This window comes from Salmo salar, chromosome 12 (genome assembly GCF_965601325.2).
Source record: "Salmo salar chromosome 12, fSalSal1, whole genome shotgun sequence".
In the NCBI taxonomy this organism is placed as follows: domain Eukaryota; kingdom Metazoa; phylum Chordata; class Actinopteri; order Salmoniformes; family Salmonidae; genus Salmo; species Salmo salar.
The window spans coordinates 102,356,544-102,428,632 of record NC_138302.1 but is presented as its reverse complement, the minus strand read 5'-3'; the positions used below and the strand labels follow the sequence as shown (position 1 = coordinate 102,428,632).

The following is a 72,089-nucleotide window of genomic DNA, read 5'->3' as shown; positions in this document are numbered from 1 at the left end:
AGAAACTCCCCAAACACAGGTGTGCCAAGCTTGTAGAGTCCTAGCCAAGTAGACTTGAGGCTGTAATCGCTGCCAAAGATACTACAACAAAGTACTGACCAAAGGGTCTAAATACCTATGTAAATGTCATATTTCTGGTTTTTATTTTGAATACATTTGCAAAAATGTTGAAAATCCTGTTTTTGCTCTGTCATTATGGGATATTGTGTGTAGATGGGTGAGCATACTATATTTAATCCATTTTAGAACAAGGCTGTAATGTAACAAAATGTGGAAAAAGTCAAGGGGTCTGAATACTTTCTGAATGAGCTCTATAGACTGTGTCCTCATTAGGCCCTATACAGACTGTTGTCTCCTCATTATGGTCTATACAGACTGTTGTCTCCTCATTAGGGTCTATATAGACTGTTGTCTCCTCATTAGGGTCTATATAGACTGTTGTCTCCTCATTAGGGTCTATATAGACTGCTGTCTCCTTATTACGGCCTATATAGACTGTTGTCTCCTCATTAGGGTCTATATAGACTGTTGTCTCCTCATTAGGGTCTATATAGACTTGTTCTCTCCTCATTATGGTCTATACAGACTGTTGTCTCCTCATTATGGTCACCAATCACAGAAGGACTTCCTAAAAACACACCACTTCGATACAACCAGAAGTGACTTCGTAGCTGGTTAGGAGAGCTAACCCTAAGCCTTTTCCTAAAACTGTTTACATTTTAGTCACTTAGCAGACGCTCCTATCCAGAGCGACAGTAGTGAATGCATACATTTCATACATTTTTTTCCCCCGTATTGGTCCACCGTGGGAATCGAACCCACCACCCTGGTGTTACAAACACCATGCTCTACCAACTGAGCCACACGGGACTATCTAACTATCTATTTATCTATCTATTCTTTTAACCACATTCTCCTAACCTGCAAAGTTAATTCTCCTAACCTGCTGCGTAAATTCTCCTAACCTGCTACGAAAAGTACATTTTGGTTATAGCTTTATCAAAGCGACGTGCTTTTAGGGAATCTCATATGCAAGAATGCATACAAGGTTCTCTGAAACATGATTACAACAGAGAGTGAATTCAGTCATGTACAGCACACACCAAGACCAAGGACAGTGGAATGTTTTGGGTTGTTTTGTGTTTTAGGAAATAGTAGTGTAGAATGTGTAGTGAATTAACACCCCCAACTCTATTTGGGGTCCATAAATAGTTGGATATCGGACAGTTACTTTCCTAATGTAGTGATAATAATAAGCAATTTCACAACTCTAAGACAGGGTTATTTTAAAGTGGATGTATTTATTTACCAATAAATATAATCCCAATATAAAAAAACATGCTCTTTAAACAGAACAGATAAATAAAACATGTAAAATGAGGATAAACATAATCCACCTTCCCTTATATGGGGGATTGGAAATGATGCAGACAATTACATTGATAAAAGCAACAATCAATCTGCAATATTAAAGCAGTTATAAAATGATGTAATAATAAATACTAAACATCCACTTCCCTTCACGCAGTAATACACCTTTTATCAAATGATTAAACATCTATTATAAACATTGTTCACAGTATATTGTATTGTACACAGCACACAGTCTCTAACCTTCACCCCTTTATCTATCTATCTATCTATCTATCATCTATCTATCTATCTATCTATCTATCTATCTATCTATCTATCTATCTATCTATCTATCTATCTATCTATCTATCTATCTATCTATCTATCTATCTATCTATCTATCTATCTATCTATCTATCTATCTATCTATCTATCTATCTATCTATCTATCTATCTATCTATCTATCTATCTATCTATCTATCTATCTATCTATCTATCTATCTATCTATCTATCTATCTATCTATCCTATCCATCCTTCATTATTATTTAACCCTTATTTTACCAGGTAAGTTGACTGAGAACATTACACATACCCAAAGTCAATCAAACCCAAAGAATATTAATAATTTGTTCAATCTTGCGTCATTATTGAAAATCCCCGGTCGGTCCTGTTTAGTGAATTAGCTTCATTACTCAATGAGTATCTCCTACTCTGAAATGGTAACATCCAGTCTTCTTTATCTCTGCTCTTCGTCTTCTCGGTTTACAGTACATTGTGCTTCATCCTCCTCAGGAAATTCTGTAGTTTGAGCCTCAGGCCACAATGCCTTGATGGAGACCTGGAGGACAGGAGAGTAGGGGGAAAGAAACAGAGTAGGCAGAGAGAGAAAGAGAGAGAGAGAGAGAGAGAGAGAGAGAGAGAGAGAGAGAGAGAGAGAATTACAGTTTAGTAATTGAACAGACTTCTGAACCTAAAAAGGAAGCTGTACAAGCTGCATAATACAATCATAATACGATCAAAGTAAAGAAACTGTCACCTAAAGTAAAACCATCACAGTACAACAATACAACTGATGAAGAGAGAAATCAAGACCAATAGATGTAGTGATACAGAAAGGGAGAGAGCAAAGAGAGAGAAAGGGAGAGATACGAGAGAGAGACAGAGAGAACAAGAGAGATACAAGAGAGAGAGAGAGAGAGAGAGAACAAGAGATACGAGAGAGACAGCGAGAGAGAGAAAGAAAAAAAGCAGAGCGCTGCAAAGTGGAGAGTGATATCAGAGAGTGATATCAGAGAGTGATAGCAGAGAGTGATATCAGAGAGTGATAGCAGAGAGTGATAGCAGAGAGTGATAGCAGAGAGTGATAGCAGAGAGTGATATCAGAGAGTGATAGCAGAGAGTGATAGCAGAGAGTGATATCAGAGAGTGATATCAGAGAGTGATAGCAGAGAGTGATAGCAGAGAGTGATAGCAGAGAGTGATATCAGAGAGTGATAGCAGAGAGTGATAGCAGAGAGTGATAGCAGAGAGTGATATCAGAGAGTGATAGCAGAGAGTGATAGCAGAGAGTGATAGCAGAGAGTGATAGCAGAGAGTGATCGCAAAAGAGACAGAACAAAATGAGAGGAAGAGCAGAGAGCAGAGGAAGATTTCTCCAGGTTTCTAAATCAGTCTATCAATCCATCCACCTTTGCCTGGGGTACTCACCATGTGTACGGTGTAGTGGTCTGTGTCTGTCTGTTAGCTTCCTTCCACTGTCCTTCCTCTTCCTCCTCCTCCTCTTCCTGTTGTGTGTCTGGTATCTGGTCCCAGATCTCAGTGTTAACCCACAGCGACCCCGGCAGGGTGAGGCTGGGCTCGGTGCAGGTGATCCAACGGCACAGTGGGCAGCAGACTGTCAGTAGGCCGCTCTGGTGCCTGGACATCGCCTGCAAGCACAGCCCACAGACTGTGTGCTTACAGTGGAGCATCCGAGGGATCTTCTCCCTACGAGAGTAGGATTGGAGGCAGACGCAGCACTCCATGTCCTCACTCATCAGACCCATGGCTGGATGGCTGGGGTGTGGATGGATGGATGGATGGATATACGGCTGGAGCACAGAGGAACTCTAGACAGAGAGTCAGTGTCTGGGCAGGAAGACGTGGGGTTTAAACGCTGGTCTGAGGTCAGTGTTCCCCTTGTGGTTTATTAAGGTCCTGGTTTGGATTTGATGAGGATGAGCTGATCCTAAATCTGTGCTTTGGAGCGTAGGTCAGGAATCTGCAAAAGACATTAAGATGTTAAAATAAATTAAATTAGACTCAGTGACTTCATCACTGGCACTATGTTAACATATATAATGTAATAACATATCTTAAATCAACAGGCTGTCATGTTTTTCTGAAAAGACATGAAGAAAAAATATCTTTAAAAATATCACACACATTTATAACATCCATAGTTATCAGATATAGATAAACCTTTTCACTTTTATCATTATCAATGAGAGGCAATATTTTACTTACAGGTTCTGGAAGATTGTCAGCACAGCGACCAACTATCTAACGACAAAACTTTGTGTGTGAGAGAGAATAGTGTGTGCTCTTATTTTAAGCCTTGAGGGAGGAAACAAAATGCAGTTATTTTCCCAGAAAGGGCGGTCTCTCACCTCCTCTACTCTCAGGTGAGGCAGGAAAGTTCCATGGAAAGAGTTAAACACTTCCAAGTCACTTCTATACCATAGTAGGTCACGTCAGGAGAATTGCCAGGGCCGTGTATTGACATTTTGAGGGGGAGCATTTGTAGAACCCTCTCTGTGGACTTGAAGAACCCTCTCTGTGGACTTGTAGAACCCTCTCTGTGGACTTGTAGAACCCTCTCTGTGGACTTGTAGAACCCTCTCTGTGGACTTGTAGAACCCTCTCTGTGTACGTGCCTGGTTATTGTAGTGTTTATGTACAGAATCAGTTCAATGGAAGCAGTTCCTCTTCTAGATAAGAGAAAATTGTTTTAAAGTCACGTGTTTCTAATAAAATCAAGTCACAAGTTCAGTGGAAACCTTGTAAACAACCACTCTAAACGGTCAATTAGAAATCAGTCTCCCTGTTGAAACTTGTAAATTAACAGGATTGACTTTTAACTGATCATTTATGACGGCTTTACTTTTTGTTGAACTGGAAATTCCAGGTGATACACGCCTGTCTGTTCACAATGTGAGCTAAGTGCCAACCACGCACGCATAACAGACACACAAACAAATACATTTATTCCATGAACAAAACATACAATTTCACGTCGCATAATTAAGCATGGAATGTGTGTGTATCTCACTAATGAATTCCTATCATTAAAGGGCCAGAACAAGAGACTGAAAGAGCTTTGTCAAAGTCTTCTGCTAGCTTCTAATTGTTATTTTTCTGCTTTCTGAAGTAATGACTAAGCTGCACACTAAAACAACGTGAGCTAAATGACAGTAAATGATGAGTAATTCTGCTAGCCAGGGACGGTAACCAGCTCTACCATCAGCCCTGTTTGGTAACACAGGGACTTTGTCCCAAATGGAACCCTATTCCCTATATAGTGCACTACTTTAAAGGCAAAGGCTCAGGTCAAAAGTAGTGCACTACATATGGAACAGGGTAGCATTTGGGACATAGCCAGGGACAATAGAGCTGCCTACTTCTCTGACAGACACCTCAAGGCTACAATTATCAAGAAAGGTTAAGAACAATAAACCAAAAAGGAGCCATAAAATATACATATCAAACACAAAGTTTATATATATACATATAGACTGTTGTCTCCTCATTATGGTCTATATAGACTGTTGTCTCCTCATTAGGGTCTATATAGACTGTTGTCTCCTCATTAGGGTCTATATAGACTGTTGTCTCCTCATTAGGGTCTATATAGACTGTTGTCTCCTCATTAGGGTCTATATAGACTGTTGTCTCCTCATTAGGGTCTATATAGACTGTTGTCTCCTCATTAGGGTCTATATAGACTGTTGTCTCCTCATTAGGGTCTATATAGACTGTTGTCTCCTCACTAGGGTCTATATAGACTGTTGTCTCCTCATTAGGGTCTATATAGACTGTTGTCTCCTCATTATGGTCTATATAGACTGTTGTCTCCTCATTAGGGTCTATATAGACTGTTGTCTCCTCATTAGGGTCTATATAGACTGTTGTCCGCTCATTAGGGTCAAAATAGACCATTACTTCCTCATTAAGGTCTATACAGACTGTTGTCTCCTCATTAGGGTCTATATAGACTGTTGTCTCCTCATTAGGGTCTATATAGACTGTTGTCTCCTCATTAGGGTCTATATAGACTGTTGTCTCCTCATTAGAGTCAATATAGACTGTTGTCTCCTCATTATGGTCTATATAGACTGTTGTCTCCACATTAGGGTCTATATAGACTGTTGTCTCCTCATTAGGGTCTATATAGACTGTTGTCTCCTCATTAGGGTCTATATAGACTGTTTTCTCCTCATTAGGGTCTATATAGACTGTAGTCTCCTCATTAGGGCCTATATAGACTGTTGTTTTTTCATCTTTATTTAACTTAACAAGTCAGTTAAGAACAAATTGTTATTTACAATGACGGCCTAGGAATAGTGGGTGCACAAAACATTAAGAACACCTGCTCTTTTCAGGACATAGACTGACCAGGTGAATCCAGGTGAAGGCTATGATCCCTTATTGATGTCACTTGTTAAAACCACTTCAATCTGTGTTGATGAAGGGGAGGAGACAGGTTAAAGAAGGATTTTTAAGCCTTGAGACAATTGAGACATGGATTGTATTCGTGTTCCATTCAGAGGCTGAATGGGCAAGACAACAGATTTAAGTGCCTTTGAATGGGATATGGTAGTAGGTGCCAGGCACACGGGTTTGGGTCAAGAACTGCAATGCTGCAGGATTTTTCACGCTCAACAGTTTCCCGTGTGTATCAAGAATGGTCCACCACCAGCCAAAGGACATCCAGCAAACTTGACAAAACTTTGTGAAGCATTGGCGTGAACATTGGCAAGGATCCTTGTGGTACGCTTTCGACACCTTGTAGGCCCTGACGGATTGAGGCTGTTCTGAGTGCAGAAGTGGGGGCAACTTAATATCAAGAAGGTGTTCCTAATGTGTGGTTCACTCAGCGTACGTCTAGTTTATGATGGATCAATCTTGTTTGTAGGGGAATTTTCATTGGAGAGGGGGAAACATTCTTAGGACCCTTTCTGTGGACTTGTAGAATCCTATCTGTGGACTTGTAGAACCCTATCTGTGGACTTGTAGACTCCTATCTGTGGACTTGTAGAACCCTATCTTTGCACGTGCCTTGTTATTGTAGTGGTTATGGACAGAATCAGTTTAATGGAAGCGTTATCTCTTCTAGATAAGAGACAGTGGCACAGTTCAAGTACTTTACACCACTGTTGTTGACAAATTACAACATGACCTAGCAGTGCAGATTATTGTTAGATTTGATAAATGTGCTCTTCCCTTAACGCTTTAAACCATTTCACGTCACGGGCCATAGACCAGTGACCCGCGGTTTAGCATAATCCAATACACAAATTGGTGCACGAGCTCTTCCTATATTTAGTTTAGCAGCTGATTATGCCAGAGAGGAAGAGGCGAAGGGAGAGGATTTACTCAACCCAAAACCTTTTTTGTATGGAGGTCTATGAGAGAGTGTCGAATCATTTGAGGCTTATTTGATCGAATAGCTGTTTCATAATGTTTAGGCTGTTACAAATGTGCTGACCAAAGTGCATGCACATGGCATTCCGGCAACTTTGAGTAAAACGATTTAGTTGTGCCTGTTGTTCACACACTATCTGCCCTCTCATTGGCTAGAATGGTCTGACCACATCATTGGTCCGACTGGTTCCTTGTTAGAGTGGTTACACGAATAACTTGTCAATATAATTGATAATATTTGTCTATGCGGAGTCACCAGAAAACGCTAAAATACGGGTTTTCAGGTATTTTTGTATTTTTATTAATAGTAACATGCAAAACATAAACATAACAGCCAGAGGGTTTCCACAAAGAAATGAGAAAATAATTAAATAAATAAAACTAATCCACATTAAATCAATTCAAATACAGACATGTAGCGCATACATTTTGTTGACATTTTGTTTTGTAAACGTTTTAATGACTCTAAAAAGTTTTCCACATCAGATAAAAAAAATAAGAAAAGGGGCTTTTAGTTCATACATTTTGATTTCTGTATGAAAAATGTTCCTAATAAAATGAAGAGATTTATGACATACTCACGTTCAATTGTGGAATCAGTGTAGTAAAATAATATGTCAAACTTCAATGGTTGTATGCAATTTGAGGCCAAGATATAGTTTTACATCAGTCCAGAACACTTCACTATATAAACAATGACAGAATAAGTGTTCAATAGATTCAGTTTCTAGTTCACAAGAACTGCATTCACTGGTAACATCAGGTAAATATTTAGAAATCAAGCTATTACACGGATAGAATCTATGGACAATCTTAAAGGAGATCTCCTTTACTTTATTGGTCACCATAAATTTGTGTGGAGTGAGCCAAGCACGGCGCCAGTTTACATCAAACGATGAAGCCCAACAAAATATCGCAGAGTGAATAGACTTCCTGTAGAAAATATCCCTTAATAAACGATTGTTGAATTTCGTATCGAGTAGACCTATGCCATTCACCTGGATATCGCTTACAATCGGAGATATTCCAAAATATGCATTATTCTGAAGTAAAGTTTTTATCCCACTAGGTATAGCTTTAATAACAGTGTCATATTCTTTGCTTGAAACCTCAAAGTTGTATCTTTCCATAAATTCTCTCCGCGTAAATAGATTCCAACTAATATTAACTAATTGGCTGACAAGGACAATGTTTTTTGAGAACCATTTGTTCCATGACAGAGTTTGATACAGCTATTGCCACCATTATACAGAGTTCTAGTAGCATCAACAACAAAAAATACCAAGTTTCAAATGCATGAGACGATCAAAGAGGGTCGTTACACTAGAGAGAGACTGGCTCCTCTCCTCTCCAGACAATCAAAGATAAAATTGTGACTTACTGTATCAAATGCTTTCTGAAAATCCAAAAATAGGATAACAGGGAAGTCATCCAATAGATCACGATACTCAACCAAGTCTAACACCAGCCTCAGATTATTAGATATATGGCGCCCTTTCATAAACCCTGATTGACATTCATCAATCAGATCATTCAAGCAAGACTTTAATCTTTGCAAAAAGGTTAAGGCTATAATTTTGTAGTCGTTATTTAGGAGTGTGATTGGACGCCAATTATCAATATTTAAGAGATCCTTGTGTGGTTTAGGTATAAGAGTAATAACCCCTCGCTTCAGAAAGGCAGGTAGTTCTCCCTTCTTTATAGACTCCTTGAAGGTCAAAAACGAAAATACAATTTGACCACTTCATGTCAAAGTACATGAACCTATGGTGTCAGGAAAAAAAGAACCAGACATTTATCTATCGTAATTTAAGAGTATTCATACAATGTACAATTGGTGATGTTAAAAAAAAGGAGTTGCAGCGTGTTCAGATGAATCCGTTAAGGTGGGTTTCGGAGCTCTGCGAGATTTCTGTAATTTTCTGTGATTTTCTGAAATAACACACACTCATTCAACCCTCTGTAAATAAGTCAGTTCTTAACGTAAAGACTTAAAACTCAATATTCTATAAGAGCCTAACCCAAGGAGGATATGTGTTCACTTTAAGCTTCCTGTGTCAACCAGAAGTGCCTTACAACGGTGTCATAGGGGCTGTTTCGAAGGGTTAAAAAGGTCAGATCTTTTCACAACTTCATATGTGTGACTAGGTAACCCTCATCAACTGTAAATCAGTCATTTATCCCATCAGATTTCCAAGAAAAACTCACACACACACACACACACACACACACACACACACACACACACACACACACACACACACACACACACACACACACACACACACACACACACACACACACACACACACACACACACACACACACACACACACACACACACACACACACACACACACAGCTAGGACAGAGTGACACAGTGTGGGGCTTAGAGACATACAGAGCCTGCAATAGTTACCTTTGTTCAAACTATCAAAGAACCGTCAGACCTAGAGCTCTGAAACTTTAGAAACCTGTTCTAGAGCTCAAGTCAATAGTGCACGGTGAGTTATGTGGCTCTAGAAGGTTCTCAGACCGAGAAACAGCCTCGTACATTTGCAATAACTTCAATTCATTTTGACCATTACGAAAATGACGACATTTAGACATTTCCCGGAGTCGCAAGACTAGGTGCATTTAAACCGCCTTGGCCCATAGAGACATTTATTATATAACATTTTTAGAATGGTTTTAAATGCCTTTCGGGGGTGCAACGGGTCCACGGTTGGGTAGGGTGCACCCCCCATCCGTGCCCATCCAGTAGGGGGCGCCCCTAGTCATTTTGGACTTCTCTCATGTCACCATCGAGCGATGGAGAGGAACCACTAATACTGCCCGGCCATCCCGAGTTCATCGGGCCAGTCAATTTAGCATTTCTTCAGTATTTTTGAGCATGTCAAATTCGTGATGGTAAATGACCATTGAAACATATTGCAAATGTACTGTACATTTGCAATATGATTCAACAGTGAAAAAACATCACCAAATGGACATGATGAAATCAACACAACGAGCCATGGAGAGGAACCACAGTCACTGCCCGGCCATCCCAAGTTCATCGGGCCAGTCAATTATGCATTTTTGCAGTATTTTTGAGCATGTCAAATTCGTGATGGTAAATGCCCATTGAAGCATATTGCAAATGGACAGCCGTGCACCTGGTGATTGAAATGGGTTATCTGAAGCACATTTTTTAAATGGTTTTTAATGCCTTTAGGGGGGAGCAAGGGGTCTACGGTTGGGTAGGGAGCACCCCCCCATCCGTGCCCCTATTTTTTGGGACGTTTTTCAAAAAATCGTTAAAAAACAACAGAGTCCCACTTCTCCCTCATCATACATGACAAATAGACCATCTAGGTTGATTCATGGCTTAACATATGGCTTTATATCATTTGGCCAGTATAAATGCCATTTGGACATGGTTCACTGACTTTTGGGTTTGGAAACCGGCTTCCTATGATCGTACATGGCAAATGGACAAACATCCTGATTTGGCACATTCAATACTTTATTATTGCATTTGGACATTTCCTATGGCATTTGGCAAAAAAAAGTGACTTTTGACTTCGACTTTTGACTTCCTATGAAATCATATTGCAAATGGACAAAACATATGCCTTATGGACAAGTAAAAAAAAATTAAAAATTATGTCAATAAAATATGACAAAAGTATGTTCACACAGTTCTTATACATGTGTAATTGACAAAGAAATCGAAAGAATTTCTAAAAACGGTCCAGAAAGCACTTTTTTAACCTCTCTAGGCTAGGCGGGACAAATTCGTCCCACATACGTAACAGCCACTGCTATCCTGTGGCGCGATTTTCAAAACCTTAAAAATCCTATTACTTCAATTTCTCAAACATATGACTATTTTACAGCCATTTAAAGACAAGACTCTCGTTAATCTAACCACACTGTCCGATTTCAAAAAGGCTTTACCATGAAAGCAAAACATTAGATTATGTCAGCAGAGTACCAAGCCAGAAATAATCAGACACCCATTTTTCAAGCCAGCATATAATGTCACCAAAACCCAGAAGACAGCTAAATGCAGCACTCACCTTTGATGATCTTCATCAGATGACAACCCTAGGACATTATGTTATACAATACATGCATGTTTTGTTCAATCAAGTTCATATTTATATCAAAAACCAGCTTTTTACATTAGCATGTGACGTTCAGAACTAGCAAACTTCCGGGGAATTCGCTAACATTTTACTAAATTACTCACGATAAACGTTCACAAAAAGCATAACAATTATTTTAAGAATTATAGATACAGACCTCCTCTATGCACTCGATATGTCCGATTTTAAAATAGCTTTTTGGTGAAAGCACATTTTGCAATATTCTAAGTACATAGCCCAGGCATCACGGGCTCGCTATTTAGACACCCGGCAAGTTTAGCACTCACCATAATCATATTTACTATTATAAAAGTTGGATTACCTTTTGTTGTCTTCGTCAGAATACACACCCAGGACTGCTACTTCAATAACAAATGTTGGTTTGGTCCAAAATAATCCATCGTTATATCCGAATAGCGGCGTTTTGTTCGTGCGTTCCAGACACTATCCGAAATAGTAAAGAAGTGTCGCGCGCATGGCGCAATTCGTGACAATTAAATTCTAAGTATTCCATTACCGTACTTCGAAGCATGTCAACCGCTGTTTAAAATCAATTTTTACGACATTTTTCTCGTAGAAAAGCGATAATATTCCGACAGGGAATCTCCTTTTCGGCAAACAGAGGAAAAAATCCCAAAGGCGGGGGCAGTTGGGGTCACGCGCATAAGCCAGTGTCCCTTGATCGGCCACTTGAGAAAGGCGATAATGTGTTTCAGCCTGGGGCTGGAATGACGACATTCTGTTTTTTCCCGGGCTCTGAGAGCCTATGGAAGACGTGGGAAGTGTCACGTTAGAGCAGAGATCCTTAGTAAATGATAGAGATGGAAAAGAAGTTCAACAAATGGTCAGACAGGCCACTTCCTGTAAAGGAATCTCTCAGGTTTTGACCTGCCATTTGAGTTCTGTTATACTCACAGACACCATTCAAACAGTTTTAGAAAATTTAGGGTGTTTTCTATCCATATGTAATAAGTATATGCATATTCTAGTTACTGGGTAGGAGTGGTAACCAGATTAAATCGGGTATGTTTTTTATCCAGCCGTGTCAATACTGCCCCCTAGCCCTAACAGGTTAAGGGGGTGATAAGTTTTCACATTTTTTCATATTTTCAATATTTTACATCTTGGGTCTTCACTTGTGTTACATTTGCAATGGAGCGCGCTCGCCATCTATTGGATTTTTGCTGTGTGACACTTGACATTTGCCATATGACATTTGCAATATGTTTTGAAGGAAACGGCATCCAAATGAGTGGTATTGTACATCGTGTATATGTTTCGTACGGTGCCAATATGTTCCCATTCATTTTTGTCCATTTCATGGGGGTCTTCCCTTACCAAAGCTAATAAACATGTTGAAATGTGAGCAGCATTTTGTATTCCTAGTTGAATTAGTTAGGGAGCGTAAACAAAGCACACACCTTTTTACATTGAAATTTCAATAGCTCCTTAGTCATGTGACCAACTTGACTCAAACAAGGTTCAGAACATCCACTGACTACCCTTCTATATTACACACCTTTTAGTTTGTTCATTTTCATCTCACACGCTTTTACATGAATTTTTCAAACATTCTAATTCCAATAGCTCCTTGGTCATGTGACCTACTGACTTCAATCAAGGTTCAGAATATCTATTCATTGGGCCTACACATTGCACACCCTTGAGTTTATCCATTCTATCCACTCACTCGATTTAACATGAATTTTTCAAACTTTCAAATAATATCAAATATCAGCGCAGTATGACAAATTGGGGGGGGGCTCACTATTTGGGAGACAGAGATACTAACGAATATCCATCAACAAACTTTATTCTAGAGCTGAATATGTTTTGACATATAACTATTACAGGTTTGATGATGAATACTACCTCCAAACGAATGGAACATCGATGGGCTCCACATTTGCTCCGAGCTATGCTAACCTTTATGTGGGTCATTTATGAAGAACGTTTTAATAATTGAAACGAAAATCCATTTTTTGAATAAAGGCCTGAAGTGGTATCGATATATTGACGACATTTTTTTGCATATGGGAAAGAACGGAAAAAGATCTGTCAGACTGTATGGCACTACTCAACGACATTGACCCCAATCTCAAATTTACTATTGAATGTGACACTCAACGTGTTCATTACCTCGATATGTGGAATTGAGAAATCAAACGGAACCCTGTTTACAACTCTGTATAGAAAAGAAACGGACAGAAATACTCTATTACAGGGAGACAGCTTCCACCCTGAGCCATTAAAAAGAGGACTTCCTAGAAGCCAGTTCTTCAGACTGCGTCGTATATGCCACTCCACAGAGGATTATCTAGAAAAAGCAGCGGAGATGCGCATTAGGTTTCTAAGAAGAGGCTATTCGCGACAATGTGTGGATGAAGCTCTTAATTTGGCATTAGGGAAAAACACGAGATGAACTGCTACAAAAAAGACCCACTAAAGCTAAAGAACAGTCTGTAATGTCCACAATCACATATACTTTGAACCTGCGAAAAGTGGGAGATGCTGTCAAGAAACACTGACATATTTTATCATCGGACCCAGCTTTGCCGGCTGAATTGAAAAATCTACCACTTATTGTGTATAGGAGAGGTCGCAATTTACGCGATAAATTGGTTCATGCCAACTGCCAGGCAGAAAAGACAATCAGCCAGGCTCTTTTACGGCCTCTTCCAAATGGAAGCTATAAATGCAGAGGATGCGCACAGTGCAACAATATGATGAAGTGTGAATATTTCTGCCACCCACACATTGAGGAAAACGGTTCCAAATAAATTACATTATTACGTGTTCCACCACCCATGTTATTTACATGATTAAATGTCCATGTGGGCTGTGCTATGTAGGTAAAACCTCTCGTTCTCTCAAACAGAGAAACAGTGAACATAAAAATTCAATCAGGGGAAACGACAGGGATTATCCAGTCGCAGTACATTTTAATGACCTAAAACATGCCATTTCTACCTTTTTAGATGTTGTGGCATAGAGAAAGTTAAGATATCAGACAGTGGAGGTGACATTAATAATACTCTGAGTAAAAGAGAATGTTTTTGGAGGTTCACCATCCAGACATGATTTCCTAAAGGTCTTAATGATGAAATGCCTATGTATGTTATGTTGTGAATTTGAACATGAATTACGTCCCTATTTAAAATTACTTGCTCGGTAGGTCTATGTCCTCATTGTGGTTTTACAGACGTGTTTAATACGTCTTATTTACACACTTTATTCTAATATTTATAAAATACGTATTGTTATATTTGGTAGCACTCGTTTTTGTTTTCCTTCGCCTCCAACCCCTTTCGATGCGTGGGACCGGATGTGGGTGTGGCTAGGTCTACATAATGGTGCTAATTATAAACAGCTCTGACGAAGGCCGTGAGGCCCGATACGTGAAGCTTATTAAAGATCAGTGATACATACTATCAAGAGCAGTGTGCAGGTTTCCTTTTTCCTTCATCTTGTTCAATTGTTACCAGGCACCTGCACAAAAAGATTGCTCAGATGTGCGAGTGCCTTTTGAAACATTAATTTTTCAAACATTTTAATTTCAATAGCTCCTTGGTCATGAATGTCCATTCTGTGGGCCTACACATTGCACACCCTTGAGTTTGTCCATTTTCATCTCACTCGATTTTACATTAATTTTTCAAACTTTCAAATAATATCAAATATCAACGCAGTATGACAAATTAGCCATCCATTGTGTTATATCATACATTGTCTTACATGCCGTCACTGTTGTCAAAAGATTATAAACATGTTTAAATGAAGTTACTAACCCAGTCAGTCTTTGGGCCACATCCAGGTTGTTTATCAGTGGCACACATGAATCAGTTGTTGGCTTTGTTGAACTCTGAAATCATAGGCCTGAACTGAACATATGGCTGTCCCACACAACTACATCACAATAAAGAATTTACATTTACTTTGAATTTACATACCAGACATTTTTAGTATATCCTCAGCCATTTATTTTCACTGTTGCTCCATGTGTTTTTGTGAAGGTTCTATATCAATTTGGGGAGGGGATGTTGGGGAAGTTCTGTGCAGCCATCTACACCAAAAAATAAAATAGAGTTTTTCACCAAATTGTCACATAACAGCTAACCATTACTTATTGAAAATATAACTATAAAACCTGCATTACAAAGACCCCACAGCTGAAGGTGTCCTGCTGCATGGTGGGAGTTATTTCCCCTCTTTTACACTTTATGTCCACCCAGTCGTCTTTTCCATGGCAGGACCTTCTCATTTTGAAGTATTCTCTTTTTTTTTATGTAAACATAAAGGAATTCTGATTAGTTTATAGGCAAATGAATACACATGCCAAAACTGTATGCTGATTTCCTTATCACTATAATCTAGTAGAGGTAATTTATTTTATGCCCCATTCGACACACAGCCTAAATTATAGGCAATGAAACATTTACAGGACAATAATAAAAGTAGCATACAGGATCCAACCCTATCACAGAGTGAATACATGTAGAGCGTTTGTAGACTTTAAGAAAAAAAAATATTAAGTGACAGTTTCATCAGTACATGCTTAAAGAAAGAAAGTCATATCACAAAGATCACAGATGACAGTGCCCATCAAATCTATGACAATAGAGAATGAATTGTAAGCACCAAAGTGTGTTAAAGTGTTTTTGACAAAATAATATCTGAAAATGGCAGTTGTTGAACATAATACTTCTATTAGCAATTTATGATATATGCAGTTGAGGAATATTCCATGTATCAACACTACATGTAGGACGGACATAAGACATTCCCACATACAGTAGCCACATACATAGAGGCATTTTTGAGCTGTGATTTTACCACTCAGAATCCAGAATGGATATGACAATGGTGCCAGCACAGGATGTAATACACCCTTTACAACAATCTACTTTTTTGATCTTCTTGACCTCTTATCTGGTCAACTGCTACTATGTGTCAGTAAAAGAAGGGCTGGTTTAGATTAAAAACTATTTCCCTGTGTCCCCGTTCATAGGGGCATGAGAGACATTTACATTACATTTTAGTCATTTAGCAGACACTCTTCTCCAGAGTGACTTACAGTAGTGAATGCATACATTTCATGCATTTTTTTGTACTGGCCCCCCGTGGGAATCAAACCCACAAGCCTGGCGTTGCACACACCATGCTGGCATTGCAAACACCATGCTCTACCAACTGAGCCACACGGAAGACTAGTCAGTGGTAGAATTGACTTGGCACTTTATTGGCTCAAACACCCACAGACCCACAAGGTTGAGGTTACTCACAGACAGTAATTAGTAATAAAACATTGTTTCTTCTAACTGTCCAAGAATAGGATCCAAAGTGTTTGGAAATATTTGTTCTCCATCAATACAAAGGAGGGGATGTCTCTTCTCATACTTCTGGCACTTTAGTTAGACTTCCAAACTGTAAAAAGTTTATGATGGGGCCGGCAACGGAGTTCCCTGTGACTAAGCACCACGGAGACCAATCAGGAGAGAATACATACAGGTCAAGGGGTGTGTCTGTGCCTTCTAGATTACTCTCTCTTTACAGAGGAACCCCTGTGGTTCAAGTCAAGAGCTACCCTTCCTCTTTCAGTCTGCTCTGCGCATGTCTGAAAGTGACAGAGCCAGCAGCCAAGAGTGTTTTTCACAGTGTGTCATAAAACATTATTACACTTATGAATGTATGTAAAATGGTAATATGTATTAGATCCAGTACAATGGAATAACTATAGTCCACTGAAATTCTAATGTTTAAAAAAATTCATGTAAAAACGTGCGAGATGAAAATGGACAAACTAAATGTGTAGGCCCACTGAATGGACATTCTGAACCTTGTTTTATTAAGTCAGTAGATCATATGACCAAAGAGCTGAAATTCAAAAATGTAAATAAATAATTTAAAATATTGTGAGATGTAAATCGACAAAAAAAAATAAAAAAAAGTGTGTGCAATGTGTATCACTCGGGTTAGCTACAACCAGTTTAGAAAGTTTTAGGAGTAATGGTTAATAAAGAGCGATTGAAATTGAAATTAGAAAAATGAGATTTGTCACTATGTTGACGGTCCCTAACTGCTGTTGATGGACGTAAGGAAAACTACAGGAGAACATCCGTCGAATATCCAACCTGAAACCGTCTTTACCTTGGTATTATATTATCCTAACCTGCTAAGGAAGAAAATACATGCTCACAAAATATTGATCCCTTCTAGCCATGACAGTCTTTCTACTTCAGGTTAGCAGATGATAAATTACGTCGTTTGTTTTCCGTAGCTTTTAAAGGAAGTGTTTGTTATTGAAAGAAAATACGTTTATTTATTTTTAAATGATCTAACTACTTTTGATTGCATTTTAATTTACAACCGAGTTGACTGTTTCCGACCGGGGAACCGCTCCCTACTTGTGTTTTTGTTGGGACAACAATGAAGGCCTAGCTAGTTTTTAACGGTTACTTTATCGCTCTTTAGCTAGTTTATTTTAACGGTTTAAATCTGGATTAATCTGCTCTCCTAATGTGGGATTTCAACCCATTACTTTACTGATCTTCGACGTTACACTGTGAAATAAAAAATCAGGTATGTTGAGATTGTTTAAAACAAGATGTTTTCGTAAGGTTACGTCCGAGTGTAATTTGATGTGTTTAGCTAGCAAGCTAACTAGTTTACAGTTAGTTACGGTTTGTAAATGTTACAAGTAGTTCATGGAGCTAAACCTGCTAGCTAGATGTGTATTTGCGACATAAATGACCGGCTCGTCTTGGCTAGCTCTGATTTACCTTCCTACATTTGAACGATTATAGCTATAAGGCTGGAAGGGAAATATATAAGCTAGCTACTATTCAATAGATCATGTCATTTATATGAAATGTTGATTTAACTGTTTTTAAGTCGTTCAGGATAGGAAGCGAGCGTCGGCTAAATGACTCATGCTAACGCTAAATCATGTCGTCGTCCCCCCCCCCTAAAAAACAGTATCACACTATTTGATTTGCTAGACATTTCCCTCTGGAAAGCCCACTGTCTTGGCCGAAACATTGCAAAATGGTCAAGCTGGATGAGCAACTGTTTTGGATGGAGAACATCCTTCTGGTTTGTTGTGGCTATCATAGATGGCTAGCCTGACGGTATATGTAGCATGTTTACTATGTTGATAGGTGCAGGTATCTTGAGGACACTAGCTAGCTGTTTTAAACAACAATACAGATATGAGGTCAGGGGGGTGGCCTGTTCACCTGCAGAGCTCAAACACCGGATTCAGCCGTAACGCCGGATTCAGCCGTAACGCCGGATTCAGCCGTAACGCCGGATTCAGCCGTAACGCCGGATTCAGCCGTAACACCGGATTCAGCCGTAACGCCGGATTCAGCCGTAACACCGGATTCAGCCGTAACGCCGGATTCAGCTAGCTGTCTACAGTGCCTTCAGAAAGTATAAACACGCCTGGACTTTCCCCCCCACATTTTGTTGTTATAAAGTCGAATTAAAATGGATTTAATTGTTTTTTTGTTGTTGTTGTCAACGATCTACACAATACTCTGTCAAAGTGGAAGAACAATTTTAACAAAATCGTTTTAAAAAATTGATTAGATAGGTATTCAACCCCCCCTGAGTCAATACATGTTAGAATCACCTTAGGCAGCGATGACAGCTGAGAGTCTTTCTGATTCAGTCTCTGGATTGTGTAACATTTGCCCATCATTCTTTTCAAAATTCTTGTTAATCATTGCTAGGCATCCATTTTCAGGTCTTGTCATAGATTTTAAAGCAGTCAAAAAAAAAAAAACTGTAACTGCCAAATTCACTGTCATCTTGGTAAGCAGCTCCAGTGTATATTTGGCCTTGTGTTTTAGGTTGTTGTCCTGCTGAAAGGTGAATTCCTCTCCCAGTGTAGATTAGGTTGTTGTCCTGCTGAAAGGTGAATTCCTCTCCCAGTGTAGATTAGGTTATTGTTCTGCTGAAAGGTGAATTCCTCTCCCAGTGTAGATTAGGTTATTGTTCTGCTGAAAGGTGAATTCCTCTCCCAGTGTAGATTAGGTTATTGTTCTGCTGAAAGGTGAATTCCTCTCCCAGTGTAGATTAGGTTATTGTTCTGCTGAAAGGTGAATTCCTCTCCCAGTGTAGATTAGGTTATTGTTCTGCTGAAAGGTGAATTCCTCTCCCAGTGTAGATTAGGTTATTGTTCTGCTGAAAGGTGAATTCCTCTCCCAGTGTAGATTAGGTTATTGTTCTGCTGAAAGGTGAATTCCTCTCCCAGTGTAGATTAGGTTATTGTTCTGCTGAAAGGTGAATTCCTCTCCCAGTGTAGATTAGGTTATTGTTCTGCTGAAAGGTGAATTCCTCTCCCAGTGTGTTTTAGGTTATTGTTCTGCTGAAAGGTGAATTCCTCTCCCAGTGTAGATTAGGTTATTGTTCTGCTGAAAGGTGAATTCCTCTCCCAGTGTAGATTAGGTTATTGTTCTGCTGAAAGGTGAATTCCTCTCCCAGTGTAGATTAGGTTATTGTTCTGCTGAAAGGTGAATTCCTCTCCCAGTGTAGATTAGGTTATTGTTCTGCTGAAAGGTGAATTCCTCTCCCAGTGTAGATTAGGTTATTGTTCTGCTGAAAGGTGAATTCCTCTCCCAGTGTAGATTAGGTTATTGTTCTGCTGAAAGGTGAATTCCTCTCCCAGTGTAGATTAGGTTATTGTTCTGCTGAAAGGTGAATTCCTCTCCCAGTGTAGATTAGGTTATTGTTCTGCTGAAAGGTGAATTCCTCTCCCAGTGTGTTTTAGGTTATTGTTCTGCTGAAAGGTGAATTCCTCTCCCAGTGTAGATTAGGTTATTGTTCTGCTGAAAGGTGAATTCCTCTCCCAGTGTAGATTAGGTTATTGTTCTGCTGAAAGGTGAATTCCTCTCCCAGTGTAGATTAGGTTATTGTTCTGCTGAAAGGTGAATTCCTCTCCCAGTGTAGATTAGGTTATTGTTCTGCTGAAAAGCAGACTGAACCAGGTTGTCCTTCAGGATTTTGCCTGTTTAAAAAAAAAAAAAAATGGAACCTTTTATTGAACTAGGCAGGTCAGTTAAGAACAAATTCTTATTTACAATGACAGCCTACTGGGTAACAGTGGGGCAGAACGACAGATTTTTACCTTGTCAGCTCAGGGATTCAGTCCAGCAACCTTTCAGTTACTGGCCCAATTCTCTAACCACGAGGCTACCTGCCGCTCTAACCACTAGGCTACCTGCCTCCTCTACACTCTAACCACTAGGCTACCTGCCGCCTCTACACTCTAACCACTAGGCTACCTGCCTCCTCTACACTCTAACCACTAGGCTACCTGCCACCTCTACACTCTAACCACTAGGCTACCTGCCTCCCCTACACTCTAACCACTAGGCTACCTGCCTCCTCTACACTCTAACCACTAGGCTACCTGCCACCTCTACACTCTAACCACTAGGCTACCTGCCGCTTCTACACTCTAACCACTAGGCTACCTGCCTCCTCTACACTCTAACCACTAGGCTACCTGCCGCCTCTACACTCTAACCACTAGGCTACCTGCCTCCTCTACACTCTAACCACTAGGCTACCTGCCGCCTCTACACTCTAACCACTAGGCTACCTGCCTCCTCTACACTCTAACCACTAGGCTACCTGCCGCCTCTACACTCTAACCACTAGGCTACCTGCCGCCTCTACACTCTAACCACTAGGCTACCTGCCTCCTCTACACTCTAACCACTAGGCTACCTGCCTCCTCTACACTCTAACCACTAGGCTACCTGCCTCCTCTACACTCTAACCACTAGGCTACCTGCCTCCTCTACACTCTAACCACTAGGCTACCTGCCTCCTCTACACTCTAAGCACTAGGCTACCTGCCTCCTCTACACTCTAACCACTAGGCTACCTACCTCCTCTACACTCTAACCACTAGGCTACCTGCCTCCTCTACACTCTAACCACTAGGCTACCTGCCTCCTCTACACTCTAACCACTAGGCTACCTGCCTCCTCTACACTCTAACCACTAGGCTACCTGCCTCCTCTACACTCTAACCACTAGGCTACCTGCCTCCTCTACACTCTAACCACTAGGCTACCTGCCTCCTCTACACTCTAACCACTAGGCTACCTGCCTCCTCTACACTCTAACCACTAGCCTACCTGCCTCCTTTACACTCTAACCACTAGGCTACCTGCCTCCTCTACACTCTAGCCACTAGGCTACCTGCCTCCTCTACACTCTAACCACTAGACTACCTGCCTCCTCTACACTCTAACCACTAGGCTACCTGCCTCCTCTACACTCTAACCACTAGGCTACCTGCCGCTTCTACACTCTAACCACTAGGCTACCTGCCTCCTCTACACTCTAACCACTAGGCTACCTGCCTCCTCTACACTCTAACCACTAGGCTACCTGCCGCCTCTACACTCTAACCACTAGACTACCTTCCTCCTCTACACTCTAACCACTAGGCTACCTGCCTCCTCTACACTCTAACCACTAGGCTACCTGCCTCCTCTACACTCTAACCACTAGGCTACCTGCCTCCTCTACACTCTAACCACTAGGCTACCTGCCTCCTCTACACTCTAACCACTAGGCTACCTGCCTCCTCTACACTCTAACCACTAGGCTACCTGCCTCCTCTACACTCTAACCACTAGGCTACCTGCCTCCTCTACACTCTAACCACTAGGCTACCTGCCTCCTCTACACTCTAACCACTAGGCTACCTGCCTCCTCTACACTCTAACCACTAGGCTACCTGCCTCCTCTACACTCTAACCACTAGGCTACCTGCCTCCTCTACACTCTAACCACTAGGCTACCTGCCTCCTCTACACTCTAACCACTAGGCTACCTGCCGCCTCTACACTCTAACCACTAGGCTACCTGCCTCCTCTACACTCTAACCACTAGGCTACCTGCCTCCTCTACACTCTAACCACTAGGCTACCTGCCGCCCCTCCACTCTAACCACTAGGCTACCTGCCTCCTCTACACTCTAACCACTAGGCTACCTGCCTCCTCTACACTCTAACCACTAGGCTACCTGCCTCCTCTACACTCTAACCACTAGGCTACCTGCCTCCTCTACACTCTAACCACTAGGCTACCTGCCGCCTCTACACTCTAACCACTAGGCTACCTGCCTCCTCTACACTCTAACCACTAGGCTACCTGCCTCCTCTACACTCTAACCACTAGGCTACCTGCCGCCCCTCCACTCTAACCACTACGCTACCTGCCTCCTCTACACTCTAACCACTAGGCTACCTGCCTCCTCTACACTCTAACCACTAGGCTACCTGCCTCCTCTACACTCTAACCACTAGGCTACCTGCCTCCTCTACACTCTAACCACTAGGCTACCTGCCTCCTCTACACTCTAACCACTAGGCTACCTGCCACCTCTACACTCTAACCACTAGGCTACCTGCCACCTCTACACTCTAACCACTAGGCTACCTGCCACCTCTACACTCTAACCACTAGGCTACCTGCCTCCTCTACACTCTAACCACTAGGCTACCTGCCTCCTCTACACTCTAACCACTAGGCTACCTGCCTCCTCTACACTCTAACCACTAGGCTACCTGCCTCCTCTACACTCTAACCACTAGGCTACCTGCCTCCTCTACACTCTAACCACTAGACTACCTGCCTCCTCTACACTCTAACCACTAGGCTACCTGCCGCCTCTACACTCTAACCACTAGGCTACCTGGCGCCTCTACACTCTAACCACTAGGCTACCTGCCTCCTCTACACTCTAACCACTAGACTACCTGCCTCCTCTACACTCTAACCACTAGGCTACCTGCCTCCTCTACACTCTAACCACTAGGCTACCTGCCTCCTCTACACTCTAACCACTAGGCTACCTGCCTCCTCTACACTCTAACCACTAGGCTACCTGCCTCCTCTACACTCTAACCACTAGGCTACCTGCCTCCTCTACACTCTAACCACTAGGCTACCTGCCTCCTCTACACTCTAACCACTAGACTACCTGCCTCCTCTACACTCTAACCACTAGGCTACCTGCCGCCTCTACACTCTAACCACTAGGCTACCTGGCGCCTCTACACTCTAACCACTAGGCTACCTGCCTCCTCTACACTCTAACCACTAGACTACCTGCCTCCTCTACACTCTAACCACTAGGCTACCTGCCTCCTCTACACTCTAACCACTAGGCTACCTGCCGCCTCTACACTCTAACCACTAGGCTACCTGCCTCCTCTACACTCTAACCACTAGGCTACCTGCCTCCTCTACACTCTAACCACTAGGCTACCTGCCTCCTCTACACTCTAACCACTAGGCTACCTGCCTCCTCTACACTCTAACCACTAGGCTACCTGCCTCCTCTACACTCTAACCACTAGGCTACCTGCCTCCTCTACACTCTAACCACTAGGCTACCTGCCTCCTCTACACTCTAACCACTAGGCTACCTGCCTCCTCTACACTCTAACCACTAGGCTACCTGCCTCCTCTACACTCTAACCACTAGGCTACCTGCCTCCTCTACACTCTAACCACTAGGCTACCTGCCTCCTCTACACTCTAACCACTAGGCTACCTGCCTCCTCTACACTCTAACCACTAGACTACCTGCCTCCTCTACACTCTAACCACTAGACTACCTGCCTCCTCTACACTCTAACCACTAGGCTACCTGCCTCCTCTACACTCTAACCACTAGGCTACCTGCCTCCTCTACACTCTAACCACTAGGCTACCTGCCGCCTCTACACTCTAACCACTAGGCTACCTGCCGTCCCAGTGTTTAGCGCTATCCAGTTTCTTTTTCTATCCTTTTTTTTATTTTTGTTTATTACTTTTTACCCCCCCCCCCCCCCCCAATTTCGTCATATCCAATTGGAAGTTACAATCTTGTCACATCACTGCAACTCCCGTATGGACTTGGGAGAGGCAAATGTCGAGAGCCGTGCGTCCTCTGAAACATGACCCAACAAGACGCACTGCTTCTTGACGCAGTGCCCACTTAACCCGGAAGCCAGCCGCACCAATGTGTCGGAGGAAACACCAAACAGCTGGCGACCAGAAGTCAGCGTGCATGTGTCCAGACGCTACAAGGAGACGCTCGATGGGACAAGGACATCCCAGCCGGGCAAACCCTTCCCTAACCCGACCCAGATGGTTTTCTTTATTTTTTACTATTTTCTACATTGTACAATAATAGTGAAGACCTCAAAACGATGAAATAACACATATGGAATCATGTAGTAACCAAAAAAGTGTTAAACAAATTAAAATATATTTTATATTTGAGGTTCTTCAAAGTAGCAACCATTTGCCTTGGCATTCTCTCATCCAGCTTCATGTGGTAGTCACCTGGAATGCATTTCAAATAACAGGTGTGCCTTGTTAAAAGTTAATTTGTGGAATGTTTTTCATGAATGCTTTTGAGCCAATCAGTTGTGTTGTGACAAAGTAGGGGTGGTATACAGAAGATGGCCCTATTTGGTAAAATACCATGTCCATTTTATGGCAAGAACAGCTCAAATAAGCAAAGAGAAACGACAGTCCGTCATTCCGGACAATTTCAACAGCTTTGAAAGTTTCTTCAAGTGCTGTCGCAAAAGCCATTAAGCGCGATGATGAAACTGGCTGTCATGAGGACTGTCACAGGAATGGAAGACTCAGAGTTAACTCTGCTGCAGAGGATACGTTCATTAGAGTTACCAGCCTCAGAAATTGCAGCCCAAATAAATACTTCACAGAGTTCAAGTAACAGACACATCTCAACATCAACTTTTCAGAGGTAACCGCGTGAATCAGGCCTTGATGGTCGAATTGCTGCAAAGAAACCACTACTAAAGTACACCAATAATAAGAAGAGACTTGCTTGGGCCAAGAAACACGAACAATGGACATTAGACTGGTGGAAATCTGTCCTTTGGTCTGATGAGTCCAAATTTGAGATTTTTGGCTTTAACCGCCGTGTCTTTGAGACGCAGAGTAGGTGAACGGATGATCTCCGGAGCTGTGGTTCACATCATGAAGCATGGAGGAGGTGGTGTGGGGGTGCTTTGCTGGTGAAACTGTGATTTATTTAGAATTCAAGGCACACTTAACCAGCATTTTTACCACAGCATTCTGCAGCGATACGCCATCCCATCTGGTTTGCACTTAGTGGGACTATCATTTGTTTTCAACAGGACAATGACCCAAGACACCTTCAGGGCTATTTGACCAAGAAGGAGAGTGATGGAGTGCTGCATCAGATGACCTGGCCTCCATAATCACCTGACCTCAACCCAATTGAGATGGTTTGGGATGAGTTGGACAGGAACAGCAGCCAACAAATGCTCAGCATATGTGGGAACTCCTTCAAGACTGTTGGAAAAGCATTCCAGGTGAAGCTTGTTGAGAGAATGCCAAGAGTGTGCAAAGCTGTCAAGGCAGCACCGTAGCACCCTGCATCCCACTACTGGCTTGCTTCTGAAGCTAAGCAGGGTTGGTCCTGGTCAGTCCCTGGATGGGAGACCAGATGCTGTTGGATGTGGTGTTGGAGGGCCAGTAGGAGGCACCCTTGCCTCTAGTGTAAATCTTTTTAGAATAAGGCTGTAATGTAACAAAATATGGTCTAAATACTTTCCGAAGGCACTGTATAGTGCCAATTAAAATAAAATATTAAGATGGGTCAAAAGAACACAGACACTGGACAGAGGAACTCTGCCTAGAAGGCCAGCATCCCGGAGTCGCCTCTTCACTGTTGACGTTGAGACTGGTATTTTGCGGGTACTATTTAATGAAGCTGCCTGTTGAGGAGTTGTGAGGCGTTTCTCAAACTAGACACTCTAATGTACTTGTCCTCTTGCTCATTTGTGCACCGGGGCCTCCCACTCCTCTCTCTATTCTGGTCAGAGCCAGTTTGCGCTGTTCTGTGAAGGGAGTAGTACACAGCGCTGTACAAGATCTTCAGTTTCTTGGCAATTTCTCGCATGGAATAGCCTTCATTTCTCAGAACAGGAATAGACTGACGAGTTTCAGAAGAAAGTCTTTGTTTCTGGCCATTTTGAGCCTGTAATCGAACCCACAAATGCTGATGCTCCAGATACTCAACTAGTCTAAAGAAGGCCAGTTTTATTGCTTCTTTAATCAGATCAACAGCTTTCAGCTGTGCTAACATAATTGCAAAAGTGTTTTCTTCTGATCAATTAGCCTTTTAAAATGATAAACTTGGATTAGCTAACACAACATGCCATTGGAACACAGGAGTGATGGTTGCTGATAATGGGCCTCTGTACGTCTATGTAGATATTCCATAAAAAATCAGCCATTTCCAGCTACAATAGTCATTTACAACATGAACAATGTCTCCACTGTGTTTCTGATCAATTTGATGTTATTTTAATGTTTTTTTTTGTTGCTTTTCTTTCAAAATCAAGGACATTACTAAGTTACCACAAACATTTGAACGGTAGTGTGTGTGTATATATGTACGTGTGTGTGTGTGTGTATTATATATATATATATATATATATATATACATGTATATATATATATATATGTATATGTGTGTGTGTATGTATGTATGTATATATGTATGTATGTGTGTATATGTATATATACATATATGTATATGTATATATGTATGTATGTATGTATATATGTGTGTGTGTATGTATGTATGTATGTATGTATGTATGTATGTATGTATGTATGTATGTATGTATGTGTATAAACCTCCAATACTCACTGGATATTTCTAATGAACATTCTGAAACATGCAAGATATGTACCATTGATTAGATCTCTCTCTCTCTCTCCCCTTCCTCCCCACCACTCCTCCTCTCTCTCTCTCCTCCATTTCTCTATTTCCTTCCCGCCCCTCCATGCACACTCCCTCTTATCTCCAGGTATGTCGTCCCAGCTCCAAGTGTTTTGTCCTCCCTCCATCTCCTCCAGCGCCTTCTGCCGCGTCAAGAAGATGAAGTTAGAGAACTGTGTTTGGGAGGTGTCCTCTGACACCCCCTATGGTTCCGTGGGCGGCCATCAGGGGGTAGGGGGTTACTCCTTCGCCCCCTCTGCCACTCCAGGCTCCCGAGGCCAGGTGGTGGTCCGGGCGGCTGACAGCACAGGCAGCCTACCCAGAGGCTCCAGCCGCCGCCTCAACGACCACTACTCACATACATCACACACACACACCGAGACGACCGCAACAGGCATGGGGACGCGACGACAGGGCCAGAAGAGGAAGAATAAGGAAGTTGAAGGAAGTGGAAGTGTTCAGATTCTGGAGGAGCTCTCTGCCCCTCCACCCGTCTTCTCCGCGAGGACAGGGGGCGTCGGAGGAGGGGGTACGGGCCAGTCCGTCCCCCACTCGGCCCCAACCACCAAGAGCTCCAGCTCCAATGGAGAGGGGGACTACCAGCTGGTGCAGCATGAGACCCTGTGTTCAGTCTCCTGTAGTTATGAGGTGCTGGAGTTCCTGGGGAGGGGGACCTTCGGTCAGGTGGCCAAGTGTTGGAAGAGGGGAACCAATGAGATCGTGGCCATTAAGATCCTCAAGAACCACCCCTCGTACGCACGACAGGGCCAGATCGAGGTGGGCTATCCTATTTTTTTTGTTTGTTCAGTCTGTAATGAATGATTGATTGGTGATGTTTATTAGCCTGGAATCCAAACTGATATGCACTGTTTTATCTTAATGGTTTTATGAATTGAGTCTCACTAATGGGGGCGGGGGAGGGGCCAAGCATATCAGCTTGAACACCAGATTAGATATGGGAGATTTTCCAGTCATCTGATGATTCTCAGTCTACTGTTCTGTTTTGAAGTAGACAGAATAATCGATATAAGCTTGAATATTGGACATGGGTAAGCAGAGTGATGGCTAAACCCATGTGAGTGTACAGGGCGGCTAGATCAACATCGAATTGACCCTTGGACATGTAAGGGGACGGAACGTGAGCAGAGTCTTTGCGGAATGAGGCGAGGCAAGGTAAACTTAACAAGACGTGACTGGTCTGGGCCATATCTGATCTTGTGAAGGATACTGGGCACATGCATAAGATAAGCATACATAGACAACGTAGGTCTGAACTTGTGAAGACCTTTGGACAGGAACATTAGCTAAGGGGTGTATGTATGTCACGGCCACCAATAGAATCTATGCCCCAATGTCTGAGCCAATAAGAGGATGGAAACTAAGTAAGACAACAAGATTGGTAAAATGGGGTGATGGCGCGTTCTGTAAAGGTAAGACTGTATAAAAAGCAAGCACTAAGAATGAAGATTCAGTTGTTTCATGAACTAACTCGGCTTTCTTGCTCTCTGTGATAAAGTCTAATTGAATTCACAAGCTCTGGTATCTGAGAAGTATTTGAGTCAATATTTTTCCACAACAATGTTTGCCGCCTTTCAAGACGATTTTCTCCATAGACCTTTAAACCCCCCCCCCCCGTCAATGAAATATACAAGTGTTAGATTAGCCCAATTATTTTTTTTTATATATATATATATAGGACTAAAAAATGTAGAGTGTGTTGAGCTGTGTCAATGTTTTCTCACTAACCCACCCTCTTGATTAATGTTCATTATCCTTCAAGAGAAACGCCTGGTAACCCATAGATCACCTACGGGTGACTTGACAAATAACGTGTGACCCGAATTCATTACCATAGACCTTTGTCAGGCATGGAGTTCACACTTCCTGCTTGTACCCAGGAGCTAGACTAGTTCTGGAATAGACAACTGGGAAACAAGCGTAGCAGATTATGTTGAGCTGTGTCAATGTGCTCTCGCTAAGCCACTCCCACCCATCCTGTCTGTTCCCAGGTGGGCATCCTGAACCGTCTGAGCGAGGAGAACGCCGACGAGTTTAACTTTGTGCGTTCCTACGAGTGTTTCCAACACAAAGGTCACACCTGCCTGGTGTTTGAGATGCTGGAGCAGAACCTGTATGACTTCCTGAAACACAGCAAGTTCAGCCCCCTGCCACTACAACACATCAGACCCATACTGCAACAGGTGACGATGCAATACAACTTTATTGATCCATTATTACCGACTATAGAAATGTGTGGAAGGAATACGGTCATGATGTTGTGGTTGAACTTTATTTGACGTTCTGTTTACCTGGTAGACCTAGTCATTCTAAAAGTTGACTGTTATTACACCGTTATTACACCGTTATTACGCTGTTATTGCGCTGTTATTCCGCTGTTATTACGCTGTTATTCCGCTGTTATTCCGCTGTTATTACGCTGTTATTCCGCTGTTATTACGCTGTTATTCCGCTGTTATTCCGCTGTTATTACGCTGTTATTACACCGTTATTACGCTGTTATTACGCTGTTATTACGCCGTTATTACGCCGTTATTACGCCGTTATTCCGCTGTTATTACGCTGTTATTACGCTGTTATTACGCTGTTATTACGCTGTTATTACGCTGTTATTACGCTGTTATTACACCGTTATTACGCTGTTATTACGCTGTTATTACGCTATTATTACGCTGTTATTACGCTGTTATTACGCTGTTATTACGCTGTTATTACGCCGTTATTCCGCTGTTATTACGCTGTTATTCCGCTATTATTGCGCTGTTATTACGCTGTTATTCCGCTGTTATTACACCGTTATTACGCTGTTATTACGCTGTTATTACGCTGTTATTACACTGTATTACACTGTTATTACGCTGTTATTACGCTGTTATTCCGCTATTATTGCGCTGTTATTACGCTGTTATTCCGCTATTATTGCGCTGTTATTACGCTGTTATTCCGCTGTTATTACGCTGTTATTCCGCTATTATTGCGCTGTTATTACGCTGTTATTCCGCTATTATTGCGCTGTTATTACGCTGTTATTCCGCTGTTATTACGCTGTTATTCCGCTGTTATTCCGCCGTTATTCCGCCGTTATTCCGCCGTTATTACGCCGTTATTCCGCCGTTATTCCGCCGTTATTCCGCCGTTATTCCGCCGTTATTCCGCCGTTATTCCGCTGTTATTGCGCTATTATTACGCTGTTATTACGCTGTTATTACGCTGTTATTACGCTGTTATTACGCTGTTATTCCGCTATTATTGCGCTGTTATTACGCTGTTATTCCGCTATTATTGCGCTGTTATTCCGCTGTTATTCCGCTGTTATTCCGCTGTTATTCCGCTGTTATTCCGCTGTTATTCCGCCGTTATTCGCTGTTATTCCGCTGTTATTGCGCTGTTATTACGCTGTTATTACGCTGTTATTACGCTGTTATTGCGCTGTTATTGCGCTGTTATTACGCTGTTATTACGCTGTTATTACGCTGTTATTACGCTGTTATTGACGCCTGTTATTCGCGCTGTTATTCCGCCGTTATTCACGCTGTTATTACCGCTCGTTATTACCGCTCGTTATTACCGCTCGTTATTACCGCCGTTATTACGCCGTTATTCCGCTGTTATTGCACCATTATTGCACTGAGGAGGCAGGTAGCCTAGTGGTTAGAGCGTTGGGCCAGTAACTGAAAGGTTACTAGATCAAATCCCCGAGCTGACAAGGTAAAAATCTGTCGTTCTGCCCCCTGAACAAGGCAGTTAACCCACTGTTCCCCGGTAGGTCGTCATTGACAATAAGAATTTGTTCTTAACTGACTTGCCAAGTTAAATAAAGGTTAAATACATAAATAACATTATTACACTTGTTATTATTACATAATTCCTTTTCATATGTTTTCGCTCACAGAACTCTCCTAAACTTAACATGGTAACCTACTTCGGCTGTGTGCTGTTGATAGTAGTTGTCTGTGAGTTCTGTCTCCCTTCCAGTAAAAATATAATGGAAAATGATGTCCTGAAAAGAGTGGGAACCGTGCTCCATTTACATTGGGGTGATGTCAATGGGAGAGGAAGTGAAAATAGGACTTCTCTAGGTGCCACTTTTCAACCCTTTTCTGTTGATAAGCCTTCACCTTTTGAAACCCCGCGTTACTTACATTTGACCACTAGGTGGCGACGGCGCTGATGAAGCTGAAGTCTCTGGGTCTGATCCATGCTGACCTGAAGCCAGAGAACATCATGCTGGTGGATCCACTCAGACAGCACTACAGGGTCAAGGTCATCGACTTCGGCTCAGCTTCACACGTCTCCAAGGCTGTCTGCTCAACCTACCTGCAGTCGCGATACTACAGGTTTGTGTGGCCAGTCACATCTCAAAAGGCTGTCTGTTCCATGTACCCACAGTGTGTGTGTGTGTGTGTGTGTGTGTGTGTGTGTGTGTGTGTGTGTGTGTGTGTGTGTGTGTGTGTGTGTGTGTGTGTGTGTGTGTGTGTGTGTGTGTGTGTTTGGCCAGTCTCGTCTCCAAGGCTGTCTGCTTAACGTACCCCTAGTCACGATACTACAGTCAGATACACCTGAGACTAGGGGTTTTCCTGTCCAGGTACAGTGCGGTATTCAGACCCCTTGACGTTTTCCACATTTTGTGGAAATGTTACAGCCTTATTCTAAAATGGATTAACTTGTTTTTTTTCCCCCCTCATCAATCTACACAAAAATTATTAAATCAATTATGAAATATCACATTTACATAAGTATTCAGACCCTTTACTCAGTACTTTGTTGAAGCAGCTTTGGCAGTGATTACAGCCTCGAGTCTTCTTGGGTATGACGCTACAAGCTTGGCACACCTGTATTTTGGGAGTTTCTCCCATTCTTCTCTGCAGATCCTCTCCGTTGTCCTGTTGGAAGGTGAACCTTCACCCCAGTCTGAGGTCCTGAGCGCTCTGGAGCAGGTTTTCATCAAGGATCTCTCTTTACTTTGCTCCGTTCATCCAGCTCTAGGAAGAGTCTTGATGGTTCTAATCCCATTTCAGAATGATGGAGGCCACTATGTTCTTGAGGACCTTCAATGCTGCAGAAATGTTTTGGTCACCCTTCCCCAGATCTGTGTTTCAACACAATCCTGTACCTGAGTTCATTATAGAGTCTCATAGCAAAGGGTCTGAATACATATGTAAAAAAGGTATATATATTTTTTTAGATATGTATTTATTTATGAATATGCAAACATTTTTAAAAACCTGTTTTTGTTTTGTCCACATGGGGTATTGTGTGTAGATTGATGAGGTTATAGCCAATAAGACTCGAGAACATAATCGCTGCCAAAAGGCGCTTCAACAAAGTACTGAGTAAAGAGTCTGAATACTTATGTAAATGTAATATTCCAGCTGTTTATTTTTAATACATTTGCAAAAAAAAAAAAATCTAAACTTGTTTTTGCTCTGTCGTTATGGGGTATTGTGTGGTACAGGTATATTATGGTACAGGTATATCTAACATTATGGTACAGGTATATCTGACATTATGGTACAGGTATATCTAACATTATGGTACAGGTATATTATGGTACAGGTATATCTAACATTATGGTACAGGTATATCTAACATTATGGTACAGGTATATTATGGTACAGGTATATCTAACATTATGGTACAGGTATATCTAACATTATGGTACAGGTATATCTGACATTATGGTACAGGTATATGTGACATTATGGTACAGGTATATGTGACATTATGGTACAGGTATATCTAACATTATGGTACAGGTATATCTAACATTATGGTACAGGTATATTATGGTACAGGTATATCTAACATTATGGTACAGGTATATCTAACATTATGGTACAGGTATATCTAACATTATGGTACAGGTATATCTAACATTATGGTACAGGTATATCTAACATTATGGTACAGGTATATCTGACATTATGGTACAGGTATATCTAACATTATGGTACAGGTATATCTGACATTATGGTACAGGTATATCTGACATTATGGTACAGGTATATCTAACATTATGGTACAGGTATATCTAACATTATGGTACAGGTATATCTGACATTATGGTACAGGTATATCTAACATTATGGTGTGTATACAGGTGAATCACATATAAAAAGTCAATTATTCCACCCACTTTTGAGAATCTGAGACTGCAAAAAAATCCAGGTGGTTATTCCACTGCAGTCCTGGTATAGTGAGTCCAGGTGGTTATTCCACTACAGTCTTGGTATAATGAGTCCAGGTAGTTATTCCACTACAGTCCTGGTATAATGAGTCCAGGTGGTTATTCCACAAGTCTTGGTATATAATGAGTCCAGGTGGTTATTCCACTACAGTCCTGGTATAATGAGTCCAGGTGGTTATTCCACTACAGTCCTGGTATAATGAGTCCAGGTGGTTATTCCACTACAGTCTTGGTATAATGAGTCCAGGTGGTTATTCCACTACAGTCCTGGTATAATGAGTCCAGGTGGTTATTCCACAACAGTCTTGGTATAATGAGTCCAGGTGGTTATTCCACTACAGTCTTGGTATATAATGAGTCCAGGTGGTTATTCCACTAAAGTCCTGGTATAATGAGTCCAGGTGGTTATTCCACTACAGTCCTGGTATAATGAGTCCAGGTGGTTATTCCACTACAGTCCTGGTATAATGAGTCCAGGTGGTTTTTCCACTACAGTCTTGGTATAATGAGTCCAGGTGGTTATTCCACAACAGTCCTGGTATAATGAGTCCAGGTGGTTATTCCACTACAGTCCTGGTATAATGAGTCCAGGTGGTTATTCCACTACAGTCCTGGTATAATGAGTCCAGGTGGTTTTTCCACTACAGTCTTGGTATAATGAGTCCAGGTGGTTATTCCACTACAGTCTTGGTATATAATGAGTCCAGGTGGTTATTCCACTACAGTCCTGGTATAATGAGTCCAGGTGGTTATTCCACTACAGTCCTGGTATAATGAGTCCAGGTGGTTATTCCACTACAGTCTTGGTATATAATGAGTCCAGGTGGTTATTCCACAACAGTCCTGGTATAATGAGTCCAGGTGGTTATTCCACTACAGTCCTGGTATAGTGAGTCCAGGTGGTTATTCCACTACAGTCCTGGTATAGTGAGTCCAGGTGGTTATTCCACTACAGTCTTGGTATATAATGAGTCCAGGTGGTTATTCCACTACAGTCTTGGTATATAATGAGTCCAGGTGGTTATTCCACTACAGTCTTGGTATAGTGAGTCCAGGTGGTTATTCCACAACAGTCTTGGTATAATGAGTCCAGGTGGTTATTCCACTACAGTCTTGGTATAATGAGTCCAGGTGGTTATTCCACTACAGTTTTGGTATATAATGAGTCCAGGTGGTTATTCCACTACAGTCTTGGTATATAATGAGTCCAGGTGGTTATTCCACTACAGTCTTGGTATAGAATGAGTCCAGGTGGTTATTCCACTACAGTCTTGGTATAATGAGTCCAGGTGGTTATTCCACTACAGTCCTGGTATAATTTGTCCAGGTGGTTATTCCACTACAGTCCTGGTATAATTTGTCCAGGTGGTTATTCCACTACAGTCCTGGTATAATTTGTTCAGGTGGTTATTCCACTACAGTCTTGGTATTATGAGTCCAGGTGGTTATTCCACTACAGTCTTGGTATATAATGAGTCCAGGTGGTTATTCCACTACAGTCCTGGTATAATGAGTCCAGGTGGTTATTCCACTACAGTCCTGGTATAATGAGTCCAGGTGGTTTTTCCACTACAGTCTTGGTATAATGAGTCCAGGTGGTTATTCCACAACAGTCCTGGTATAATGAGTCCAGGTGGTTATTCCACTACAGTCCTGGTATAGTGAGTCCAGGTGGTTATTCCACTACAGTCCTGGTATAGTGAGTCCAGGTGGTTATTCCACTACAGTCTTGGTATAATGAGTCCAGGTGGTTATTCCACTACAGTCTTGGTATAATGAGTCCAGGTGGTTATTCCACTACAGTCTTGGTATAATGAGTCCAGGTGGTTATTCCACTACAGTCTTGGTATATAATGAGTCCAGGTGGTTATTCCACTACAGTCTTGGTATATAATGAGTCCAGGTGGTTATTCCACTACAGTCTTGGTATAGTGAGTCCAGGTGGTTATTCCACAACAGTCTTGGTATAATGAGTCCAGGTGGTTATTCCACTACAGTCTTGGTATAATGAGTCCAGGTGGTTATTCCACTACAGTCTTGGTATATAATGAGTCCAGGTGGTTATTCCACTACAGTCTTGGTATATAATGAGTCCAGGTGGTTATTCCACTACAGTCTTGGTATAGAATGAGTCCAGGTGGTTATTCCACTACAGTCTTGGTATAGAATGAGTCCAGGTGGTTATTCCACTACAGTCCTGGTATAATTTGTCCAGGTGGTTATTCCACTACAGTCCTGGTATAATTTGTTCAGGTGGTTATTCCACTACAGTCTTGGTATTATGAGTCCAGGTGGTTATTCCACTACAGTCTTGGTATATAATGAGTACAGGTGGTTATTCCACTACAGTCCTGGTATAATTTGTCCAGGTGGTTATTCCACTACAGTCCTGGTATAATGAGTCCAGGTGGTTATTCCACTACAGTCTTGGTATATAATGAGTCCAGGTGGTTATTCCACTACAGTCTTGGTATATAATGAGTCCAGGTGGTTATTCCACTACAGTCTTGGTATAATTTGTTCAGGTGGTTATTCCACTAGAGTCTTCGTATATAATGAGTCCAGGTGGTTATTCCACTACAGTCTTGGTATATAATAAGTCCAGGTGGTTATTCCACTACAGTCTTGGTATAATGAGTCCAGGTGGTTATTCCACTACAGTCTTGGTATATAATGAGTCCAGGTGGTTATTCCACTACAGTCTTGGTATATAATAAGTCCAGGTGGTTATTCCACTACAGTCTTGGTATAATGAGTCCAGGTGGTTATTCCACTACAGTCTTGGTATATAATGAGTCCAGGTGGTTATTCCACTACAGTCTTGGTATAATTTGTTCAGGTGGTTATTCCACTAGAGTCTTGGTATATAATGAGTCCAGGTGGTTATTCCACTACAGTCTTGGTATATAATGAGTCCAGGTGGTTATTCCACTACAGTCTTGGTATATAATGAGTCCAGGTGGTTATTCCACTACAGTCTTGGTATATAATGAGTACAGGTGGTTATTCCACTACAGTCCTGGTATAATTTGTCCAGGTGGTTATTCCACAACAGTCCTGGTATAATGAGTCCAGGTGGTTATTCCACTACAGTCTTGGTATAATTTGTTCAGGTGGTTATTCCACTAGAGTCTTGGTATATAATGAGTCCAGGTGGTTATTCCACTACAGTCCAGGTATAATGAGTTCTATGTTTTCTCCCTCAGGGCTCCAGAGATTATCCTGGGCTTGTCGTTCTGTGAGGCTATAGACATGTGGTCTCTGGGCTGCGTTATTGCTGAGTTGTTCCTGGGCTGGCCCCTCTATCCCGGGGCATCAGAGTACGACCAGGTTAGTACGGATACACACAAACACTTTATCCTCATCTGTTATGATGGAATCTTCCTTTCTCACGAAGAGCCGGTACATCTCCCAGACACAGGGCCTTCCTGGGTTGTGTTCTTACCAAGCTATATCAAACTGTTGATAGTAATGTATTGTGTAATACTTTCCTTCCTTCCTTCCTTCCTTCCTTCCTTCCTTCCTTCCTTCCTTCCTTCCTTCCTTCCCTCCTTCCTTCCTTCCTTCCTTCCTTCCTTTCCTCGTCCACTAGATCCGGTACATTTCCCAGACCCAGGGCCTGCCTGCAGAGTATCTGCTGAGTGCCGGCACCAAGACTAGCCACTTCTTCAAGAGAGGACCTGACTCCAGCTACCCCCTCTGGAGAATCAAGGTATTACACCACTGCTCTGCTACAACAATCTGGTAATTGTTTAGGCATAAACTAGCTTTTATTTTTTCTTAGGAAGATCTACCTTTCTTGAAATAAGTCATGTAGGCAACTCTGCAATGCTTTATGGAGATGCACACAAAAATGTCATTTTTCCTTTTCCTGTATATTCAAGCTTCAGCGTGGCAGGTAGCCTAGTGGTTAGAGCGTTTGGCCAGTAACCGAAAGGTTGCTGGATTGAATCCCCCCGAGCTGACAAGGTAAAAATCTGTCATTCTGCCCCTGAACAAGGCAGTTAACCCAGTGTTCCCTGGTAGGCCGTCATTGTAAATAAGAATTTGTTCGTAACTGACTTGCCAAGTTAAATAAAAGGTACATATTGAGCCGTATGAATATGAGGAGTGTAACATGAATCTTTTCTGTGTTTAATAGACTCCTTCAGAGCACGAGGCTGAGATGGGCATCAAGTCAAAGGAAGCCAGGAAATACATCTTCAACTGTCTGGATGACATGATGCAGGTAGGCAGGCTACATGATGCAGGTAGGAGATGGCTACATTATGCAGGTAGGCAGGCTACATGATGCAGGTAGCAGATGGCTACATGATGCAGGTAGCAGATGGCTACATGATGCAGGTAGGCAGGCTACATGCTGCAGGTATGAGATGGCTACATGATGCAGGTATGAGATGGCTACATGATGCAGGTAGGTGGAGGGGGGGGCTACATGATGCAGGTAGGTAGACTACATGATGCAGGTAGATTGGCTACATGATGCAGGTAGGTAGGCTACATGATGCATGTAGAAGATGGCTAGATGATGCAGGTAGGTAGACTACATGATGCATGTAGATTGGCTACATGATGCAGGTAGGTAGGCTACATGATGCAGGTAGAAGATGGCTACATGATGCAGGTAGGTAGGCTACATGATGCAGGTAGGAGATGGCTACATGATGCAGGTAGAAGATGGCTACATGATGCAGGTAGAAGATGGCTACATGATGCAGGTAGGAGAGGGCTACATGATGCAGGTAGGTAGACTACATGATGCAGGTAGATAGGCTACATGATGCAGGTGGGTAGGCTACGCGATGCAGGTGGATTGGCTACATGATGCAGGTAGAAGATGGCTACATGATTCAGGTAGAAGATGGCTACATGATGCAGGTAGGAGATGGCTACATTATGCAGGTGGGTAGGCTACATGATGCAGGTGGATTGGCTACATGATGCAGGTAGAAGATGGCTACATGATGCAGGTAGAAGATGGCTACATGATGCAGGTAGAAGATGGCTACATGATGCAGGTAGGAGAGGGCTACATGATGCAGGTAGGAGGTGGCTACATGATGCAGGTAGGTAGACTACATGATGCAGGTAGATAGGCTACATGATGCAGGTGGGTAGGCTACGCGATGCAGGTGGGTAGGCTACGCGATGCAGGTAGGTAGGCTACATTTTTGTATTTCATCTTTATGTAACCAGGTAGGCCAGTTGAGAACAAGTTCTCATTTACAACTGCGACCTGGCCACGATAAAGCAAAGCAGTGTGACATAAACAACAACACAACAGAAAAATCTATATACAGTGTGTGCAAATGAAGTAAGATTAGGGAGGTAAGGCAATAAATAGGCCATAGTGGTGAAATAATTACTATTTAGCAATTAAACACTGGAGTGATAGATGTGCAGAAGATGAATGTGCAAGTAGAGATACTGGGGTGCAAAAGAGCAAGATAAATAAATAACAGTATGGGGATGAGGTAGGTAGATGGGCTGTTTATAGATGGGCTATGTACAGGTGCAGTGATCTGTGAGCTGCTCTGACAGTTGGTGCATAAAGTTAATGAGGGAGATATGAGTCTCCAGCTTCAGTGATTTTTGCAGTTCGTTCCAGTCATTGGCAGCAGAGAACTGGAAGGAAAGGCGGCCAATAGAGGAGTTGGCTTTGGGGATGACCAGTGAAATATACCTGCTGGAGCGCGTGCTACGGGTGGGTGTTGCTATGGTGACCAGTGAGCTGAGATAAGGCGGGGCTTTACTTAGCAAAGACTTATAGATGACCTGGAGCCAGTGGGTTTGGCGACGAATATGAAGCGAGGGCCAGCCAACGAGATCATACAGGTCGCAGTGGTGGGTAGTATATGGGGCTTTGGTGACAAAACGGATGGCACTGGGATAGATTGCATCCAATTTGCTGAGTAGAGTGTTGGAGGCTATTTTGTAAATGACATCGCCAAAGTCGAGGATCGGTAGGCTGGCCAGGTGGCAGCACCGGCCAGGTAGCTCACAAGTCCTAACCCTTCATTCAACCTCACCGCTTCCATCCTGTTGCATCACTTCTTCTTCTTCCACTTCCTGATGCAGGTCAACCTCTCGTCTCACCTGGAGGGGACGGACATGCTGGCGGAGAAAGCTGATAGGAGGGAGTTCATCGACCTGCTGAAGCGGATGCTCCGATTGGACGCCGACAAGAGGATCACGCCCACTAAGACGTTGGGTCACCCTTTGGTCACCATGAGTCACCTGCTGGACTTCCCTCACAGCTCCCAGTACGTACACCTGCCACTGTGTGTGGAAGGATGTACTTGTGTGTGTCTTAATAAGGGTGGGACGTTATTACATTTCACTTTGCCCTAATGTGGGTGAAATTTGATTGGTTGATTGGTTAAAGGATTTGATCGTCTCACCCCTTTTTCAGTGTGAAGTCTTGCTTTCAGAACATGGAGCTCTGTAAGCGCAGGAGCTCTTCGTTCGACAACAACAAAACTCTCTTCTCCACCAACACTCTTCCCAGTGCTGCTGCCGGCAACCTCACTGTGACCTTCAGCAATCAGCTCAGCCAGGTACACACACACTGTCACCTTCAGCAATCAGCTCAGCCAGCTACACACACACTGTGACCTTCAGCAATCAGCTCAGCCAGCTACACACACACTGTGACCTTCAGCAATCAGCTCAGCCAGGTACACACACACTGTGACCTTCAGCAATCAGCTCAGCCAGGTACACACACACTGTGACCTTCAGCAATCAGCTCAGCCAGCTACACACACACTGTGACCTTCAGCAATCAACTCAGCCAGCTACACACACACTGTGACCTTCAGCAATCAGCTCAGCCAGCTACACACACACTGTCACCTTCAGCAACCAGCTCAGCCAGGTACACACACACTGTGACCTTCAGCAATCAGCTCAGCCAGGTACACACACACTGTGACCTTCAGCAATCAGCTCAGCCAGGTACACACACACTGTCACCTTCAGCAATCAGCTTAGCCAGGTACACACACACTGTGACCTTCAGCAATCAGCTCAGCCAGGTACACACACACTGTGACCTTCAGCAATCAGCTCAGCCAGGTACACACACACTGTGACCTTCAGCAATCAGCTCAGCCAGGTACACACACACTGTGACCTTCAGCAATCAGCTCAGCCAGGTACACACACACTGTCACCTTCAGCAATCAACTCAGCCAGCTACACACACACTGTGACCTTCAGCAATCAGCTCAGCCAGCTACACACACACTGTCACCTTCAGCAACCAGCTCAGCCAGGTACACACACACTGTGACCTTCAGCAATCAGCTCAGCCAGCTACACACACACTGTCACCTTCAGCAACCAGCTCAGCCAGGTACACAGATACAAGTGAAGACCACTGTATACTTCCAGCGACGTCATACAGTACCAGTTTAATTGAGTACGAAAATGTCTTTGGCAGTTCCAGTTCCAGACGCTGTTCCAACTAATAAGATCAGAGAACTACAAACTTGTTATATAGGTTGCTGAGTCATGTTCAGGATTCCTCCTCATGTACGTAATGGGAGTCGGAGTTTCCCGTTTTGCTCACCACTAAACTGTCAATAGACGACATGACATCATAAAATGATACAACAACAATAAACACGTTGGAATCTCTGAATACCCAACATTTAAATGTTGGTGGAATTTCCCTTTAAACAGAACAGAATTGTATTGAGCACAGTTCCCGCTCAGCCCAGTCAAAACTGTTCGCTGCTCTGGCACCCCAATGGTGGAACAAGCTCCCTCACGACGCCAGGACAGCGGAGTCAATCACCACCTTCCGGAGACACCTGAAACCCCACCTCTTCAAGGAATACCTGGGATAGGATAAAGTAATCCTTCTAACCCCCCCCTTAAAGATTTAGATGCACTATTGTAAAGTGGTTGTTCCACTGGATATCATAAGGTGAATGCACCAATTTGTAAGTCGCTCTGGATAAGAGCGTCTGCTAAATGATGTAAATGATCACGATGAACTGACTGTGACCAGTATTCTGTGACTGGACTGTACCACCAGGTGCCTTCAGCAGGGGGAGCTGTTCCTCTCCTGAACTACCAGCCAGCCCTCTACCAGCAGGCCACCATCAATATCCCTGGGCTGGCCCAACAGAGTGTCCCCCTGCAGGCTCGCCCCACCGGCCTGGCCTACCAGACTGAGCCCTTCCAGCAGACTCTCATCGTCTGCCCACCAAACACCATACAGGGTAAAACAGGAACACTTTAGGAACAGTTTCTAAGACACAGATTAAGCCTAGTAACTGTACAGAAAAGCATGTTCAATAGAGATTGTCCCTTTGTTAGACCAGCGCTGTTAGACCAGAGTCGGGTTTATTAGGTAATTGCGACGGAAATTTTTTTCAACCAGAAAAATTTGAGTTGCTAAGGAATTGCATGGTTCAATGTAATAACACAGTAATTACCAATGAATGACTTTGTATTTTGTTTTGTTTTTGAGGGGAGAGAGTAGCATTATTGTGGTGTAGAGGTTGACACGGGAGTGAAAACCATTCCTGCCATGTCTTTTTTCCCCCCGTACTGTCCAGATCCTGTAACAGTTCTACAACCACAGAACTTTCCTGTTCCGATCAACAACAACAAAAAAAATGGTGCCGTCCCGTGTTCATTATTACGTGTTTAAATCTGATAATAACTTCCTCCGTTAGCTGCTCGTCAGTCTTTCCCTCGCTGTGCGTGTGGGTAGCCAATCACAGACGGGCAATACTCTTCAAAAAAAAAAATACATAAGTGCCTACAGAAAGTATTCGTACCACTTGACTTATTCCACATTTTGTTGTGTTACAGCCTGAATTCAAAATGGATTAAATACATTTCTCACCTATCTACACACAATGCCCCATAATGACAAAGTGAGTCAGTCGAGTTTGAGTCAGTCGTTTGTAGAAGTACCTTAGGCAGCGATTAAAACTTTGAGTCATCTTGGGCATGTCTGTATCAGCTTTGCACATCTGGATTTGGGGATTTTTTTTTCTCCCACACTTCCATGGAGATTTTGTCAAGCGTTTTGGCAGGATCACTCAAGGACTTTCACATCCTTGTTCTGAAGCCAGTCCAGCGTCGCTTTGTCTGTATGCTTGGGGTCATTGTCCTGTCGAAACGTAAATCTTCACTCCCAGTCTAAGTTCGTTTGCACTCTGAAAGCAGGTTTTCATCAAGGAGTTGCCTGTATTTGATGAGCTGTACCTGGTTTTCGCCAGACATGGCGCTTTGCATTCAGGCCAAAGAGTTAAATTTGGATCTCATCAGACCACAGAATCTTTTGCCTTTTGCTCTGTCTTTCATGTGCCTTTTTCTCAGGAGTGTCTTCTGTCTGGCCAATCCCATAAAGCCCAGATTGGTGAAGTGCTGTAAAGACTGTTGTCCTTCTGCCAGGTTCTCTCATCTCAGCCAAGGAACTCTGTAGTTCTGTCAGTGTGTTCATTGGTTTCTTGGTCACCTCCCTGACCAAGGTCCTTCTTGCCCTGTTGCTCAGTTTGGTCAGATGGCTAGGCAGTCTGGGTAGTTCCATATTTTTTCCATTTCACAATAATGGAGACCACTGGGCTCTTAGAAACGTTCAGCACTCTGGATAATTGTTTTATCCCCAAATACCGGCTATGCCTCATCACAATTCTATCTCGAGAGATCTACAGACAGTTTCTTGGACTTCATGGTATAGTTTCTGCACTGTCAACTGTAGGAACTTTTATATAGACAGGTGTGGTTCTTTCTAAATCATATCCAAACAAGTGAATTGGCCACAGGTTGGACTCCAATCAAGTTGTAGTTTACATCTCAAGGATGATCAAAGGAAATTGGATGCACCTGAGTTAAATTTGGAGTGCCATAGCAAATGGGGTGTGAATACTTATGTAAAGGAGATTTCTGTATTTCATTTTCAATACATTTGAAAAAAATGTAAAAAAAAAAAAAAGTGTTTTAACTTTGTCATTATGGGTTATTGTGTGTATTTTATTTAATCCATTTTGAATTCAGGCTCTAACACAACATGTGGAATAAGTCAAGGCTGTCTAATTCACGTGGAATAAGTCAAGGCTGTCTAATTCACGTGGAATAAGTCAAGGCTGTCTAATTCACGTGGAATAAGTCAAGGCTGTCTAATTCACGTGGAATAAGTCAAGGCTGTCTAATTCACGTGGAATAAGTCAAGGCTGTCTAATTCACGTGGAATAAGTCAAGGCTGTCTAATTCACGTGGAATAAGTCAAGGCTGTCTAATTCACGTGGAATAAGTCATGGCTGTCTAATTCACGTGGAATAAGTCAAGGCTGTCTAATTCACGTGGAATAAGTCATGGCTGTCTAATTCACGTGGAATAAGTCAAGGCTGTCTAATTCACGTGGAATAAGTCATGGCTGTCTAATTCACGTGGAATAAGTCAAGGCTGTCTAATTCACGTGGAATAAGTCAAGGCTGTCTAATTCACGTGGAATAAGTCAAGGCTGTCTAATTCCCTTGCAATAAGTCAAGGCTGTCTAATTCATGTGGAATAAGTCAAGGCTGTCTAATTCATGTGGAATAAGTCAAGGCTGTCTAATTCACGTGGAATAAGTCAAGGCTGTCTAATTCACGTGGAATAAGTCAAGGCTGTCTAATTCACGTGGAATAAGTCAAGGCTGTCTAATTCATGTGGAATAAGTCAAGGCTGTCTAATTCATGTGGAATAAGTCAAGGCTGTCTAATTCACGTGGAATAAATCAAGGCTGTCTAATTCATGTGGAATAAGTCAAGGCTGTCTAATTCTAATGTTTTAACTTCTAATAGTAACTGTCATCTAAGAGTCAACATATTTATCAGTTCTGCCTGCCAGTACTAATCGTCTCTGATTGATTGAGAGATTCAAGGAGCTACCATCGTTAAGTAACAGTCGATGCAACGCATTTGAATATGAATGTTATAACTGTGTCAGAGAAACGTTTCACTGCAGGGCAGTTAAACATCCCACATCATATGAAGGAATGTGTTCCTACCTGATTTAGGGGACGCAGTGAACAGTTGGGTGTTGGGGCCAATTTCATCGTAAAACTTTTCCTTGGTGTTAAATACAAACTTTAAATGATGGTTCGCATTACGGGATGCCAAGGTCATATTTTTCCATATTCTGTTCTAGTTAAAGGGTTGTTCACATTCAGTTAGATCTGTGGACCATACTTTTTTGGTGGGTAGCTTTGAATATGAGCTTTCCAAAAGTTGTTTGTATAGTATAGAGATCAGTGATTCTAGAACTTCAGACCCATTCTGTCCAGTCCCTAGCTTGATTCTAGAACTTCAGACCCATTCTGTCCAGTCCCTAGCTTGATTCTAGAACTTCAGGCCCATTCTGTCCAGTCCCTAGCTTGATTCTAGAACTTCAGACCCATTCTGTCCAGTCCCTAGCTTGATTCTAGAACTTAAGACCCATTCTGTCCAGTCCCTAGCTTGATTCTAGAACTTCAGGCCCATTCTGTCCAGTCCCTAGCTTGATTCTAGAACTTCAGACCCATTCTGTCCAGTCCCTAGCTTGATTCTAGAACTTCAGACCCATTCTGTCCAGTCCCTAGCTTGATTCTAGAACTTCAGACCCATTCTGTCCAGTCCCTAGCTTGATTCTAGAACTTCAGACCCATTCTGTCCAGTCCCTAGCTTGATTCTAGAACTTCAGGCCCATTCTGTCCAGTCCCTAGCTTGATTCTAGAACTTCAGACCCATTCTGTCCAGTCCCTAGCTTGATTCTAGAACTTCAGACCCATTCTGTCCAGTCCCTAGCTTGATTCTAGAACTTCAGTCCCATTCTGTCCAGTCCCTAGCTTGATTCTAGAACTTCAGACCCATTCTGTCCAGTCCCTAGCTTGATTCTAGAACTTCAGACCCACAGGAGTCCTGTTCCCGTGTTAACCTCTATTGTGTTGGTGGTTACTGATTGGCTGTTCCTCTGTCTGCAGGGCTCCAGTCGTCCAATAAGAGCTCTAGTTTCCCACTGAGGATGGACAGTTCAGTCCCCATAGTGAACCAGAACCAATCAACACAGCCACTGCAGCTGCAGCCTGCCATGCTCACACAGGTACGTGTGTGTGTGTGTGTGTGTGTGTGTGTGTGTGTGTGTGTGTGTGTGTGTGTGTGTGTGTGTGTGTGTGTGTGTGTGTGTGTGTGTGTGTGTGTGTGTGTGTTCTCTTTCCTGCCTGGTCTGGCTTCCAGCTGGGTCTCAAACTCCAGCCTCAGTGGCTCAGAACAGAATACCTTTTGAGAGTTGAAGGCTTTCCAGACAGGAAGCAGCCCACCCCTGAGGAGCGGAACAGAGTAAGCCCAAATAGAACAGATTCATTTTTTGTCTGAGCGACTTTCACGTACATGATCCCCGCCGATCGCTCTGCTAGGATAGAATTCCGCCCCCTGCCGCCGCTTCAAGCCTGGAAAGCCCTTTAGGCTCATCATGCTGCAGTTTCTCCTCTCCCAGACCTCTATCAGACCTCCTCAGCCAGTTTCTCCTCTCCCAGACCTCCTCAGCCAGTTTCTCCTCTCCCAGACCTCCTCAGCCAGTTTCTCCTCTCCCAGACCTCTCAGCCAGTTTCTCCTCTCCCAGACCTCTCAGCCAGTTTCTCCTCTATCAGACCTCTCAGCCGGTTTCTCCTCTGTCAGACCTCTCAGCCAGTTTCTCCTCTGTCAGACCTCTGTCAAACCTCCTCAGATAGTTTCTCCTCTCCCAGACGTCCTCAGCCAGTTTCTCCCTGACCTCTCAGTCAGTTTCTCCTCTATCAGACCTCTCAGTCAGTTTCTCCTCTGTCAGACCTCTCAGCCAGTTTCTCCTCTCCCAGACCTCCTCAGCCAGTTTCTCCTCTCCCAGACCTCCTCAGCCAGTTTCTCCTCTCCCAGACCTCTCAGCCAGTTTCTCCTCTGTCAGACCTCTCAGCCAGTTTCTCCTCTCCCAGACCTCCTCAGCCAGTTTCTCCTCTCCCAGACCTCCTCAGCCAGTTTCTCCTCTCCCAGACCTCCTCAGCCAGTTTCTCCTCTCCTAGACCTCTCAGCCAGTTTCTCCTCTGTCAGACCTCCTCAGCTAGTTTCTCCTCTGTCAGACCTCTTCAGCCAGTTTCTCCTCTCCCAGACCTCTCCCAGACCTCCTCAGCCAGTTTCTCCTCTCCCAGACCTCTCCTAGACCTCTCAGCCAGTTTCTCCTCTGTCAGACCTCCTCAGCTAGTTTCTCCTCTGTCAGACCTCTTCAGCCAGTTTCTCCTCTCCCAGACATCTCCCAGACCTCCTCAGCCAGTTTCTCCTCTCCAGACCTCTCCTAGACCTCTCAGTCAGTTTCTCCACTGTCAGACCTCCTCAGCCAGTTTCTCCTCTGCCAGACCTCTCAGCCGGTTTCTCCTCTCCCAGACCTCTCAGCCGGTTTCCCCTCTGTCAGACCTCTCAGCCAGTTTCTCCTCTCCCAGACCTCTCAGCCAGTTTCTCCTCTCCCAGACCTCTCAGCCAGTTTCTCCTCTGTCAGACCTCTCAGCCAGTTTCCCCTCTCCCAGACCTCTCAGCCAGTTTCTCCTCTCCCAGACCTCTCAGCCAGTTTCCCCTCTGTCAGACCTCTCAGCCAGTTTCTCCTCTCCCAGACCTCTCAGCCAGTTTCTCCTCTGTCAGACCTCCTCAGCCAGTTTCTCCTCTCCCAGACCTCTCAGCCGGTTTCTCCTCTCCCAGACCTCTCAGCCAGTTTCTCCTCTGTCAGACCTCTCAGCCAGTTTCTCCTCTCCCAGACCTCTCAGCCATGGATCAGCCTGTTTCTTCTCATCTTCACATTGACAACCCAGATCTATCAATCGGTCCACAGTCAACCCACAACCCTGATCAATCTATAGACTAACTTTGGTGTCCTTAATCAGTCCACAACTTACAGTGAAATGCTGACTTTACAAGCCCTTAACCAACAATGCAGTTTTAAGAAAATACCTACCAATTTTTTTTTTTTTTAAGTAAGAGATAAAAATAACAAATAATTAAAGAGCAGCAGTAAAATAACAATAGCGAGACTATATACAGGGGGTTTGCCGGTACAGAGTCAATGTGCGGGGACACCGCTGTCAAGGTAATTGAGGTAATATGTACATGTAGGTAGAGTTGTTAAAGTGACAATGCATAGATTATAACAGAGTAGCAGCAGCGTAAAAGGGGGGGGGGGGGAACAATGCAAATAGTCTGGGAAGCCATTTGATTAGATGTTCAGGAGTCTTATGGCTTGGTGGTAGAAGCTGTTTAGAAGCCTCTTGGACCTAGACTTGGCGCTCCGGTAGCGCTTGCCGTGCGGTAGCTGAGAGAACACTCTATGACTAGGGTGGCTGGAGTCTAAAGACAATTTTTAGGGCCTTCCTCTGACACCGCCTGGTATAGAGGTCCTAGATGGCAGGAAGCAAGGCCTCGGTGATGTACTGGGCCGTACCCTCTGTAGTGCCTTGCGGTCGGAGGCCGAGCAGTTGCCATACCAGGCAGTGATGCAACCAGTCAGGATGCTCTCGATGGTGCAGCTGTAAAACCTTTTGAGGATCTGAGGACCCATGCAAAATCTTTTCCGTCTCCTGAGGGGAATAGGTTTTGTTGTGCCCTCTTCACGACTGTCTTGGTGTGCTTGGACCATGTTAGTTTGTTGGTGATGTGGACACCAAGGAACTTTACCCTCTCCTACCCTCCTCCTTTCCCCTCTCCCATCCTCCTCCTCCTTTCCCTAACTACCTCCTTTCCCCTCTCCCATCTTCCCCCTTTCCCTAACTATCTCCTTTCCCCTCTCCTACCCTCCTCCTTTCCCTAGCTACCCCCCTTTCCCCTCTCCTACCCTCCTCCTTTCCCTAGCTACCCCCCCCATGTACGTCGCATTCAGTCTTTTACCGTTATCATGATGTTACCAAATTAATCCATAAGCTGTTTAAAGGCACAGTCAACTTAGTGTATGTAAACTTCTGACCCACTGGATTTGTGATACAGTGAATTATAAGTGATATAATCTGTCTGTAAACAACTGTTGGAAAAATGACTTGTGTCATGCACAAAGTAGATGTCCTAACCGACTTGCCAAAACTATAGTTCGTTAACAATACATTTGTGGCGTGGTTGAAACACGAGTTTTAACGACTCCAACCTAAGTGTATGTAAAATTCCGACTTCAACTGAATAAGAAAGATCAGGAAACTTATATTATTTAATTTTTTGACATTTATTTAACCCCTCATTTTTGGCACTAAACAGTCTCCAGATATACATACTAACATTTATTTTCAACTGGTATCGGAGGACCTTTTAGACGAGGCCTGTGGGCATCCTAAAGCAAAACAACATGTACGTGTTCCTGAGAGTCTCACCTTTCCACAGAAAGATCTGCTGAACAGACTTCAGAGGAGTCCCAAGATGCCTGTGGGGGTCGTAGAGCGAAACGGAGAACACCATCGTGTTCGTGAGACTCTTTCCCGAGAGTGGTCATAATATTTTTGTTTTTGCCAAACCGCTCGGACGCTACAGACGATTTTTGTCTCATGGTCTGACAAACACCTCAGATGCGGAAGTTCGACAAAAGCGGACGTAGTGGATTGAGATGCATCCATTGCAAAAAAAAAAAAAACGGATTTCTCTACCTTAAACTTTATCGAGATTGTTTATTACGCAAATAAATCGACCTTAGGGGGGTTAAAATCTTGATATCAACCTGGCCAGATTGTACGATTAGTTTCAGTTCTGTCGTCACATTCTACGATTGGCTTGAGAGGCTACTTCAGCCAGCGTAGGCTATGTCAACTGCAGCGGTGCATTTGATCTGCGCAGGTTACAGCCTGTCTTTGCTTTATGCAACCTGACTGAAGTGAGTTCAGGAAAAAAACTGAAAGTAGGCATCTTAAAATAAACTTTCACGTACTAACTTTGTGTCTGAACTCAGAATCAAATAGACTTCCCCATAATATCATAGTCGCAGTGGTAGAATGTTTATTTTGATTTGGGTGATTTTTGTGCATTTATCAAAATCCCATCAGGTAGCCTGATTTTTATGACGTGTGTAGCCTAAACAAGATTATTAAGGAAATTGTTCTTGGTGCACAGCATGTAAACGTTTAAACCAAAACAATTCTGACACTGTCAGAAACTTTGTCAGAGCCTACGAATGTACTTAGCGGTACTTAAATCGGCAGACCTCTAGACCCTGTCACACTGAACGCGCCAAGACGTCCGGCAATCGTTTACGACCAAAGATTTTTTTGTGTGTGTTCTCTGTAGCAGGCCTGGCCAGCTGGTACCCAGCACATCCTGATCCCGTCGTCATGGCAGCAGGTTCCGGGTGTGGCCATCCACGGCTCCACCCACCAGTCGGTTGTCACGGAGTCTCCCGTGGAGACACTCCTTCCGGACACAGCCCAGCAGACACACAGCTGGAGGTAGGGTCATCACCATGGTTACATAGCTGTCTGTTAGCATCAGAACTCATTATATAAAATAACAGAAGTTAAAGAGTCCATCAGAAAACTATTCTTACCCTGCACAGGATAACTATCCCAGATAAAGAGAAACAGTCCTGGGTTACTGAAAAATGGATTCAAATACTTTATCTGTGCCATTTTTTTTTGAGTTTGCCTGGTTTAATAGACATGGGTAATGTCCCAAAACTGCAAATCGTGTGTGTGTTGTGTTTGTGGTGTGTGTAGGGGACCTCAGTACAGCGGAGTGCTGCAGCAGAACCTGGGGGTTAATTCCAGGAGCGGAGCGGGGAAGAGGGTTAAGGGTGGTCGTGGTAACAGCAGAACCACCAGGTACGACTGACTGGAAGAGAAGGAACTGAATGGATAGTGGCACAACAACTAGTTACAGTCATCAACTACACTGAACAAAAAATATAAACGCAACAATTTCAACGATTTTACTGAGTTACAGTTCATATAAGGAAATCAATCAATTTAAATAAATTCATTAGGCCCTAATCTATGGATTTCACATGACTGGGCAGGGGCACAGCCATGGGTGGGCCTGGGAGGGCATAGGCTCACCCACTGGGGAGCCAGGCCCAGCCAATCAGAATCAGTTTTCCCCACAAAAAGGGCTTTATTACAGACAGAAATACTCCTCAGTTTCATCAGCTGTCCGGATGGCTGGTCTCATGCAGGTGAAGATGCCAGTTGTGAGGCCAGTTGGACGTACTGCCAAATTCTTTAAATGATGTTGGAGGCGGCTTATGGTAGAGAAATTAACATTAAATTCTCTGGCAACAGCTGGACATTCCTGCAGTCAGCATGCCGATTGCAACACTCTCTCAAAAGTTGAGACATCTGTGGCATAGTGTGGTTTAGAGTGGCCATTTATTGTCCCCAGCACAAGGTGCACCTGTGTAATGATCATGCTGTTTAATCAGCTTCTTGATATCCAACACCTGTCAGGTGGATGGAGTATCTTGGCAAAGGAGAAATGTTAACTAACGGGGATGTAAACAAATTTGTGCACAAAATTTGAGAGAAATAAGCTTTTTTTTGTGAGTGTTGAACATTTCTGGGATGTTTTATTTCAGCTCATGAAACATGGGACCAACACTTTACATGTTGCGTTTATATTTTTGTTCAGTGTAATAGCTGGTTAGGCCCATCAACTAGTAACGTGTTATAACTAACAGCTGGAAACGTTACGTTTTCAGGGGCTCCACAAATGTGTTTTTTGAATGTCTTCGCCCTTGAAATCAGGAATAGTAAAGGTGTGAAACTATTTATTAAAATGTTTTTATTTAACTCTTCTTTTAACCAGGTAAGTTGACTGAGAACACATTCTCATTTACAGCAACGACCTGGGGAATAGTTACAGGGGCGAGGAGGGGGATGAGCCAATTGGAAACTGGGGATTATTAGGTGACCATGATGGTTTGGGAATACTACATTTCCTTCTTTGCCGTGTGTGTGTGTGTGTGTGTGTGTGTGTGTGTGTGTGTGTGTGTGTGCATGTTTTACAGGGGCGTGTCTCGTGTATCCCTACTCACCAACGCCGTGCTGACTCCGCCCATCTGCAGCGCGGCAGCTCTCTCTCAGCCAATCATCATCTCGGACACGCCCAGCCCGGCGATCAGCGTCATCACCATCCACTCAGACGAGGAGGACGAGAGGAAGTTCCACCCCGCCAGGTCTGTCTGGTCTCCCATCCAATCACAAACAACTGTAGCAGTTGGGGCCCTGCTTTATGTGATTAGTTCTAGACGGTTTGTAGTTGATAACTAATCTATTGATATTTATTTTAAATATTAAAAAAATTATAATTTATTTAACTAAGCAAGTGAGTTAAGAACAAATTCTTATTTACAATGACGACCTACTGGGGAACAGTGGGTTAAACTGCCTTGTTCAGGGGGCAGAACGACAGATTTGTACCTTGTCAGCTCGGGGATTTGAACATGCAACCTTCCGGTTACTAGTCCAACGCTCTAACCGCTACATCTTGACTGCTACTTGACCTCAACCCTTTTACTCTGTGAGGAGCATAGGTCATCCACAACTGTACGAGGCTTTTAACCCTGTATGTAGAGTCAAAGATATTCATACCAAGGATAATTCAGCAATTTGCTTTGGAATTTTAGGATCCCTTAAGGTATATACAAATATATTTTATGAAACATTTAATTTGGCCATACTGCTATTAGCCAATAGAAACGCATTGAATAACAGATAGTCCTTACTGCTATTAGCCCATAGAAACACATTGAACAACAGATTACTGCTATTAGCCCATAGAAACACATTGAATAACAGATTACTGCTATTAGCCCATAGAAACACATTGAACAACAGATTACTGCTATTAGCCCATAGAAACACATTGAATAACAGATTACTGCTATTAGCCCATAGAAACACATTGAATAACAGATTACTGCTATTAGCCCATAGAAACACATTGAATAACAGATTACTGCTATTAGCCCATAGAAACACATTGAACAACAGATTACTGCTATTAGCCCATAGAAACACATTGAATAACAGATTACTGCTATTAGCCCATAGAAACACATTGAATAACAGATTACTGCTATTAGCCCATAGAAACACATTGAACAACAGATTACTGCTATTAGCCTATAGAAACACATTGAATAACAGATTACTGCTATTAGCCCATAGAAACACATTGAACAACAGATTACTGCTATTAGCCCATAGAAACACATTGAATAACAGATTACTGCTATTAGCCCATAGAAACACATTGAATAACAGATTACTGCTATTAGCCCATAGAAACACATTGAATAACAGATTACTGCTATTAGCCCATAGAAACACATTGAACAACAGATTACTGCTATTAGCCCATAGAAACACATTGAATAACAAATTACTGCTATTAGCCCATAGAAACACATTGAATAACAAATTACTGCTATTAGCCCATAGAAACACATTGAATAACAGATTACTGCTATTAGCCCATAGAAACACATTGAATAACAGATTACTGCTATTAGCCCATAGAAACACATTGAATAACAGATTACTGCTATTAGCCCATAGAAACACATTGAATAACAGATTACTGCTATTAGCCCATAGAAACACATTGAATAACAGATTACTGCTATTAGCCCATAGAAACACATTGAATAACAGATTACTGCTATTAGCCCATAGAAACACATTGAATAACAAATTACTGCTATTAGCCCATAGAAACACATTGAATAACAGATTACTGCTATTAGCCCATAGAAACACATTGAATAACAGATTACTGCTATTAGCCCATAGAAACACATTGAATAACAAATTACTGCTATTAGCCCATAGAAACACATTGAATAACAGATAGTCCTTACTGCCGACTGGTTTGTGTCTCCCGACTGTATCTGTCTAATGTGTGTATGTGTGTGATTGTGAACCAGCTGTGGTCCGGCTCAGAGGACTAACGTGATCAGCTGTTTGACGGTTCACGACTCTGACTCCTCTACGACCAGCCCCCTCACTCCCCTCCCCAGCACACACCTCCCTGGAGGAGGAGGGACGGCGAGAGGCAGGTCACTGGCCGTGGTCGCACCGTCTGTAAAGACCCAGCCGACTCAGACAGGTGACAGGGCTCACACACACACACACACACACACACACACACACACTGTACACACACACAAATATACACACACACACTCGCTCACACACACACACACACTCACTCACTCACACACACACACACACACACACACACACACACAGTACACACTGTACACAAATACACACACACACACACACACACACACACACACACACACAGTACACACTGTACACAAATACACACACACACACACACACACACACACACACACACCAGTACACACTGTACACAAATACACACACACACACACATGTACACACACACACACACTGTACACACACTGTACACACACACACACACACACCGTACACTGTACACACACTGTACACACACTGTACACACACACACTGCACACACACACACACACACACAAATACACACACACTGTACACAAACACACAGTACACAAATACAGAATGGTTTAAAACCAGTTTGAGGGTGAAAATAATTCGATGATTATTATTTGTGTATTGCAAATGCTTTTTTTTGTTTGCAATATACCAGCTGCCCTTGACACACCCTCGGAGAGCGAGGTCGCGGCCAAGGTCAGCCATTATCAACGGCGCCCCTGGAGCTATTATGGTTAAGGGCACGTTGACAGATTTTCACTTTGTCGGCTCAGGGCTTTGAACTAGCGACCTTTCGTTTACTGACCCTCCTTCTTCCTGGTTGGTTTCCAGTGCAACCCCAGAGTTCCTACATCAAGCCCAGGTTGGCCAATCGGCATCCCTGTAGCTCTGGAGACGGCAGCAACCGCCATAGGCTAGTCCCCAGCCAATCACATCCTCTCAACCTCAGCCAGGTGAGTCCGCCAGCCAATAGCATCCTCTTTTACTAGTGAATATTTCACATTACAGGGGCATATAAGGCCCAATAAAATCTGAGTTGCAGACGGAGAAGGGGAGTGGTTTGTCTCTACATCAACAATAATTGGTTGCTGAGTCGAGCGCAGTATCGACCTATTGCTCACCCGTCTCGGGAATACCTGATGGTCAAATGCCGACCCTTCTACTTCCTGTGGGAGTTTACATCTGTTATCATGACTGTGATTCAACCTCAGGATACGAAAAACAAACAAGATGGCATTTAACCAACTGTACGAGGCTATAAACAAGCAGGAAAACTTACACCCGGAGTCTGCTGTTCTGGTTGTCGGCTATTTTAATTCCACATCATTAAGAAACGTGATGCCCAACTTCCTTCACCACTAGGGGGCGATAAAGTCCTAGACCACTGTTACTCTACCCACAAGAAAGCATACAAGGCCGTCCATCGTCCCCACATTCGGCAAATCAAATCACGACTCCATACTCCTGCTTCCTGTTTACATGTAGAAGCTCAAACAAGAAATACCCCGTGACTCGCTCCGTTAAGAAATGTTCATCAGAATCCGAGATTACACTACAGGACTGCTTTGCTAGCGCTGATTGGGATGTTTAGAGACTCCACCTATAACATCGATGAGCTAACCACCTCCGTCACCGGCTTCATTAGAAAATGCATCATCGACGTTGTCCCCACAGTGAAGGTTCACTGCTTCTCCAAATCAAAAGCCCTGGATTAACACAGAGGTTGGCGCTAAACTAAAAGACAGGGCTACCACACACACAGAGCTATCCCAGACAACTCTGAGGCTACGGCCAGTTCTACAGCTGTGACATTGAAGGCATCTTGACTGGCTGCATCACTTCCTGGTATGGCAATAGCACCGCTCTAGATCGCATGGTTGCTACAGAGGGGTGGTGTGGACAGCCTGGTACATCAATGGGGACCGAGCTTCCTGCCATCCAGGACCTCTATATATCAGGCGGTGTGAAAGGAAGGTTCCGGATAATCGTTAAGACTCCAGCCACAGACTGTTCTGTATTGCTGTGGAACTTCCGCGTGACAAGCGGTACCGAAGCATCAAGTCTGACACCAACAGGCTCCTGAACAGCTTCTATCCCCCCCAAAGCTATAAGACTGTTAAATAGCTAACAAAATGGCCACACGGACTAACTGAGTTGACCCTTGTATTTTAGTCTCTATGCACACTCACGCCATCTGATCACTCACACATAATACGCACACACACTATCGTTCGAAAAGTTTGGGGTCACTTAGAAATGTCCTTGTTTTCCATGAAAACAGACATGAAATGAGATGCAAAATGAATAGGAAATACAGTCAAGACATTGACAAGGTTATAAATAATGATTTTTTAAAAATTGAAATAATAATTGTGTCCTTCAAACTTTGCTTTCTGTCAAAGAATCCTCCATTTGCAGCAATTACAGCCTTGCGGACCTTTGGCATTCTAGTTGTCAATTTGTTGAGGTAATCTGAAGAGATTTCACCCCATGCTTCCTGAAGCACCTACCACAAATTGGATATGGCTTGATGGGCACTTCTTACGTACCATACGGTCAAGCTGCCCCCACAACAGCTCAATAGGGTTGAGATCCGGTGACTGTGCTGGCCACTCCATTATAGACAGAATACCAGCTGACTGCTTCTTCCCTAAATAGTTATTGTATAGTTTGGAGCTGTGCTTTGGGTCATTGTCCTGTTGTGGGAGGAAATTGGCTCCAATTAAGCTCCGTCCACAGGGTATGGCATGGCGTTGCAAAATAGAGTGATAGCCTTCCTTCTTCAAGATCCCTTTCACCCTGTACAAATCTCCCACTTTACCACCACCAAAGCAGCCCCGGACCATCACATTGCCTCCACCATGATGACAGATGGCGTCAAACACTCCTCCACCATCTTTTCATTTTTTCTGCATCTCACAAATGTTCTTCTTTGTGATCCGAACACCTCAAACTTAGATTCGTCTGTCCATAACACTTTTCTCCAATCTTCCTCTGTCCAGTGTCTGTGTTCTTTTGCCCATCTTAATCTTTTCTTTTTATTGGCCAGTCTGAGATATGGCTTTTTCTTGCATCTCTGCCTAGAAGGCCAGCATCCCGGAGTCGCCTCTTCACTGTTGACGTTGAAACTGGTTTTGCGGGTACTACACTGCTCAAAAAAATAAAGGGAACACTTAAACAACACAATGTAACTCCAAGTCAATCACACTTCTGTGAAATCAAACTGTCCACTTAGGAAGCAACACTGATTGACAATAAATTTCACATGCTGTTGTGCAAATGGTATAGACAACAGGTGGAAATTATAGACAATTAGCAAGACACCCCCAATAAACGAGTGGTTCTGCAGGTGGTGACCACAGACCACTTCTCAGTTCCTATGCTTCCTGGCTGATGTTTTGGTCACTTTTGAATGCTGGCGGTGCTTTCACTCTAGTGGTAGCATGAGACGGAGTCTACAACCCACACAAGTGGCTCAGGTAGTGCAGCTCATCCAGGATGGCACATCAATGCGAGCTGTGGCAAGAAGGTTTGCTGTGTCTGTCAGCGTAGTGTCCAGAGCATGGAGGCGCTACCAGGAGACAGGCCAGTACATCAGGAGACATGGAGGAGGCCGTAGGAGGGCAACAACCCAGCAGCAGGACCGCTACCTCCACCTTTGTGCAAGGAGGAGCAGGAGGAGCACTGCCAGAGCCCTGCAAAATGACCTCCAGCAGGCCACAAATGTGCATGTGTCTGCTCAAACGGTCAGAAACAGACTCCATGAGGGTGGTATGAGGGCCCGACGTCCACAGGTGGGGGTTGTGCTTACAGCCCAACACCGTGCAGGACGTTTGGCATTTGCCATAGAACACCAAGATTGGCAGATTCGCCACTGGCGCCCTGTGCTCTTCACAGATGAAGCAGGTTCACACTGAGCAAGTGACAGACGTGACAGAGTCTGGAGACGCCGTGGAGAACGGTCGGCTGCCTGCAACATCCTCCAGCATGACCGGTTTGGCGGTGGGTCTGTCATGGTGTGGGGTGGCATTTCTTTGGGGTGCCGCACAGCCCTCCATGTGCTCGCCAGAGGTAGCCTGACTGCCATTAGGTACCGAGATGAGATCCTCAGACCCCTTGTGAGACCATATGCTGGTGCGGTTGGCCCTGGGTTCCTCCTAATGCAAACAATGCTAGACCTCATGTGATTGGAGTGTTTCAGCAGTTCCTGCAAGAGGAAGGCATTGATGCTATGGACTGGCCCGCCCGTTCCCCAGACCTGAATCCAATTGAGCACATCTGGGACATCATGTCTCGCTCCATCCACCAACGCCACGTTGCACCACAGACTGTTCAGGAGTTGGCGGATGCTTTAGTCCAGGTCTGGGAGGAGATCCCTCAGGAGACCATCTGCCACCTCATCAGGAGCATGCCCAGGCATTGTAGGGAGGTCATACAGGCACGTGGAGGCCACACACACTACTGAGCCTCATTTTGACTTGTTTTAAGGACATTACATCAAAGTTGGATCAGCCTGTAGTGTGGTTTTCCACTTTAATTTTGAGTGTGACTCCAAATCCAGACCTCCATGGGTTGATAAATTGGATTTCCATTGATTATTTTTGTGTGATTTTGTTGTCAGCACATTCAACTATGTAAAGAAAAAAGTATTTAATAAGATTATTTCATTCATTCAGATCTAGGATGTGTTATTTTAGTGTTCCCTTTATTTTTTTGAGCAGTATATTTAATGAAGCTGCCAGTTGAGGACTTGTGAGGCGTCTGTTTCTCAAACTAGAAACTCTAATGTACTTGTCCTCTTGCTCAGTTGTGCACTGGGGCCTCCCACTCCTCTTTCTATTCTGGTTAGAGCCAGTTTGCACTGTTCTGTGAAGGGAGTAGTACATAGCATTGTACGAGATCTTCAGTTTCTTGGCAATTTCTCGCATGGAATAGCCTTCGTTTCTCAGAACAAGAATAGACTGACTAGTTTCGGAAGAAAGTTATTCGTTTCTAGCCATTTTGAGCCTGTAATTGAACCCACAAATGCTGATGCTCCAGATACTCCATTAAACACCAACTGTTTACAGCTACAATAGTCATTTACAACAATAACATTGTCTACACTGTATTTCTGATCAATTTGTTGTTATTTTAAAATGGACAAAAACAAGGACATTTTTAAGTGACCCTGTACTTTTGAACGGTAGTGTACAAAAGCTGTTGCTACTCTGTTTATCTTATATCCTGATGCCTAGTCTCCTTCCCCCTATACATATCTACCTCCATCACTCCAGTATCCCTGTCCCCTTCCCCCTATACATATCTACCTCCATCACTCCAGTATCCCTGTTCCCTTACCCCTATACATATCTACCTCCATCACTCCAGTATCCCTGTCTCCTTCCCCCTATACATATCTACCTCCATCACTCCAGTATCCCTGTACACTGTTAATATGGTACTGACCCTGTATGTGTGTGTGTGTATGTATGTATGTATGTATGTATATGTATGTATGTGTGTATATATATATATATATATAGTATGCTTACTAACTTTCTCATTCTTATTTTAATTTCTCATGTTTTTGTTCTATGTTAATTTTAGTATAACATTGTTATCGATTACTGCATAGTTGGGTTTAAAACTTGAAAATAGAATCCAGACATTAAAACAGAAATCAGCAATATTAATAAAATGTATTGAACTCGTTAGAAAGTTAATCATCAAACATGATTCATATTTTTCCTGCAACTTTTTGAAAACGACACAGGGACTGTCCATCTGTCTCTCTGTCTCAGTCTCTGTCTGTGTCTGTAGGAGCGATCCATTTTCGTGAACGGGGTGTTGTACCTAATAATCTGTCCTGTGAGAGTGTGTCTACACTTGGTGTAGCAGTTAGCGGTGTAGCAGTTAGCGATGATGCTAATGACAACCTTCTTCTGGTAGAGAAGGAAAAGCAAAGTAGGTTATGCCTACCTGGTAGAATGATATCATGATTATTTACGTCATTCCAGTGGGTATTTGTTTAGCAAACTCTGCAATCACATGAGCGCTACATAAATACTACTAACCAAGACTCTGACTGGTGCACAGTGGAATTATAGGGTAACTACACCCCAAAATCAGACCTCAAAAGTGGTATCTTGATGTGGTTTAAGCATCGTTGTGGACTTAAATCCTGCATTATTTGGGGGGGGGGGGGGGGGATTTGCTATTTAAGTGTGCTTTTTAAAGCGAAAAACTGAAGAAAAAAAACTGAAACCTGGAAAAAAACGAATTTGCGGAATGTTTAGGGCCCTTGGGATGTTCAAGAGGGTGCAACCTTCAGAGAAAGTATAGACGGAAATGTGTAGTAGTATATTATTGTCTATTTGTGTCTTGTTGCTTGATGTATGAAATATTCTAATGGACAATAAAATGTTCTATTCTATTGTTGTTGTTTTTTTACAGCCTGTAGTCTCGTCCTCTTCGTCCCAGGACCGTTCCCACGGCAACCTGCGTCGCCAGGCAACCTACCCCCCCGGCCCCACCTCCCACTACACCTTCCAGGAAGTGCCCTCTCTAGGCTCTGCCCCTAGTCTATACACCTTCCCTGCGTCCGCTGCGCTAGCCTCTGCCTCCCAGCTCCTGGTGCGTGGTCACCCCTCCACCTATGCCCCACCCACCGTCCCTTGCGGTACCTCGGGATTGGTCCGGAGGGATGCAGGAACCAGGAAGGAGTCTTCGGTGGTGGGGGGGGTTGTGATGGGTCTTCCTGCAGCTTATCAACACCAGTTTACTACCGGATCCCTTAGTGTCGCGCCACACGCTGAGACCTACAGCGTATACCAGCTCAGCCCTCGACGGCTGGGACAGTACCCCTACTTGTGATGAGAGATGATACTGGATGTAGAGAGGGGGGGGCAAGGGTGGGAGTGATGATGAGTAGGACTATGACCCAGTCATACCGACGTATTCGCACACACACACACACACACACACTGAAGGGGCAATAAGACCCACAGCTTCACCATGTTGATGAATCTGGGTGAAGTAGGGAAGGAAGGGGTAACAAATGTAACATTTGCACTACTGCATTTGATTTACTGTTAAGCAGTGGTTCACATCAAACTGGTTTAACTTTCCCGCCTATTTTACTACATTTTTAAAAAACATTCTGTGTATTTAAGGGTATTTTTAATATTGTACTGTTATTTTTATTTTTTTTCCCCCAGCAGAAAAAAAAAAGTGTAATTGTTTTTTGTTGTTTTATCCCTGTTTTAATTGGATGCAGAATGAGTTAGTGTGATGATAGGCCAAATATATTATTATATATTGTGTTAATAAAATAAAAAAAAGAAGGCTTTTATGTTTTAAAAGGGGGCTAGTCTCGTTCTCTAGTAGTGTAGTCAGTCAGCTGAAACATGCGGAATACTGCAGATGGAATCAGGTTTCTATACCGTACATAAAACATGTATGGCTCTGGCATGCCTCTCTATTCTACATGGCAGAAATGTATTGTGTATAACAGATATGCTGGTCTGTGTGCATTCTGTAACGTTAGTTTCCTGAGTAGGCCCTCGCTGTTGTTTCCTTACATTAGGAGGTCCTAGAAAGGCCCTGGCTAGAGAGATGCTAGCTAAACTAAAGAAGATTGTAGCACGGCACGCTAGAGAGATGCTAGCTATTAGCTAACCTAAAGAAGATTGTAGCACGGCACGCTAGAGAGATGCTAGCTATTAGCTAACCTAAAGAAGATTGTAGCACGGCACGCTAGAGAGATGCTAGCTATTAGCTAACCTAAAGAAGTTCTAAAGGTGATCCTAGTATCTTTTAGCATGGCAGACTTGCTCAAGATGTTAGCTATTAGCTAACCCCGGGTATGGGAAACTGGCGGTCATGCAGCCCGCTGCCTCCTTTTTGAAGGCCTGCGGACCAATTTCACCAACAAACAAATAAGGAACTCAGTTGGGGTCTCAACTTACTGTTGAGTTAAAATAATACCTTTTACTTACCTGTTTTCTTTATTGTGAGTTTGTTTAAATTATGATTTGTCGTTAATGTGAGTTGTCGGGGGAGAGAGAGATTGTTGTTTAACTTAACTCATGAGTATGCTGTACATGTATGTAGTCTATTCTGTCACAGCCTGGTAAAGACACTATAATCTTCACACCACCATAGCTGGGTTCAAACACTATTTGAAATCTTTCAAATACTTTTACAAGGTTTGCTTTAGCTCACCTGGAGTACCAGGTAGGCAGGGTTTACACTTTTATGACTTTTCTATTGGTTCCATTGCAACAAGGCACAGTCAATTAAGCACAGTTTTAAATTATTTCAAATAGTATTTAAGCATAGCTCACTCTTGAGAGTTTTAATATTTTTCTGACTGTGATTGCAGAATGTATTTATGAGGCTGAATGATAATTCGGCCAGAAACGACTTTAGAAACTCAATTAATTGAAGTAACAACAACTTGAAAACAAGACTTTTATGGAAAACGATTTGGTTCTCCTCTGTTTTAAAGTGCACAATGCATTTAGTAATCAAGTTATTGGTGAGGATAATGTCAACCCAAATCAATCCACAACAACCCAACCACTGTTTTCAAATAAATGAACCATAATTCCTCATGTCTTGACTCTTTATTCTAAAGAATTATAACCGATCACAGATAATGTTGAACGTCCGCTATTTTCAACCCACTGCTACTTTTACCCGATTCATCTTAAACCCTAAAGTCTGTGATTCGAAAAACAACAAAATGTCCACCCGCCACTTGATGATATCAAATTCAGTGTAGAGCCTGTTGGGCTGTGGAGTCTGGCTTTTGGGCTGTGGAGTCTGACCGTTGTGGGCTGTGGAGTCTGGCCGTTGGGCTGTGGAGTCTGGCTGTGGAGTCTGACCGTTGGGCTGTGGAGTCTGGCCGTTGGGCTGTGGAGTCTGGCCGTTGGGCTGTGGAGTCTGGCCGTTGGGCTGTGGAGTCTGGCCGTTGGGCTGTCTGGCCGTTGGGCTGTGGAGTCTGGCTGTGCAGTCTGTGGAGTCTGGCCGTTGGGCTGTCTGGCCGTTGGGCTGTGGAGTCTGGCTGTGGAGTCTGACCGTTGGGCTGTGGAGTCTGGCCGTTGGGCTGTGGAGTCTGACCGTTGGGCTGTGGAGTCTGGCCGTTGGGCTGTCTGGCCGTTGGGCTGTGGAGTCTGGCCGTTGGGCTGTGGAGTCTGACCGTTGGGCTGTGGAGTCTGGCTGTGGAGTCTGACCGTTGGGCTGTGGAGTCTGGCTGTGGAGTCTGACCGTTGGGCTGTGGAGTCTGGCCGTTGGGCTGTGGAGTCTGGCCGTTGGGCTGTGGAGTCTGGCTGTGGAGTCTGACCGTTGGGCTGTGGAGTCTGGCCGTTGGGCTGTGGAGTCTGACCGTTGGGCTGTGGAGTCTGGCCGTTGGGCTGTCTGGCCGTTGGGCTGTGGAGTCTGGCTGTGGAGTCTGACCGTTGGGCTGTGGAGTCTGGCCGTTGGGCTGTCTGACCGTTGGGCTGTGGAGTCTGGCTGTGGAGTCTGACCGTTGGGCTGTGGAGTCTGGCCGTTGGGCTGTGGAGTCTGACCGTTGGGCTGTGGAGTCTGGCCGTTGGGCTGTGGAGTCTGGCCGTTGGGCTGTCTGGCCGTTGGGCTGTGGAGTCTGGCCGTTGGGCTGTGGAGTCTGACCGTTGGGCTGTGGAGTCTGGCCGTTGGGCTGTCTGACCGTTGGGCTGTGGAGTCTGGCTGTGGAGTCTGACCGTTGGGCTGTGGAGTCTGGCCGTTGGGCTGTGGAGTCTGACCGTTGGGCTGTGGAGTCTGGCCGTTGGGCTGTGGAGTCTGGCCGTTGGGCTGTCTGGCCGTTGGGCTGTGGAGTCTGGCCGTTGGGCTGTGGAGTCTGACCGTTGGGCTGTGGAGTCTGGCCGTTGGGCTGTGGAGTCTGACCGTTGGGCTGTCTGGCCGTTGGGCTGTGGAGTCTGGCTACCAGTAGCTAGCTTCCCACTATCTAGACTGATGAAAGACAGCCTTCCCTGTAGCTCAGTTGGTAGAGCATGGTGTTTGCAACGCCAGGGTTGTGGGTTCGATTCCCACGGGGGGCCAGCACAGGGAAAAAAAAATACAATGTATGAAATGTATGCATTCACTACTGTAAGTCGCTCTGGATAAGAGCGTCTGCTAAATGACCGTAAATGTAAAATGTAAACAAAAAAACAGAGTTGCAAATTGGGCACAGAGCCATCCCACTGGGCACACACTAGTTATATCAACATTGTTTCCAAGTACTTTCAATTAAATTATGTTAAACCAATGTGGAATGGACTTTGAATTGACTTCTGTGACCAGTGGGATGGGTTCCATACTTGTGAACATTAGAATTGTTTTTACATTTAAACTGTTTCTCCATCTCAAAATGTCTGGACGGCAAGAAGCTTGGCTCCAGTGATGTACTGGGCCGTACGCACTGCCCTCTGTAGCGCCTTGCGGTTGGATGCCAAGCAGGTGCCGTGCCAGGCGGTGATGCAGCCAGTCAACATGCTCTCAATGGTGCAGCTGTAGAACGTTTTGAGGATCTGAGGACCCATGCCGAATAAGCACACACCCCTGAGATGGCCCCCCCCCCCCCCGTATTGAGGATCAGAGTGGCGGATGTGTTGTCGCCTACCCTCACTACCCGGGGATGACCCGTCAACATATTCTGCAGAGTTGTGGATGTTTTGCACAATTTATTACGTCCAGCAATAGAGTACCACAGTATGAGTCATAATACCCATAAAAACTTGTCTGAGAGAGATTTAAAAGGTTATCAAAACGTCAATGCCAGGGTAAGCTTACACAAAATACAACCCTTATTTTAAGTGTTTGAATGGTGGAAAAACGATTTGAATAATTTCCCTCTTTGACCATTAGGTTTTATGGGTACTATGATACTTCCACTGCAGGGCTCTGTGGCTCAATGGATAAGTGGAGTCTGATCTCTCTCAATTAAATTCAAATGGCTTTATTGGCATGGGAAACATATGTTAACATTGCCAAAGCAAGTGAAATAGATAAACAAAAGTGAAATAATCAATCAAAAAACAAACAGTAAACATTACACTCACAAGTTCCAAAGGAATAGAGACATTTCAAATGTCATATTATGGCTATATGCAGTGTTATAACAATGTGCAAATAGTTAAAGTACAAAAGAGAAAATAAATAAACATAAATATGGGTTGTATTTATAATGGTGTTTGTTCTTCACTGGTTGCCCTTTTCTTTTAGCAACAGGTCTTGCTGCTGTGATGTCACACTGTGGTATTTCACCCAATAAATATGTGAGTTTATCGAAATTGGATCTGTTTTCAAATTCTTTGTGGGTCTGTGAAAATTGAGGGAAATATGTGTCTCTAATATGGTCATACATTTGGCAGGAGGTTAGGAAGTGCAGCTCAGTTTCCACCTCATTTTGTTGGTAGGGGCACAAAGCCTGTCTTCTCTTGAGAGCCAGGTCTGTCTACGGAGGCCTTTCTCAATAGCAAGGCTATGCTCACTGAGTCTGTACATAGTTAAAGCTCTCCTTAATTTTGGGTCAGTCACAGTGGTTAGGTATTCTGCCACTGTGTTCTGCCACTGCCACTGTGTTCTCTGTTTAGAGGCCAAATAGCATTCTAGTTTGCTCAGTTTTTTTGCTAAATTCATTCCAATGTGTCAAGTAATGATTTTTTTGTTTTCTCATGATTCGGTTGGGTCTAATTGTGTTACTGTTGCTGTCCTGGAGCTCTGTGGGGTCTGTTTGTGTTGCTGTCCTGGGGCTCTGTGGGGTCTGTTTGTGTTGCTGTCCTGGAGCTCTGTGGGGTCTGTTTGTGTTGCTGTCCTGGAGCTCTGTGGGGTCTGTTTGTGTTGCTGTCCTGGAGCTCTGTGGGGTCTGTTTGTGTTGCTGTCCTGGAGCTCTGTGGGGTCTGTTTGTGTTGCTGTCCTGGAGCTCTGTGGGGTCTGTTTGTGTTGCTGTCCTGAGGCTCTGTGGGGTCTGTTTGTGTTGCTGTCCTGGGGCTCTGTGGGGTCTGTTTGTGTTGCTGTCCTGGAGCTCTGTGGGGTCTGTTTGTGTTGCTGTCCTGGAGCTCTGTGGGGTCTGTTTTTGTTGCTGTCCTGGAGCTCTGTGGGGTCTGTTTGTGTTGCTGTCCTGGGCCGGGGCGGGGCGCCGGAGCTCTGTGGGGTCTGTTTGTGTTGCTGTCCTGGAACTCTGTGGGGTCTGTTTGTGTTGCTGTCCTGGGGCTCTGTGGGGTCTAGTTGTGTTGCTGTCCTGGAGCTCTGTGGGGTCTGTTTGTGTTGCTGTCCTGGAGCTCTGTGGGGTCTGTTTGTGTTGCTGTCCTGAGGCTCTGTGGGGTCTGTTTGTGTTGCTGTCCTGGGGCTCTGTGGGGTCTGTTTGTGTTGCTGTCCTGGAGCTCTGTGGGGTCTGTTTGTGTTGCTGTCCTGGAGCTCTGTGGGGTCTGTTTGTGTTGCTGTCCTGAGGCTCTGTGGGGTCTGTTTGTGTTGCTGTCCTGGGGCTCTGTGGGGTCTGTTTGTGTTGCTGTCCTGGAGCTCTGTGGGGTCTGTTTGTGTTGCTGTCCTGGAGCTCTGTGGGGTCTGTTTGTGTTGCTGTCCTGGGGCTCTGTGGGGTCTGTTTGTGTTGCTGTCCTGGAGCTCTGTGGGGTCTGTTTGTGTTGCTGTCCTGGAACTCTGTGGGGTCTGTTTGTGTTGCTGTCCTGGGGCTCTGTGGGGTCTAGTTGTGTTGCTGTCCTGGAGCTCTGTGGGGTCTGTTTGTGTTGCTGTCCTGGAGCTCTGTGGGGTCTGTTTGTGTTGCTGTCCTGGAGCTCTGTGGGGTCTGTTTGTGTTGCTGTCCTGAGGCTCTGTGGGGTCTGTTTGTGTTGCTGTCCTGGGGCTCTGTGGGGTCTGTTTGTGTTGCTGTCCTGGAGCTCTGTGGGGTCTGTTTGTGTTGCTGTCCTGGAACTCTGTGGGGTCTGTTTGTGTTGCTGTCCTGGGGGCTCTGTGGGGTCTAGTTGTGTTGCTGTCCTGGAGCTCTGTGGGGTCTGTTTGTGTTGCTGTCCTGGAGCTCTGTGGGGTCTGTTTGTGTTGCTGTCCTGGGGCTCTGTGGGGTCTGTTTGTGTTGCTGTCCTGGAGCTCTGTGGGGTCTGTTTGTGTTGCTGTCCTGAGGCTCTGTGGGGTCTGTTTGTGTTGCTGTCCTGGAGCTCTGTGGGGTCTGTTTGTGTTGCTGTCCTGGGGCTCTGTGGGGTCTGTTTGTGTTGCTGTCCTGGAGCTCTGTGGGGTCTGTTTGTGTTGCTGTCCTGGAGCTCTGTGGGGTCTGTTTGTGTTGCTGTCCTGGAGCTCTGTGGGGTCTGTTTGTGTTGCTGTCCTGGAGCTCTGTGGGGTCTGTTTGTGTTGCTGTCCTGGAGCTCTGTGGGGTCTGTTTGTGTTTGTGAACAGAGCCCCGAGACCGGCTTGCTTAGGGGACTCTTCTCTAGGTGAATCACTCTGTAGGTGATGGCTTTGTTATGGCAGGTTTGGGAATCGCTTCCTTTTAGGTGGTTGTAGAATTGAACTTCTCTTTTCTGGATTTTGATAATTAGCGGGTATCGGCCTAATTCTGCTCTGCATGCATTATTTTGTGTTTTACGTTGCAAAACAGAATTCTGCACGCAGAGTCCCAATTTGGTGTTTGTCCCATTTTGTGAATTATTGGTTGGGGAGCGGACCCCAGACCTCACAACCATCAAGGGCAATGTGTTCTTTAACTGATTCAAGTATTTTTTTTTTATCCCAGATCCTAACTGGAATTTTGAATTCCTTTTGATGGCATAGAAGTTCCAATTTGGTGTTTGTCCCATTTTGTCCCATTTTGTCTCTCAGATCGTTGACAGCTTTGTGGAAGTTACCTCTGTTGCTGATGTTTAGGATGAGGCAGGTATAGTTTTAGGGCTTTTATAGCTCTAGGGCAACAGTGTCTAGATGGAATGTGTACTGAGATTTACTGTCAGGGTCCAGGTCTGACAGAATCTGTGCAGAAGATCCAGGTGCTGCTGTAGGCCCTCCTTGGTGGTGGACAGCAGCACCGGATCATTAGCTAACAGTAGACATTTGACTTCAGATTCTAGTAGGGTGAGGCCGGGTGCTGAATACTGTTCTAGTGCCCTCGCCAATTCGTTGATATACAGTGCATTCGGGAAGAATTCAAACCCCTTCCCTTTTTAAATAAAAAATGTTCCTCATCAATCTACACACAATACCCCAAAATGACAAAGGGAAAACAGGTTTTCAGAAATTTTTGCAAATGTATAAAAAAAACAAAAACAGAAATATAAGTATACAGACCCTTTGCTATGAGACTTGAAATTCAGCTCAGGTGCATCATGTTTCCATTGACCATCCTTGAGATGTTTCTACAACTTAATTTGTATCCACTTGTGATAATTTCAATTGATTGGACATTATTTGGAAAGGCACACACCTGTCTATATAAAGGCCCCACAGTTGACAGTGCGTATCAGAGCAAAAACCAAGCCATGAAGTCAAAGGAATTGTCCATAGAGCTCCGAGACAGGATTGTGTCGAGGCCCCCAAGAAAACAGTGGCCTCCATCTTTCTTAAATGGAAGAAGTTTGGAACCACCAAGAGTCTTCCTAGAGCTGTCCACCTGGCCAAACTGAGCAATCGGGGGAAAAGGGCCTTGGTCAGGGAGGTGACCAACAACCTGATGGTCACTCTGACAGACCTCCAGAGTTGCTCTGTGGAGATGGGAGAATCTTTCAGAAGGACAACCATCTCTGCAGCACTCCACCAATCAGGCCTTTATGGTAGAGTGGCCAGGCGAAAGCCACTCCTCAGGAAAAGGCACATGACAGCCCTCTTAGAGTTTGCCAAAAAACACCTAAAGGACTCTCAGAACATGAGAAACAAAATTCTTTGGTCTGATGAAACCAAGATTGAACTCTTTGGCCTGAATGCCAAGCATCACGTCGGGAGGAAACCTGGTACCATCCTTATGGTGAAGCATGGTGGTGACAGCATCATGCTGTTGGGATGTTTTTCAGGGGCAGGAACTGGGAGACTAGTCAGGATGGAGGAGAAGATGAACAGAGCAAAGTACAGAGAGATCCTTGATGAAAACCTGCTCCAGAGCGCTCAGGACCTCAGACTGGGGCGAAGGTTCACCTTCCAACAGGACAATGACCCTAAGCACACAGCCAAGATAATGCAGCAGTGGCCTCGGGACAAGTCTCTGAATATCCCTGAATGGCCCAGTCAGAGCCCGGACTTGAACCCGATCAAACATCTCTGGAGAGACCTGAAAATAGCTGTGCAGCGACGCTCCCCATCCAACCTGACAGAGGTTGAGAGGATCTGCAGAGAAGAATGGGAGAAACTCCCCAAATACAGGTGTGCCAAGCTTGTAGCTTCATACCCAAGAAGATTCGAGGCTGGTCTTCCCTGTGGCTCAGTTGGTAGAGCATGGTGTTTGCAACGCCAGGGTTGTGGGTTCGATTCCCACGGGGGGCCAGTACAAAAAAAAATGTGCTGTTTTGTCTCAGCAGGGGTGATGATCGGATTCGTGTTTATCGTCGAAGGAATGAACGTTACACCGAGGCCTGTACTCTTAGAGTGGGATCCAGGTAGAGGGTCCGTCGTGGTCTTTTTTTGTTTGATTTATTTATAAATGTGTGTGGAGTGAGCCAAGCACGGGTCCGTCATGGTCTGGGGCGGTGTGTCACAGCATCATCGGACTGAGTTTATTATCATTGCAGGTAAATCTGAACGCTGTGTTACAGGGAACACCTCCATCATGTGGTACCCTGACCACTCACTTTTTTTATTTGGTTTTAAATTGTGTGTATTCTTTTGAATAAAAAAAATAAAAATGGCTTGAATAAGTAAAGGTTTTTTTTATAAACTGTGCTGGAGTGGATTTAGCTACAACATAATGATTAAAAAACCAAAAAGGCAACCGGAAGTTGCGAACTTCCCCACTGTCGCTAGGTGGCAACAGCGCTTCATGAAATGGATCCGAGCGCAACCTGTCAAGTGTCCAAAACATTTAGCATTTTTACATCATTTCTTGGGTTACAAACTGATTCACAATTGTATAGCATTAGCTACTGGTTACAAAACTTTCACTCAAGCTACATAAAACATTTTTTGTAGATAGCTAGTGGTAGCTGAGTAATGTTATGAGGGTGATGATGGATTTTACAGGATGACATTATTATTGGGCTGAGAGTCGTGGTTTTAGACGGGAGAGAGGGACATTGTTGGCTAAATTGAAGGACCCAAATTAGCTAGCTGTTGTGCTAACCCAGGGGGGAACAACAATGCCAGAAGCGAACTGGCTGTTAACTAGCTAGCTAGTACAGTAAATGACCTAGTTAATAATGTGTGTTTACTCCGACATTTAGCTACGCTAACGTAGCTAGCTAAGGGTTAACCAGAGTACCGTTAGATAACTCATGTTAGCTAGCTAACAGTTAGCTGGAGACTTGGTCTCACGTTGCAAGTACATTCTATCTAGCTACATTTAACGTGAGTTACCCAGGTCTAGGTAACGTTAGTTATCGTTAGCTTGCTAGACTAGCGTCTAGTTAAACTGAGGCTATACGTTAGCTGCTAGGTAACATTTTTTTTTTCTTCGGGAACGACAACTTCATTCAGGGGTCTGTCTTGTTTGCCTTCCTATCTGGGATTTCACCGATTTGCTTCCATCTGTTAAACTGAGGATTCACAAAACCTGGTAAGTAAACAACGTTTGCTATACGTTGTTTTAATGTGTAACTAACTAGCTGTGAAGCTTGCATTGCCACGAACGTTGGTTTACTAGCTATCTGGCTGAGATGATCTCAAATATATTGGTTTATTAACATACATATTTTGGTAACAAGGCTAGCTAGCTATGTGACTAACGTTGTTTAGCTATCTAGCTAACGTTCAGATGGTCCACGAACAATGGTATCAGCTAGCTACTTACAATATAAAGATCTTTGCAATGTTTGGTTGTTGTTAATGCAATGTCTGTGATAGCTAATGTTAGCTTAATTATAAACATGAACCGTGATTGTTATAACGTTAGCTAACTATAGACGGCAGTAACGTTAACTAGCTAACTGCTCTTGTCATGTCCAGTAGCAGTTCTCTAGTGTTAAACAGTGGCCCGTCATATTCTGCCCTTGAAAATGACTGGCAAGTCAGATGGACCTCTACCTGAACATGGATTGTTATGTTCCGTTGTTTACTCACTTGCTCCTCTTACATTTTAATGAGAGAGAAAGAAAATAGCATCAGTTTCATTAGGAAGTCTTGTAAACTGGCAGGCCAGGCTGACTGACAGACATCCAGAGAATTCCCATCCCCTCTGCCCATGCCAGCACCTCCAGGCTTCAATCCTCTAGACCCCCCCCCCCCAGCCCTCTCTTAACATCACCACAGACCTAGGGTTGTTGCCTGTGTAACAGTTGTTAAAGTACTGTGTGAATTTCACCAGGTTCATATTTTAATATAACATGTTGATTTGTTATTATGCATGTCTACATCCTGGGAGTAGGGGAGTGTGTACTTTTTCCCTGCGTGCTCAAATCATTTTGATGCACTATGAGAGGTAGGCACACTTTTTCTGTTCGTCTTCAGAAAAGTTTGATTCTTTTAAAGCACAAAGTCATACACACAGTGTTTTGTTCATGAATAATGTTGTATATTTAGAGGTTAGTCATAAGTGGATGGTATTGTTAAGATGTAATTGTACTTTTTTTAGGATGATATTAACATTCTGAATTCAACATGTGGTTAATAGCTAGCTAAGGTATTAGCAGGCTATTGTATGTGTGAACGATGGTTAGCTCCTCGAATGATCCCAGTCCCTTGTATTGTGCATCTGTTGTAGAAAGAGGAGACGATTCGCAGAACATATGTGCTCTAGAAAATGTTTTATTTTCTTTTGGATGCAGACGCAGGATGCAGAGGGTGAATTCTGCTTAATTAAAACTACCTGATCTCCAAAGTCCACGTCTATATAATCTCAATCAACCACACACAACGCAGAGTTACACCTGCCTCCCCGCTGGGCTGTACCTCATCAATTAGCATTCGGGTCACCTGCCGAACGTGTCTTTTTCCATACCGAGCCACTTTCCAAATACAAAACAAAAATGGTACTGGTCACATACACATGGTTAGCAGATGTTATTGCAAGTGTAGCGAAATGCTTGTAGATCCGACAGTGCAGCAGTATCCCCGGTATGGGTGACCTCCCTTGTGTACTGAAGCTGACAGTGGTGTAGCCTAGTGGTTAGGGGCGGCAGGTAACCTAGTTGGGCCAGTAACCAAAAGGTTGCTAGATCGAATCCCAGAGCTGACAAGGTAAAAATCTGTCGTTCTGCCCCTGAACAAGACAGTTAACCCCCTTGTTCCCCAGTAGGCCGTCATTGTAAGTACGAATTTGTTCCTAATTGACTTGCCTAGTTATATAAAGGGTAAATGGTAACTAAAGGCTGTCTCTCCATGCCTCTTGGTCCCAGGCTTTGGGATAGTTAAAAGGCTGCTCTCTCCATGCCTCTTGGTCCTGGGCTTTGGGATAGTTAAAAGGCTGTCTCTCCATGCCTCTTGGTCCTGGGCTTTGGGATAGTTAAAAGGCTGTCTCTCCATGCCTCTTGGTCCTGGGCTTTGGGATAGTTAAAAGGCTGTCTCTCCATGCCTCTTGGTCCTGGGCTTTGGGATAGTTAAAAGGCTGTCTCTCCATGCCTCTTGGTCCTGGGCTTTGGGATAGTTAAAAGGCTGCTCTCTCCATGCCTCTTGGTCCCAGGCTTTGGGATAGTTAAAAGGCCAGAGGACCTGAGGGACCTACTGGGTACATAACTTAAAAGCATGTCTGACGTGTATTAGGGTGAACAATAATGGATTGATTTAAAAACCAATAGAATAATCCTAAAATGAATTCCAGAACTCACAGGCAGCCAGTGCAGAGACCTTAAAACCGGTTTAATGCGTGCT

General features: G+C 43.8%; 3 protein-coding genes and 1 non-coding gene across 6 annotated transcripts in view; 2 read left to right on the top strand and 2 right to left on the bottom strand.

The window, feature by feature from the left end:
- Nucleotides 1–797: 797 nt before the first annotated feature.
- Nucleotides 798–871, bottom strand: trnat-ugu (transfer RNA threonine (anticodon UGU)). Its single transcript has one exon. It is a non-coding gene; the product is annotated as a tRNA-Thr (tRNA).
- A 1,024-nt stretch (nucleotides 872–1,895) lies between these two features.
- LOC106601490 (uncharacterized) lies at nucleotides 1,896–4,040 on the bottom strand. Its single transcript, XM_082958390.1, has 3 exons — nucleotides 3,862–4,040; nucleotides 3,064–3,616; nucleotides 1,896–2,194 (listed from the first exon to the last, which is right to left on the bottom strand). Exons 2-3 carry the CDS (start codon nucleotides 3,399–3,401, stop codon nucleotides 2,119–2,121), a joined length of 414 nt encoding a protein of 137 aa, XP_082814516.1. The 5' UTR covers nucleotides 3,402–3,616; nucleotides 3,862–4,040; the 3' UTR covers nucleotides 1,896–2,118.
- Nucleotides 4,041–17,218: 13,178 nt separating this feature from the next.
- LOC106566221 (homeodomain-interacting protein kinase 1) lies at nucleotides 17,219–61,735 on the top strand. Of its 3 annotated transcripts, none has more exons than XM_014134097.3 (17): nucleotides 17,219–17,410; nucleotides 27,062–27,750; nucleotides 28,983–29,174; nucleotides 31,147–31,328; nucleotides 36,385–36,508; nucleotides 36,771–36,890; nucleotides 37,320–37,406; nucleotides 39,257–39,441; nucleotides 39,591–39,735; nucleotides 41,223–41,409; nucleotides 45,144–45,262; nucleotides 49,438–49,592; nucleotides 49,860–49,964; nucleotides 51,146–51,313; nucleotides 53,066–53,247; nucleotides 53,970–54,091; nucleotides 59,574–61,735. In XM_014134097.3, the coding sequence occupies exons 1-17, from the start codon at nucleotides 17,257–17,259 to the stop codon at nucleotides 59,991–59,993; spliced, it is 3,336 nt and encodes a 1,111-aa protein (XP_013989572.3). In that variant the 5' UTR covers nucleotides 17,219–17,256; the 3' UTR covers nucleotides 59,994–61,735. The 3 variants fall into 3 exon arrangements, with proteins under 3 accessions (XP_013989572.3, XP_013989571.3, XP_013989573.3); XM_014134096.3 differs by having other exon boundaries at nucleotides 17,220–17,410; nucleotides 49,435–49,592; XM_014134098.3 differs by having other exon boundaries at nucleotides 17,221–17,750; nucleotides 49,435–49,592.
- A 7,375-nt stretch (nucleotides 61,736–69,110) lies between these two features.
- LOC106566225 (inositol hexakisphosphate kinase 1) overlaps nucleotides 69,111–72,089 on the top strand; it is a 99,599-nt gene continuing 96,620 nt past the window's right edge. Inside the window, exon 1 of the mRNA XM_082959521.1 lies at nucleotides 69,111–69,840. The gene's annotated coding sequence lies outside the window, so the exon portion shown is untranslated. The remainder of the gene's footprint in view (nucleotides 69,841–72,089) is intronic.

Bases quoted from the DNA above. Each gene is read 5' to 3' on its own strand.
- LOC106601490 (XM_082958390.1), bottom strand. From the start codon at position 3,401: ATGGGTCTGATGAGTGAGGACATGGAGTGCTGCGTCTGCCTCCAATCC. The intron at 2,195-3,063 runs GTGAGTACCCCA...CCTGTCCTCCAG, and splicing joins ACCACTACACCGTACACATG to GTCTCCATCAAGGCATTGTG.
- LOC106566221 (XM_014134096.3), top strand. From the start codon at position 17,257: ATGGACGTAAGGAAAACTACAGGAGAACATCCGTCGAATATCCAACCT. The intron at 39,736-41,222 runs GTACACACACAC...CTGTACCACCAG, and splicing joins TCAGCAATCAGCTCAGCCAG to GTGCCTTCAGCAGGGGGAGC. The intron at 45,263-49,434 runs GTACGTGTGTGT...TGTTCTCTGTAG, and splicing joins AGCCTGCCATGCTCACACAG to CAGGCCTGGCCAGCTGGTAC.